Genomic DNA, 62,997 nt, shown 5'->3' with positions numbered 1-62,997 from the left:
AAAGTAGAGCTTGTATCAAAACTACTTTTATTTGGATATATGTGTGCCTCCTTTGAAAAGTGGATGATACATTAAGATATATTTTTTTCTTTGTTGGTAAGTACTTTTGGATTATCAGTGAGGTACTGTAACCAGAATTGGTAGTAAAGTTGTTCTCACTTATTTCCTCCTTTGTTTGTTTATATACTGTACGTGTACATTGAAGCTTTGCAAATCTTTTATTTGGGAGTATGACTAACATCATTAAAGTTAACTGTGTAATATTGTAATTATGGTGCAGGTAATTCTGTTTTATAATTGGACCAGTATTTAAATTTATTTATTTATTCATCAATCCAGTCATTATCCTATCTAATAAAAGAGTACTATGCAAATTAACCATCACTCCACTACACCCACAAGCCACGCCCACCATCCAATCAGGAGAGAGTATGCAAATTAACCCAACGAAGATGGCTGCAGTCACAGAGCAAGCAGGAGGCTTGGGTTTCCCTGGCAATGGAGGAAGCCAAGCTTTCCGCACACCCTGGCAGGCCCAGGCCTCCACTCAAGGCTACAAAGTTTCAATTATAGAAGATAAATAAATCCCAACAAAAATGGCGGCAGCCACAGAGCTGGAGAGAGCAGGAGGCTTGAGTTGCCCCCGGCAAAGGAGGAAGCCAAGCTTTCCGCAGCCCTGGCCTGCCTTGGCCTCCGCTCAATGCTACAAAGTTTCAATTATAGAAGATAAATAAATCCCAGATACCAGGGCCTCCACTTGGGTTGCTGGGGTGCGTGGCCGGCCTCCAAACCACCATAGGCCCCTCGCCCAGGCCACCCCACACCCCAAGGGAACCCCCACCCTGATCCGCGACACCCTTCAGGGCATACCAGTTGGCCCCACCCGTGCACCAGGCCTCTATCCTATCTAATAAAAGAGTAATATGCAAATTGACCATCACTCCAACACACAAGATGGCTGCCCCTATGTGGTCAAAGATCCTGCCCCCATGTGGACACAAGATGGGTACCACAAGATGACCAGCAGGGGAGGGTGGTTGGGAGGGACCAGGCTTGCAAGGGAGGGCAGTTGGGGGTGATCAAGCCTGCAGGGGAGGGCAGTTGGGGGGGACCAGGCCTGCAGAGGAGGGAAGTTGGGGGCGACTGGGCCTGCAGGGAAGAACAGTTGTGGGGGACCCAGGCCTGCAGGGGAGAGCAGTTGGGGGTGGGGACCAGGCCTTCATGGGAGGACAGTTGGGGGGATTAGGCCTGCAGGGGAGGGCAGTTAGGGGTGACCAGGCCTGCAGGGGAGGGCAGTTAAGGGCAATCCAGCTGGCAGGGGAGTGGTTAGGGGGTGATCAGGCTGGCAGGCAGAAGTGGTTAGGGGCAATCAAGAAGGCAGGCAGGTGAGCAGTTGGGAGCCAGCAGTCCTGGATTGTGAGAGGGATGTCCGACTGCCTGTTTAGGCCCAATCCTGGTAGGATCGTGCCTAAATGGGCAGTCAGACATCCCTCGAGGGGTCCCATATTGGAGAGGGTGCAGGCTGGGCTGAGGGACACACACACCCGTGCACGAATTTCGTGCACCGGGCCTCTAGTTAGTTTAATAAAGATATATTGTCCTTTTACTATGTACAGGACAAAATAGCAGGCTTTTGGGATATAATAATAAGATCTAGTTTCTTCTCTCTGAGATTATATCATAGCAGGATAGCAGGAAAGATAGACACTAAACAAATAACTTTAACAATATTTAAATTTCTGTTGTTACAAGTTGTTATGAAGGTGTGAGAAATTTGACTGCACCAAGAATAATGGAAAAGCTACCCTGAGAAGGTAGCATTTAGGTGAGATCTAAAGGATGACGGTATGTGTACAGGGAAGGGGGCATTCCAGGCAGAGGAACCAGCATATGTGAATGCTCTGAGTTGAGAATGAATATGGCAGATTCAAGAAATAGCTGGAGTATATAGAAAGGCAAGGGAGTGCACTTCAATATAAAGGTGATGAGGGCAGAGGTCGGAAAGGCATTGCACTGCATATTGAAAATTTTAGCCTTTATCCTATGATCAATAAGCAGTCACTCATGGATTTTAAACAAAGGATGGGTATGATGGCTATGATTAAATGGTTTTTTTAAAAAATACCATTCTGGCTACAGTTTTGGAGGTAGGTAAAAATAGAAGTACACTATACACAGATTTAGCTTGGACTAGATGGAAAGACATGGCAATAAAATGGTAGAAACAGCAGAATTTTGGTAGTTGAATGGATATGGGACAGAGGGCGTAGTAGAGATAAAAAATAATTGCCACACAATTAGCTATATTATAAAAAAAGACTACTTAGTTTTTGTTTTATAACTCTTTACTATTTGCTATTATTGCATTATATCTATATCTATATATCTATGTCTATCTCTATCTCTATATCTATTTGATTTCAGAGAGGAAGGGAAAGGAAGAGAGAGAAACATCAATGATGAGAGAGAATCATTGATTGGCTGCTTCCTGCATGCTCCCTACAGGAGACCAAGCCCACAACCCAGGCATGTGCCCTGACAGGGAATCAAATGTTACTGATTTGAAATGTTCCTGCTTCATAGGTTGACACAACCACTGAGCCACACTGGCCGGGCTGATGTTGCTTATTTTTAAAAATAATTTTGCTATGGAAAATTTCAAACGTGCAAAACTAAACAGTTTCAACAATTATCTATTAATGACCAGTCTTATTTCCCTAAACCTACCCCTTCCCCTCTTTCATATTTTATGTTGAAATAAACCTTTGATCACTTTTTCATCTGTAAATATAACTGAAGCTTTATTAAAAAACAATTCTACAATATCATCACATAAAAATTTAATAATTCTTTAATATCAAATATCCAGTCAATGTTAAAATTTCTAATTTTCTAATAATTTTTTAAATTTAGAATTTGTATGAATCAAGATCCAAATAAAGTTCACACACTGAGACTGGTTGATTTGACTCATAAGTCTCTTTTAATCTAAACATTTTCTTCTACCTCTGTTCTTGAAATTTGTTTATCAAAGAAATTTGTCATTTGACCTATGGTTTTACACAGAGTTTTGCTGATTATATCCCCATAATGCCATTTAGTATATATTTTCCTGTCCTCCATATTTTCTGTAAATTGGTAGTTGGATCTAGAAACTTTGTCAGACTCAGTTTGTCTTTCTTTTTTCTTTTCTCTTTTTCTGTTCCTTTTTTTTTTTTTTTTTGTCAAGATCGTATTGTATTTGATCATCTGGTTGTGGCCCCTTTTGTAATTTTTTCAACCTTGGATCATTGTTACCTAGATATATTAATTTATAGTCATTTCTGCACAGAGGCCTCTCACACAATCTGCTTTTCACAGACAAGCCTGCACTGAATTGCCTGCCTGCACTGTATTTCTTCCATCTAGTCAGCTCTTATAAAGGAGTTCTTGGAATCCTATTAGAACTAATAGGACTCCTGGGGGGAGAAAAATGGCGGCGGAATAGACAGACGTGTTCCGAGCCTTGTCCCGGAGCAGAAAGAAAGAACAGCTGAGGGTCGCACTAGGAATGTTTGTTGGCAAGTTGGGGGACAGCTGAACTCCAGAAGAAGGTGGGAGACTGCTAGACGGGGTTCCCCTGACCTGGCAGCTCCCACTGCGGCTGGGTCCCCTCCCGGAGCTGCGGGCTTGGACGCGGAGTCGCCGCCATCTGGAACCAGAAAGTGGAGCTTATCCGAAGCCTGAGAATCCACAACTGCGGCACCCACGGAACAGCTGCGAGCCCCAGAACAACGCTCCCCAATTGGTGCAAACACACGGGTTCAGAGGAGCTCTACACTCCACCACGGAAAGGAGAGAGAGAACTACATAACCAGACACCCAGAGAAGAGAGACCATGGGGAGACAAAGACACAGCCCGCATATGAAAGAAAAGCAGGCATCACCAGAAAAGGAAGTAAATGAAATGGAAGCAAGCAACCTTCCAGAAAAAGAATTCAGAGAAATGGTCATAAGGTGGCTGAAAAGAATGGAAGACAAATTCGACAATATGAGCAAGAACCAAGAGGAAATGAAGAAGAACCAAGAAGAAATGAAAAATGACATCGCTGCTGTAAAGAACTCAATAGAAAGCATCAAGAGTAGACTAGAAGAAGCAGAGGACCGCATCAGTGAGCTAGAAGACAAGATGGGAAAAAATACCCAAGTACAGCAACTTCTAGAAAAAAAAATTAAAAGGCAGGAGGAGAGCCTAAGGGAACTTTGGGACAACACGAAACAAAACAACATCCGCATAATAGGGGTTCCAGAAGGAAAGGAAGCTGAGCAAGGAATAGAAAACCTATTTGAAGAAATAATGACAGAAAATTTCCCTGATATAGAGAAGAAAAAACCCACACAAATCCAAGAAGCTCACAGAGTCCCAAGCAAAATGAACCCCAAAAGACCGACGCCAAGGCACATTATAATTAAATTGGCAAACACCAACGACAAAGTAAGAATCTTAAAAGCGGCCAGAGAGAGACAGAAAGTTACATACAAAGGAACCCCCATCAGACTAGCAACTGATTTCTCAACAGAAACTCATCAGGCCAGAAGGGAATGGAATGAAATATACAAAGTCATGCAAAGGAAGGGTCTGAATCCAAGAATACTGTACCCAGCAAGGCTGTCAATCAAAATTGAAGGTGAAATCAGGAGCTTCACAGACAAAAAAGGACTAAGGGAATTTATTACCACCAAACCAGCAATGCAAGAAATGCTAAAGGGTCAGCTGTAAAAAAAAAAAAAGAAAAAAAGAAATAGGAAGCGAAGAAGGAACACAGGTGTAAAGAATAGGAATGGCGACAAATAAGTACCTATCAATAATAACTTTAAATGTAAATGGATTAAATGCCCCAATCAAAAGACATAGGGTAATGGATTGGATAAGAAAACATGACCCATATATCTGCTGTCTACAAGAAACCCACCTCAGAAAAAAAGACGCACACAGACTGAGGGTGAAGGGATGGAAAAAGGTTTTCCAGGCAAATGGAACTGAAAAAAAAGCTGGGGTAGCAATACTTATATCTGACAAATTAGATCTCAAACTGAAGGACATAACAAGAGATAAGGAAGGCCACTTCATAATACTAAAGGGAGCAATCCAACAAGAAGAAATAACTCTGGTAAACATATATGCACCCAATACAGGAGCACCCAAATACATAAAAAAACTCCTGGAGGATATCAAGGGAGAGATTGACAGCAATACAATCATAGTAGGAGACTTTAATACCCCACTATCACCATTGGACAAATCCTCTAAACAAAAAATCAGCAAAGAAACATCAATCCTAAATGACTCACTAGACCAGATGGAATTAATTGACATCTTCAGAACATTTCACCCCAAAGCCACAGAATATACATTCTTCTCAAGTGCACATGGGTCATTTTCAAAGATAGACCATATGTTGGGACATAGGCAAAGTCTCTTCAAATTCAAGAAGATAGAAATCATATCAAGCATCTTCTCAGACCACAGTGGCATAAAACTGGAAATCAACTACAATAAAAACAATCCAAAGAAATCAAACACATGGAGACTAAACAGCATGCTATTAAACCATGACTGGGTTACCAGAGAGATCAAAGAAGAAATAAAAAACATCATGGCAACAAATGACAATGAAAACACTACAATCCAAAATCTATGGGACACAGCGAAAGCAGTCTTGAGAGGGAAGTTCATAGCTCTACAAGCCTACTGCAAAAAACAAGAAACAGGGGTAATAAATTACCTAACCCAACAACTCAAAGAGTTAGAAAAAGAGCAACAAGAAAAGCCCAGTGTAAGCAGAAGGAAGGAAATAATAAAGATCAGAGCGGAGATAAACGACATAGAGACCAAAGAAACAATACAAAAGATCAACAAAACCAAGAGCTGGTTCTTTGAAAGGATAAACAAGATTGATGAACCTGTAGCCAGGCTCACCAAGAAGCAAAGAGAGAGGACCCAAATAAACAAAATCAGAAATGAAAGAGGTGAAATAACAACAGATCCCGCCGAAATACAAAGGATTGTTAAAAAATACTACGAACAACTCTATTCCAACAAACTGGACAACCTGGAGGAAATGGACAGATTCCTAGAAAAATATAACCTTCCAAAACTCAGTCAGGAAGAATCTAAACAGCTCAATATGCTAGTAACTATGGAAGAAATTGAAGCAGTCATCAAAGAGCTTCCGGCAAACAAAAGCCCGGGGCCAGACGGCTTCACAGGAGAGTTTTACCAAACATTCAAGGAAGAACTAAAACCTATCCTCCTCAGACTATTCCAAAAAATTCAAGAGGAAGGAACACTTCCAAGCTCCTTCTATGAAGCCAGCATCACCCTAATACCAAAACCAGATAAAGACAGCACAATGAAAGAAAATTACAGGCCAATATCCCTCATGAATGTAGATGCCAAAATCCTCAACAAAATTCTAGCAAATCGGATCCAGCAGTACATCAGAAAGATCATACACCATGACCAAGTAGGGTTTATCCCAGGAATGCAAGGATGATTCAATATCCGAAAATCAATAAATGTGATACATCACATAAACAAATTGAAAGATAAAAATCACATAGTCATATCAATTGATGCAGAAAAAGCATTTGACAAAATCCAACACCCTTTCTTGATAAAAACTCACAACAAGGTGGGAATAGAAGGATCATACCTCAACATAATAAAAGCTATATATGATAAACCCACAGCTAACATCATACTCAATGGGCAAAAACTAAAACCATTTCCCCTAAGAACAGGAACAAGACAAGGATGCCCACTCTCACCACTCCTGTTTGACATAGTACTGGAAGTATTAGCCATTGCAATTAGACAAGAAGAAGAAATAAAAGGCATCCAAATTGGAAAAGAAGAAGTAAAGCTGTCCTTATTTGCAGATGACATGATATTGTACATAAAAAACCCGAAAGACTCTATCAAAAAACTAACAGACTTAATAAATGAATTTGGCAAGGTAGCAGGATACAAAATTAACGCCAAGAAATCTATGGCATTTCTATACACCAACAGTGAACTTACAGAAAGAGAGACTAAAAAAGCAATCCCATTTTCCATCGCACCAAAAAAATTAAGATACTTAGGAATAAACCTAACCAAGGAGGTAAAAGACCTATATGCAGAAAACTACAGGACACTGAAAAAAGAGATAGAGGAAGATGTAAACAGATGGAAGAACATACCATGTTCATGGATTGGTAGAATCAACATCATCAAAATGTCCATACTACCCAAAGCAATCTATAGATTCAATGCACTCCCCATTAAAATACCAACAGCATATTTCACAGACTTAGAAAGAACTCTCCAAAAATTCATCTGGAATAAAAAAAGACCCCGAATAGCCACAGCAATCCTGAGAAAGAATAAAGTAGGAGGGATCTCAATACCAGATTTCAAGCTGTATTACAAAGCCACTGTCCTCAAAACAGCCTGGTACTGGCACAAGAACAGACATATAGATCAATGGAATAGAATAGAGAAACCAGATATCGACCCAAACCAATATGCGCAATTAATATTTGACAAAGGAGGCATGAACATACAATGGAGTCAAGACAGTCTCTTCAATAAATGGTGTTGGGAAAATTGGACAGATACATGCAAAAAAATGAAACTAGATCACCAACTTACACCATACACAAAAATAAACTCAAAATGGATACAGGACTTAAATATAAGACGGGAAACCATAAAAATACTAGAGGAATCCTCAGGCAGCAAAATCTCAGACATATGCCAAAAGAACTTTTTCAGTGATACTGCCCCTAGGGCAATGGAAGCCAAAGAGAAAATAAACAAATGGGACTACATCAAAATAAAAAGCTTTTGCACAGCAAAAGAAACCATCAACAAAACAACAAGAAACCCCACTGTATGGGAGAACATATTTGCAAATGGTATCACAGATAAAGGTTTAATTTCCAACATCTACAGGCAGCTTATACAACTTAATAAAAGGAAGATAAATGATCCAGTAAAAAAATGGGCAACAGACCTAAATAGAATCTTTTCGAAAGAAGACAGAAGGAAGGCCAAGAGACACATGAAAACATGCTCAAAGTCACTTATTATCCGAGAGATGCAAATCAAAACGACAATGCGATACCATCTCACACCTGTCAGAATGGCTATCATCAACAAATCAACAAACGACAAGTGTTGACGAGGATGCGGAGAAAAAGGAACCCTCGTGCACTGCTGGTGGGAATGCAGACTGGTGCAGCCACTGTGGAGAACAGTATGGAGTTTCCTCAAAAAAGTGAAAATGGAACTCCCATTTGACCCAGTAATCCCACTCCTAGGAATATATCCTAAGAAACCAGAAACACCAATCAGAAAGGATATATGCACCCCTATGTTCATAGCAGCACAATTTACAATAGCTAAGATTTGGAAACAGCCTAGGTGCCCGTCAGCAGATGACTGGATCAGAAAACTATGGTACATCTACACAATGGAATACTATGCTGCCATAAAAAAGAAGGAATTACTACCATTTGTAGACACCTGGATGGAATTAGAGAACATTATGCTAAGTGAAATAAGCCAGTCAATGAAAGAAAAATACCACATGATCTCACTCATTTAGGGATAATGAAAAACATTATAAACTGATGAACCAAAAGATAGTTACAGAGGCAGTAAAGCATCAAACAGAGTGTCTAATTACAGCGGTAAGGTTAGGGAGAGGTGGGGGAAATAAGAGATCAACTGAAGGACTTGTATGCATGCATATAAGAGTAACCAACGGATGCAAAACATTGGGGGGTGAGGGCAGGTATGGGAGTGGGGTGGGGGGGGCAATGGTAAGATATGTACACATATAATACCTTAATAAAAAATTTGAAAAAAAAAAAAAAAGAACTAATAGGACTGAGGCTTTCCCCATCCCCATGTGCAGCCCTGGCCAATCAGAGGGGCTCTGTTCTGACCAATCAAAACAGTGCCTTTTGGACCAATCAAGTTGTGAGGATTTGGATTCCTCAGTTGCATTAAGATTGACCAGTTATGGAGCAGGGGTGGGGACTCCTGTCCATATAAGCCTGATGACTGTTCTTCACCAAGCCCTAGGCACAGAGAGGATTCCTCACCATCACTCAGCCCTGTTCTTTAGTTACACCCCTGAGTGGGGATGTGCTGGGGCAGTAGTTGGCTCATACCAATATACCAACCTGACCCATCCATAAATCAGATGCAAGTTTTCCTTCCTTTATCAGGTTGTGTGGACCCCACGAAGTTTGAGGTAAGGTGTTGCTACAAAAGATGTGGGAGACAAACATCTCACTTGTTTGTGTAGCTTATCTGTGCCTTCTGTGTCTACTTGAGCTCAATCCTGAATATATCATTTCCATCATACAAAGGATTACTGCTGCATTGGTCCATTTCTTGACATGGTGGATCTGACAATATGTATAACTCCAGTTTCATAGTTGCTTATGTTCCACAGTTAGGTGCTCATTCTTTATTAAGATTCACTTCTGAATCTTCTTTTCAAACAGGTCCTCCTTTCTGAACAGGACCTTCTTTTCTGCTGCAGAAGGTAGGGCTTTGCTCTGGAAGCTGAGGTCTGAATTATGAGGTTTTTTGTTGGGACTAGCCAGAGACTCTTCATAGTGTGCTTATCTACCATGGATATCTCTAGCAACTTGGCTAGGCTGGATTACAGCATCTAAATGTCAGGGCTGCTCAAAACCTGGACCTGCAATAGAGCTCTCTCTTAATCAGAGCCTCACCCAAAACTGATAGCCTTCTAAGGTACCCAATAAATGGGTTGTAGCAATATTCCCCGAAGAAGTACATGTTGTCTACAAAATCCAGAAACCCATTAGGTGCTGTGTTTGTTTCTTATTATTAAGGGATGAGAGATACAAAGAGTTGATCTTATGGAAGGATGAATTGGCATGGTCAGACTATTCACCTGATCTGACAGACTCCTGAATCGTGATAGAATAAACCTCCTAGCCTCTGGCACATTTCCTTAGACCAGGGGTCCTCAAACTTTTTAAACAGGGGGCCAGTTCACTGTCCCTCAGACCATTGGAGGGCCGGACTATAGTTAAAAAAAAAACAAAACTATGAACAAATTCCTATGCTCACTGCAGGCCCGGGATGAGTCGGCTGCTAAGCAGGACAGGCAGCGGCACCCGGCGGGCCGGATAAATGTCCTCGGTGGGCCGCATGTGGCCCGCGGGCCGTAGTTTGAGGACCTCTGCTGGTTTAAACAATAAAGAATTTAAATTTTTTAAACTATATATATATATATATATATATATATATATATATATATATATTATTGATTTCAGGGAGAGGGAGAGAGATAGAAACATCAGTGATGAGAATCATTGATTGGCTGCCTCCTGCATGCCCCCTACTGGGGATTGAGCCAGAACCCAGGCATGTGCCCTTTACCGGAATCAAACCCAGGACCCTTAAATCCACAGACCAATGCTCTATCTACTGAGCCAGACCGGCTAGAGCACCTGTAAAGAATTTTTATAAAAACTTACTTGAGTCAAAAAGAGGATACACCTGAAAGCAAGATCTCAACAGACTGAGTTAAATGCTCCAAGAATAGCAGTGTGCACCCCCTTTTTATGAAGGTAAGGAAGATTTCATAAGGGTGGGAGGAAGCCCTGCAAGATGGGATTACAGGGTAGTTGAGATTATGTACTTAAGGGTCTGAAAGGGGGCATTTCAAAGGTGTGTTAACCTAGATGCACAGAAACAGTGGATGGTGCTTGCTTATGAGAAGTTATATGCTTGGAGCGAGTCTGAAAAGGGGGGTGGGGCAGCTTCTAGTTGCCATGGCAACTATTGCTCTTGGTGATACAAGATGCAGGCCTGGCTTGCCCAGCCCTCCAGACAAACAGCATTTCCACATCAACCTGATTCCTGAATATTTAAAAACTGTCTCTAACACTAGTATAAGTCATCAGTGTTACTTCTGGAAAACACTGCATTCAGTGCTCTGTGCTGCAAGGTGGAAACTCTCTAAAGACAAATGTTCTTTATCTAAAACATCTTTACCCTCTACCTTGGAGCACCAAGTGCCCGTTCTCCTCCCCACTGGGATAATCTGGCTTCACTGCCTCCATTGCTTTCTAGACATAAAGTCCCATTCAGAGGTTATCTTAGGGGCAGCCTCCTTCTCACACCAGTCTCCCTCCTGGCCCATTCAACTTCCTCTCTCAGACCCAGAAAGAGGAATTGTTTATTGCTTTTTATGGGCTAGAGCAGTGGCTGGCAAACTCATTAGTCAACAGAGCCAAATATCAATAGTACAACAATTGAAATTTCTTTTGAGAGCCAAAATTTTTAAACTTAAACTTCTTCTAACGCCACTTCTTCAAAATAGACTCGCCCAGGCCATGGTATTTTGTGGAAGAGCCACACTCAAGGGGCCAAAGAGCCGCATGTGGCTCGCGAGCTGCAGTTTGCTGACCACAGGCCTAGAGAAACCATATTGTCTGTAAGAAAATTAGGCTACCCTCCAAGGAGGTGGCCTCCAGAAAGTTTTGATTTCCCCTGGTGAGTCAACAAAAACAATAAATGTCATAAATTAGTTTCTCAACAAATTATTGTGCTACATTAAATGCCAATAAGTTCTCTTTCAGTCCAAGTATCTCTTGATAGAGTAAAAGTAAAGTGGAGTGAGAACGAGAGAACTAAATTAGTCTCTTAAGGAGGAGTGTGCTGGGAAGGGAACATTTGTGGTGGCCCTTGAAGGTTATAGAGTTCACCTGGTGAAGAAATGAGGAGGCTATGATATGTTTGGTGCTAAAACCCAGGGCCTGACTCTGGCCAGAGATTTCCCAAACCATACCATGCTGCTGTGGCCCTAACCCCTCCACATCTCCAGGATTTAAGAAGCGGGTTCCGGTGAGCTCAGAGCCTGGAGGGACCATGCCCTCTTGTCAGCCGGGTAGAATGTTTGGTCGAGATGGAACCGGCAAGATGACAATATGCCCTGAATCACCAGATGTCCCACTGCTTCTCTGGGGGAACCCATGTTCTGGGAATAGGGCTGGGGCCACTACCCTACAGTAAGACCTTGTCATTCATGTTGTGATTCCTGTGGGTATGAACTATATAGAGTTAGAGTTAAAGGAAGAAAAGGAAAGGGGATGGAAAAGAAGTGGCAAGGTAGAGAAAGGCAGGGAAAGGCAAGTCTGCTTTGGTGAAGATCTTCAGCCATGACCTGCCCATTTAGGAATGTATGATCAGATCACCCTGTGAGCTCATCTTTTCTTCTTCTGGGACTCCCAAAGCCTGATGATTCTTGGCACCTCTAAAAAGCAAAGGGCCAGAATAATATTTTTATTTCATCCAATGAAAAGTCTGAATTTGTAGCACTAGCCTTATTCCAAGAACCATTTTGTAGGAAACCAAATTGAGATAAACTGACAGCATTCCTGACTCAGCCTAAGAATTTTTTCCACTTATACTGCAAATACTCTGCCTGCCTTTTTCCTCCTTATCTTTCGGATACAGAGCCAAGTCTCACATCCTATAGTCACCTCCTCAGAGAGGAGGCTGGTGGGAAAAGCCCTGCATTAGGGAACCAGGGCTCTAGTCCCAGATCGACCACCTCCTAAGTTACCTCCAGGAAATAGAACCACTCCATGGGCCCAGTTTCCCCATCTAGAAAGGAAAGGTTGCACTAAATATTTCATAGGAAAAAAAATCAGCGCATACATTTTGGGGAGGGGGTCAATTAAAATTCTACCCACATAACTAAAATTAGTTTCAAGTGTTTAAAAGTGACTGGAATTCCAAGACTGTACTCAGACCTCATTTCCATAATTTCTAGACTTGAAGAGTGAAAGTGGAGGTAGAGTGGGAGGATGGCGATGAACTTCTTTTTTTCAGCGGGGTCCCCACAGTAGCCCTCTCCCATCCGCTGCCCTTTTTGACAAAAAGGAGTGTGTCTCACACATGTCTCCTGAGCTGTGTTTCCGATGGCTGCAGAGGAAGTGGGGCCCCTTGCTAAGGATGCAGAAGGCTAGGAAGGGAGTGGGTGGCCTCAGAACTCTGCCCCACACTATCTGAGCCAACTCCTCCAGGAAGGAGAAGGAAAGGGGTACAGGAGCTAGCATGGATCCAGTGCCACCTGCGAGGGGTGTACTTGTGGTGTTTCAAAGGAGCCCAACGACTTCGTAGATGGGTCTAAGCGACCCTTCAGGTAAGAAAAATTTGGAACAGAGAAAGAAAGCAAGTTGGTCTCAGGCATCAAGTGGTGGATCCAAGAGCCAGTTCTGTGGGAGGTTAGTGAGCTGGGTATCAGGATCATAGCCCTGTGTGGGCAGGCGGGGGCATGTGCACTCAGTTATTTCTGCTTCAATAGGACTAATCAGGGTTCTTTTTCTGGAACTTGGGAAACAGAAGGTGGTTGAGAATAATCAGAACAACCTTCGGAATGAGTGAAAGTGAATTGAGTGTCAGTTCTGGGCCAGCTATTTCCTCCTTTAGTATTTCACTTAATCCTCACAACTGTGTGGCCTGGTAGGCAGGACAGACGTGACTCCCATCCTACACAGAGCTCAGGCTTAGCGAGGGTCAGCGGTCTATTCATAGCCAGCCCTTCTCACTCACTCGCTGGCCCCACTCCCATCATGGGGCCTACTGGTCACACTTGCCAAACAGCTCACTGTCTCATGTGAGTTCCTTGAGCACAGGACCCTGTGTAAGTCCTCTCCCTCCTGCATCTGGCCCAGCGTGGGTGCAGAGGTGATGCTCAGAGCCAGAGCATGAGTGTTTTCCAAACGATTATAAAATATTTGAAGTTGTGAACTTCCCCCACCCCAGTCCAAGCCTCTCTCTTTTCCATGTGTATGCGCCCGTGTACCGGAGTTGCTCCCGACAGCTAAGTGGGAAAACAAGTCTTTCCCTTTAGCAGGAAATCATACCTCAGTGGAGTGCTAGAAAAGAGCACTGTGCTAGGAGTCCAGTACCAGAGCAACCACAATACTTTGGGTGCCTCAGTTTCCCCATCTGTGCTATGAAAGGTTCCCCTAGCTGCAGGCATCTACAGGGCCTAAGGGCTCCAACCCTTTTATGGGTGGGCCTCCTAGTATATCCCAGGGGCAGGGCCCAGAAGGAATGCTTGGTTAGCCTTGTCATCCACAAGCTGCCCCACACAGGCCCTGTCTCTGTGGTCTTTCCTGCTTTTCTACTTAAAAATGGTCCTCACTCAGCTTTGATCAGATCAGAGGGACACATGCTGCTGCAACTTGCTGGTCAGAGGCTGTCACTGTAAACTCATGCCTGCTGCTGGTCACAGGTGAGTTTTACCCCATCCTGTGGGAGTACCTACAGAATATAAACTCCATGAGAGCAGGAACGAGGCCTCCCTTGATCACTGATTTATCTCTTGAATGGCACTGAGGATTTCTTGAAGGAAGGAAGGAATGAAATAGGGAATGAGTGGAGATGGTTCCTGCCATCTAGAGCAGATAGGCTAGTTGAGGAGAAAGGAGGTACACACAAAGGTAAATGATGACTGAAGGACCAAGTTACCATACAAAGCAAAAGTATAAGATGTTGCAAGACAGCATGTGTTCAGGCCAAATTTGTGTGTAGACAGTAAGGGTAGCAGGAACACAGTGTGACCCTGGGGACAGCAGAGCGGCACTGCAGGCGGAGGCGGACTCTGCCCCTACAGTCTCTGTGTTGGAAATGAGCAAGGCACGCTCAAGCAACAGAGAAAAGGGAGACTGGGCAGGACTCGCTCGGCTCAGAGAGTCTGATAAACAGAGGCTCAGAAGTCCATCCTGTTGGCCCTGGTTGGGAGTTCCTGGGATGTGTCTGCGGAAGCATCTTGCAGACGGAGAGGTTTGCAAATGCTGATGCTCACCTTGACCCCACAGCTCCCAGGGAAACCTGTTGCTGGAGGCAGGTACAGTGTTTGCTCTCCACATTTTCCTCCAGTCAAGGGACAGTGACTCAGGACCCAGGAAACCGACGGGGACCAAATTAGCACTCACTGGTGGAGTAGCACCCACTGGTGCGCCGAGACCCAAAGGAAATATAGGAGGAGGAAGACGGGCCCCAGCCTTCCAGAGCTTAAGTAGAAGATACAAAAAAACAGTGAAACTTCTTCCCACTGTCTGTAGGTGGTGTCTTTTTGGAAAGTACTTCCTAGTACAGGGTTGATCTCCTGGGCCTCCAAATATGCAAGACCACAGTGTCCAAACAGTACCAGAGCCCTCTGAATTCGCTGCAAAAGAGGGAGAGCAACCTGTGAGAGAAACAGCAAAATGGGGGTAATATTGTCAAGAGAACAATCTAGAATGGAATCGAGAGGCCTCTAGGAAGCTGAGCTCACACCCTCCATAGGAAACTGAGATAAACTGTAAGTGGCTACATCCTGATACAATTCCTGGAACTGGCTCTGCGTCACTGAACTCTCTACTGAGAAATAAAATTTTCACCTAGCAATAGTCATAAGCCATCAATCATATATAGTACAGAGTAAGTGAGCTTGCCAGCACTAATCACAGCTCTTTCAAAACAAGTTGTAAAACTCTCCCTTTGGGAGTCCCCCTTTTTCTGTCTTTATAAATTCTGTCTCTCCCCCTTGGAACACAGTTGGGTTTTTACCCAAATCTGTGTCACCCAATTGCAATTCCTAAGACCCCCCCAAAAAAGCTTTTGTTTGCCTTGCAATTCTTGGTAAAAATTGAATGACAACTCCTTCTCTCTTCAGAGACCTCAGACCAGAGTTCAAGGGCAGGCTGAATAACAGAACCATGCTTTCCTCTCCCTCTTCTCAGGTGCCACTCCAAGCTCTCCACTTACACCATTCTCTTCACTGGCCCCTTTCCTACAAGCAAAGCAGCTCTGTGAATGAGTTCATCAGACACAACCCCACTCTGAATTCTATACTGTGCTACTTTCTGCATGCAACTACAGAGAAACACTTAATTTTAGCAGTGATTTTATCTGGATGGGTGGAGTTTAAAAAAATCTCCTTTTGTGCTTTTAGGTATTTCTCTAATTTTTTATAATTAATGTTTATAATTTTTGTAACCATACAAAAATGTTATTGGGGATAAACCTCTGTCCTTCCAATGTGTTTGTTAGAAGATGCTTTTAAAAATAAAATTTCAGCTCAGCCGCCATGGCTCAGTGATTGAGGGCCAACCTATGAACCAGGAGGATATGGTTCGATTTCCAGTCAGGGCTCAGGCCCAGGTTTTGGGCTTGATCCCAGTGTGTGGCATGCAGGAGGCAGCCAATCAATGATTCTCTCTTATCATTGACTAGAGGCCCAGTGCAAGAGATTCATGCACTTGGGGGTCCCTCAGCCCAGCCTGCACCCTCTCACAGTCTGGGAGTCCTCAGGGGATCTCTAACTGAGGACATCCTTAGCGCCACCACGGAGGCAAGAGAGGTTTCAGCCACCGCTGCTACACTCGCCAGCGGTGAGCTCAGCTTCTGGCTGAGCAGCGCTCCCCCTGTGGACATACTGATCACCAGGGGGCAGCTCCTGCATTGAGCGTCTGCCCTCTGGTGGTCAGTGTGCGTCATAGTGACCAATTGTTCTGCCGTTCGGTCGATTTGCATATTAGCCTTTTATTATATAGGATGCTTCTCTCTCTCTCTCCCCGCTCCCTTTCTCTCTGAAATAAAAAAAAGAGTAAATAAATAAAATAAATTTTCACAATATTAAACATCTTCCTTTTAGAAACTTGCATTTTGTCCAGATACTAGGATATGAAGTAGTTTTTTATCTGTCTGATCTTCGGCAAGCATCTGATCATGTTGCTCCATTGCTTACCATTTAAAAAATTTTTTTTAAAATATAATTTTATTGATTTTAGAGAGGAAGGAGAAGGTAGAGAGAGATAGAAACATTAATGATAAGAGAGAATCATTGATTGGCTACCTCCTACATGCCCTACACTGAGGATCGAGCCCACAACCCAGGCATGTGCCCTGGACCAGAATCAAACCTGGGAGCCTTCAGTCCTCAGGCTAACACTCTATCCACTGAGCCAAACCAGCTAGGGCTAAAAAAATTGCTTTTTTAAAAAGAGGAAGACACACAGAGAGAAAAACATCAATCAGTTACTTCCTGCATACCCCCTACCTGCCTCCTGCATGCCCCCTACTGGGGATAGAGTCCACGAGCTGGACATGTGCTTCGAGAGGGAATTGAATCTGCAACCTTTCAGTGCACAGGACGATGCCCAACCAACTGAGCAACACACACCAAGGCCATTGCTTCACATTTTTACACTGCTTCACCAGCTCCCAGAGAGAATCCTAGTTCTTCCACTTGCCTCATTCCAGACCCTTCATGATCTGACTGCTGCTTCCCACTCCAGTTCTGCTTGCAAGCTTGCCCCTTCCCATGGGATTTAGTTATACCTGAACTGCTTAGAGTTCCCTAAACACAGAATGCACTCTCAGCTTCATGCCTTTGCATTTGGTCTTCCAGCTGCTCAGAATTTCCTTTCCCTTTTCCACCTGGCAAACTCCTATTCTCACTCTAAAACCCATTTCAGATCAGTCACTTCCACTGGAAAGTGCTGTTGCTCTGTTTTTGGCACACTTCTGTATCTGCCTTTGTCATGTTGGATTATTTTACTCATCTTTGTACACTCAGACAGGACCTGCACATGGTAAGTATTTCGTAAGTATTAGTTGAATGGTGGCTGGCTTATTCATTCCACAAATGTACTTGGAATGCCCACTACGTGCTGAGCTCAGTGCTAGTTTCCTGGGATTCTACATTAACGAGGCACAGACCTTGCTCATAGTCCAGTGGGGTAGCCAGAGAGAAGCACATATAATGACAATGACACTGACATACAGGCAACTCTGCTTCACCTCTTCTCATTCTTCCTTTTCTCCCTTAATTGGCCATAACTTGAAAGCATAATTCATATTTACCACTTGGCTCAACTGTTTTTCAAAAGAATTTTCCATTTACTACACTTCATTTCTGAAAGTGTTTAATAGAACTTTTTCTATTTCTGTCTTCACGCTAGTATGAGGAAGACTATTTGAACAGTCAAAGCAGCCCTTCCCTCCGCTCCCCCCCACCCCCCACCACACACACACATTGTTGCTTCTCAAGCAAGTGAGCACTCTATGACTAGAGTCATGCATGTCAGGACCAGTGACCACAGGTGTGCTTGGGGAAGGGTGGAAGGGGGATGGAAGTGAAAAAAGGATTGGTTGAAGTCTATGACCTTGAAGGGCTTTCCCATTCTGATTCTAAGAGGCCAACTTAAGCTCAGATCATGAGGCTGAACTCCTAAATGCTGTCATCACAGTGCAAACCCTTGTGGGGGAAAAACAAGATGCTCTTCATTTCTTTCTCCTGGCACCGAGTAGGGCCTGCCTTGAGTTGTCAGTGATTTTTTCCATGGTACATTTCTAGTTCTCACATCTGCGCATTATCCTTGAGGGAGGGAAAGTGGAAGATACTGGGCCAGGAGGAAGATAGCCAAAATTCTTCCCAGTGAACATCTTGCCCCACCTCTGCACCAGGCTTCCTTGTTGGAATTTCTCTGGACCAAGCCTGCCACTAGCCATCACATGAAAGACAGAGGAGCTATGGGTGTGGCCAACTATTTAGGAAGTCAGGAAAAGGAGGAGTTGGGGGAGAGGTGAGTTGTGGGCTCCAACACCCAGGCTGCTATATGGACAGCAGCTTCTCTGGGACCTGTGTTCTCTAGAAGACAGGAGAAAGGATGAGCATGCCAGGAGACCCAGCCCAGCCAGACCCTGAAGGCTGCAGAAGGTGAGTGGCTCTTATGTCAAGCTTTCCAAGTCAGGGACAAGGGAAAGCAAGAGTTCTTGGCCTTTTGGGGCATCTACAATGAGTGACTGTCTGCCTAGGACAGAAGTCAGGAAACCTGAGCTCTGCTCTTGCCTGGTTACTACCAAACTGTGCAATCTTGGGTAAGTCAGCAGTCTTTTCTGGGCCTGTTTTTTCATCTGTAAAATAAGGAATTGGCCAAGGCAGACTAATAACAAGAGCTAGCCTTTTCAGGCGTCCTCAAACTACGGCCCGCGGGCCACATGCGGCCCGCCAAGGACATTTATCCGGCCCGCCGGGTGCCGCTGCCTGTCCTGCTTAGCAGCTGACTCGTCCCGGGCCCGCAGGAATTTGTTCATAGTTTTTTTTTAAACTATAGTCTGGCCCTCCAATGGTCTGAGGGTCAGTGAACTGGCCCCCTGTTTAAAAAGTTTGAGGACCCCTGCTGCCAGTTGAGCTTTTCTGAATAGCAACTCATTTGGTCCTCAGGGCAGTCCTTGGTTGGAGGGATGCTTGTCACATTTTATAGATGGGGAAACTAGAGTGCAGTAGGTGAGCTACTCAGTTGGTGTGAAGCCAAACTGGACCTGTAATCCTGTCTCCTGGGGACAGTCTGGCCTCTGTTATTTGTTTAGTTTATCTTTCTGGTCTCTGAAGAGCCCCAGTCTTGTCAGGACTTCGTCTCCGTCGGTGCTGCCTTCTTTCCCCCATGCCCTCATCCCCTACCTGTCACCAGCTGTTTCAGTATCTTCTCCATCCCCTTCCCAGAATTACCTTTCTCATTCTGCAGGCTGACACTAATATTTCTGAGAAGAGGGAGGTGAACCCCAGATACCCCATCTCCACTCTCCTGGGTTAGTGAGCACATTTATGCAGTGAATTTTCCAAAGTTCTCTCTGCTTTCTGGAATGTCTTCCTGTGAGGTCTTGAGAGGTCAAGAAACAGTAAGAACTGATGAACCCTCAGGGCACGGTTCATTTCTCCAGATGTGAGCCTGGGCTTCCCTGCATGGGTCACAAACACCCAGGGTGTTGGTTAAATGTGCAGATTCTTGGGTCCCACCCCAAAGTTGTATTTTAGCAAACTCTCCCTTTTCCTGACAAGCACATATCAGACAGTTTGTGAACCACTATTCTTTGTTACTGTTTTCTTTTCTTTCCCTTTTTTTTGGGAGGGGGCGGCGAGGGTGGTGGACCACTATTCTATAGCAGACCACTGCTCTGCTGCAGAGGGCTGTGGAGAGATTTCATAATAGTCACTCATTATCCTTATTTTTCTGGAGTAAGCCTTTCCTGATGATGGTGGATTATTAATTTTAAAATAGACTTAAGGATTTAGGTTGGTTATGTTTTAGTTTGAGTTTCACATCTCTATAAGTTAAATTTGTCTAGAATTTTTTTTTTTGGTACGCTAGCTTTGTAAAATAAGTTACTATTATTTTCTATAATCTGAATAGTTTGATATTGGACTTATTCTTTGAAGATTAGGTAGAACTCAGTTATAAAAACAAGGTGGATCTAACATTATTTTAAGTGGTTGACATTTAACTGCCTTTCTAATTTCTTAAATGATTATTGGTAAGCTCAGGTTGTTACTTCTTGAAATTAGTTTATTTCTCTAAATTCACCAACATTTGCACTTGATACTCTTATATTTCTGTAGCCCTACTTTTTCTGGAGTTCTATTGTCTTTGTTAATGATAATGTTTTTGTTTTGTTTGTTTGTTTCACTTTCTTCCTTAATCATGATTTTCTATTTAGTCTTTTCAAAGAACCAACTTGTAGTTTTCCAAGTACAAGTCTTTTACCTCCTTGGTTAAGTTTATTCCTAAGTATCTTAATTTTTTACAAATGGGATTATTTGTTTAGTTTATCTTTCTGACAATTCATATTGGTGTATAAAAATGCCTTTGATTTCTAGGTGTTGAGTTTGTATCCTGCTACATTGCTGAATTCCTTTATTAAATCTAGTAGGTTTTTTTGGTGGAGTCTTTAGGGTTTTCTTTGTACTATATCATATCATCTGCAAATAATGAGAGTTTTACTTCCTCCTTTCCAATTTGGATGCCTTTTATTTTTTCTTGTCTGATCTCTGTGGTTAGGACTTCAATACTATGTTGAATAAGAGTGGTGAAAGTGGACATCACTGTCTTGTTCTTGCTCTTAGGGGAAATGGTTTTAGTTTTTGCCCATTGAATCTGATGTTGGCTGTAGGTTTGTCATATATGGACTTCATTCTGTTGAGATATGATCCCTCTATTCCCACTTTGCTAAGAGGTTTTTTTTTTAATAAAAAATGGGTGTTGGATTTTGTAGAATGCTTTTTCTGTGTCTATTGATATGATCATGTGATTTTTTGTCTTTCAATTTGTTTATGTGATGCATCACATTTATTGATTTGCAAATATTGTACCAGCCTTGCATCCTTGGAATAAATCCCACTTGATCATGGTGTATGAACTTTTTAATATATTGCTGGATCTGATTTGCTAATATTTTGTTGAGGATTTTAGCATCTATGTTCATCAGAGATATTAGCCTGTAGTTCTCTTTCTTTGAAGTGTCTTTATCTGGTTTTGAAATTAGAATAATGCTGGCCTCATAAAAAGAGCTTGGAAGTATTCCTTCCTCTTGGGTTTTTTGGAATAGTTTGAGGAAGATAGGTATTAGTTGTTCTTTGAAGGTTTGGTAAAACTTCCCTGTGAAGCCCTTTTGTTTGCTGGGAGTTTTTTTTTTTATTATTACTGCTTCTATTTCATCAGTTGTTATTGCCCCATTCACATTTTCTGATTCTTCCTGATTCAGTTTTGGGAGATAGTATTTTTTTAGGAATTTGTCCATTTCATCCACATTGTCCAGCTTATTGGCATATAGTTGTTCATAGTATTTTCTTAAAATCCTTTGTATTTCTGTGGTGTCAGGTGTTACTTTACCGCTTTCATTTCTGATTTTATTTGAATCCTCCTCTTTGTTTCTTGATGAGTCTGACTAAAGGTTTATCAATCTTGTTTATCTTTTCAAAGAACCAGCTCTTGATTTCATTGATTTTTTTTGTATTATTTTTTAGCCTCTATGTCAATAATTTCTGCTCTAATCTTTATTATATCCTTCCTTCTACTTACTCTGGGATTTTCTTGTTGTTCTCTTTCTAATTATTTAAGTTGTAGGATTAAACGGTTTATTATTAATATTTTATATTTTTTGAGATAGGCCTTAGTTCTATGAACTTCCCTCTCAGGACTGCATTTGTTGTGTCAAATAGATTTTGGGTTGTTGTGTGTTTATTTTCATTTGTTTCCAAGAAGGTTTTTATTTTTTTCTTGTTCTCATTGGTAACCCATTCATTGTTTAGTAACGTGCTATTTAGCCTTCATGTGTTTGAATGTTTTTGAGTGTTTTTACTGTAGTTGATTACTAACTTATTCCATTGTGATCTGAGAAGATGCTTGATATGATTTCAATCTTCTTGAACTTGTAGAGATTTGTTTTGTGTCCCAACATGTGGTCTGTCTTTGTGAATGACTCATGTGCACTTGAGAAGAATATATATTCTTCTGCTTTGGGGTGAAATTTTCTATAAATGTCAACTAAATCCATCTGATCCAGTGGGTCATTTAGAGTGTCACTGTTTCCTTGTTAATTTTTTTGTCTGGAAGATCTATCCAGTGAAGTCAGTGGGGTGTTAAAGTCCCCTACTATAACCGTATTGCTGTCAATCTCTCCCTTAAAGTCCTCTAGAAGTTTATATATATACTAGAGGCCTGGTGCATGAAATTTGTGCACGGGGGGGGGGGGGGTCCCTCAGCGCAGCCTGCACCTTCCCCAATCTGGGACTCCTCAGGGGATGTCCTACTGCCGGTTTAGGCCTGATCCCGGGGATCAGGCCTAAACCAGCAGTTGGACATCCCTCTCACAATCCAGGACCACTGGCTCCTAACTGCTCACCTGCCTGCCTGCCTGATCACCCCTACCTGCCCCCCCCCTGCTGGCCTGGTCACCCCCAACTGCCCCCCTGCCAGCCTAGTCACCCCTTACTGCCCCCCTGCCAGCCTGGTCACCCCTTACTGCTCCCCCCCTGCCCCCGCCAGCCTGGTTGCCCCATGCAGCCTGCTGTTCAGTCGTTTGGTCGCCCCTCATTAACCCCCTTGCTGGCCTGGTTGTCCCACGCAGCCTGCTGCTCAGTTGTTTGGTTGTCCCTCACTAACCCCCCAGCTGGCCTAGTCACCCCATGCAGCCTGTTCGGTAATCTGTTCAGTTGCGAGGGTCACTTAGGCTTTTATTATTATAGATATTTAGGTGTTCCTGTATTGTGCATATATGTTTACCAGTGTTTACCCTTGTTGGATTGATCTCTTAAGTATTATGTAGTGACCTTTGTTGTCTCTTGTGATGGCTTTCATTTTGAAGTCTATTTTGTCAGCTATGAGTATTGCTACCCAGCTTTCTTTCGTTTCCATTTGCATGGAAAATTTTTTTCCATCCCTTCACTCTCATCCTGTGTGAGTCTTTTGTTCTAAAGTGGGTCTCTTATGCACAGCATATAATTGGATCATGTTTTTGTATCCATTCAGCAACACTATTTTTTATTGGAGTACTTAATCCATTTACATTTAAGGTTATTATTGACTAGAGGCCCGATGCATGCAATTCGTGAAAGAGTAAGCCTTCCTCCCCTGGCTGCTGGCACTGGCTTCCCTCTGGCACCTGGGATCTGGGCTTTCCTCACAACCCCAGCTTCATCCAGAAGACCCTCCAGAAGGACATCTGGTCTATTTAGCATATTATTCTTTTATTATTATAGATAGGTGCTTATTTATTGTCCTTTTAATTCTTCTTTTTTAAAAATAAATTTTTATTTCAGAGAGGAAGAGAGAGGGAGAGAGAGAACCATCAATGATGAGAGAGAATCATCTATTGGTGCCTTCTGCATGCCCCCTACTGGGGATCAAGCCTGCAACCCAGGCATGTGCCCTGACCAAGAATTGAACCATGACCTCCTGGTTCATAGGTCGATGCTCAACCTCCAAGCCACGCCGACTGGGCACATTTTAATTCTTTATGCCTATGTTTCTCTATATATGTATTTCTTCTCATTACAGCAGTTCCTTTAGCATTTATTGCAGTGTTGGTTTGGTGGTGATAAACTTCTTTAGCCATTTTTTGTCTGGAGAGCTCTTTATTTCACCATCTATTTTGAATGATAGCCTTGCTGGAAAAGTCACTGTCATTCTGTTAACTAAGTTCCCCAGTTAATCTCTCTCCACCCACCCTCCTCCCCTGCATTCCCTCTGAGATTCATCAGTCTGTTCCATGATTCAATGTCTCTGGATCTATTTTATTCATCAGCTTATTTTGTTCATTCCACATGAGTGAGATCATGTGATACTTACCTTGCTCTGATTGGCTTATTTCACTTAGCATAATACTCTCCAGGTCCCTTCATGCTGTCTCAAAGGGTAAGAGATCCTTCTTTTTTACCTCTGTTCAGATCACTGGATAGCTAGCTCACCTCTGAGTGTTTTAAACAGGTGATACCCTTGGGGTATTGTAGAATAAGTCTTGGACCTAGGGGCTCAAAACCTGAGGTCTGAGTCTTGGTGTGGCTTGTATTAGAAGTGTTCAAGCAGAGGGTGGAGGCTCTGGGGCATGATGGAAAAAACACTGGCCTTGGATTTGAGCTCTGTGTCTAACTTGCTGAATAACTTTTGCTGAATTACTCCACTGCTCTGAGCATATTCCAAGAGATTGTCACAGAGACCAAAATAAGTAGTGGGTGGGAAGTATTTGGAAGACAGTATAGAGCTGTGTAAATGTGACTGGAAAGTCATTGTCATCCTCTTAATAGCACTCTGGGAGCATGCCATTCTCCAACCTTATTCCTATAGTTTAGGGTTCATTTCACTGGGGCCCTATCATTCCAGAACCTGAAAAGACACAAGCCTGGGCCAAATGATGCTAGATGGAAGGAAGAGACGGGGTCTTAAAGACAAAGAAACACCTGTGTGGAGGCTCCTCTTCCATGGCCCAAGTTGATTCAACCCCTTGGGAGGCCCATGGCCCTAGTTAGAGGAAGGCAGAGGTCCTGGGATCACTGTAATCCCTAGACCACCCCAAACTCATAAACCTGTCTCCTTTGTCTCTCAGTATCATGAGTGCCAAGGAGGATGCTAAGTGGCTTCAGTGGGTGACACACCAGTTTGAGACCATTGCTGGAGAAGACCGGGAGATCAACCTGCAAGAATTCAAAACAGCCCTGAATGTGAAAGAGGCAAGTGTCCACTCCAGAAGTGGGGACTGTGTTTACAGAGGAAGACAACCTGGTTCCCAGGACACAGTGCCTCACAAGGAGGGAAAGGTTCCCTCTGGGTTCTCTGGGTTTCCTCTGGGCTTCAGGCCCCACTTCTGAGCAGAACTGGAGGGTGTTTCTGTCTCTGTTACTGGGACCCTTCCATACCTCTTGGTAGCCATGCTTCATGTGATCTTCAAAACCACACATGAAGTTGGAAATCAGTAGCCTTTCAAATCTTAAGAAATATTATTGATTTGACCTCACAATTTCCACTAGCCTCAGAGGTAGGGGGAGAGTTGATGTTACGGTGTAAGCCTCCTTCCAGGAAATGAGCTTCTCCCTCTGCCACATCATTCCCAGTCTTCCTTCGATTTTGTGGGTCCTCTGCCCATCCCCATAACAGCCTGCATACCTGACAAACAGTAGTGACACTAGCAGAGAAACAGCAGGACTGAGCCTGCAAATGCCAACTTCTCCCCAATTGTCCTCTGGGCTGACATCAGATGATGTCCTATGTCCTTGATAAAGGGGAGCCAATGAACATTTGAATGCCCCTTTTTGGAACGGAGGGTTCCTCACTTGCTGGTACCTGGGATACTGCAAAGAACTCTAAATGCTCTGTCTCCTTCCACTGTAATTATGGGGAAGAAAAAAAAAAAGACCTTCTGCCTAACAATACATTACCACGATAACAGGAGGCTGTAAAATGTTTTAAGATAAAGGCTATTCAGGAAGGTAGAGAGTGATAAAGGCATTACTCAATGGATGGGGGGCGGTGGGGGAGGTAAAGCCAAGGCAGGCTTGACTGTTCATCACTGACTTCATGCTTCATGTGAACTCATGGTTTCTTTAGGTCAGACACAGGAACCCTGCAGGCTTCTCTCTCTGCCTTGAGGGAAGCATCCAAAGCACAGCATAGCGGGGACACTGATGCAGCCCAGGTCTTCTTCATATCTGTCTTTTCCAGTGTCTAACACCAGGCCTGGCAAGCAGGGGCTATGCAGGGCATGATTGTTGGATGGATGGATGGATGGATGGATGGATGGATGGATGGATGGAGTGAATTGGCACTTAAAAACAATCCTTAAGTGTAGGCTGTAGGCAGCCTAAACAAGTAAAGGAAAAGACAGGTGACATCTACTCTATAAGTCCTTCCTGGGTTCACTTATCCCGGTGGTGACCCCAAAGGGGATGGAGAGGACCTGGGAAAGCCTGTAGGAGGACCCTAATCTGACCCTTTCCCCAGGTTGAGTAAGAGGCCACCAGAGGTCTAGACTGCAAGGCTGATGGGGGTAATGGCAGAGAGCCTACACAAATGACCAGTCCCAGAAGCTAGAAGGGGTCCTGAGCCCCATACACAAGTCCATCCTTGCTGCAGGGCTCTGAACAGCTCGTCCACTAGAGCCCAACCTTGCTCTCAGCAGGCAGGATGGGCCATGGACACTGCACCCTGGTGTGGCCTCATGGGCAGATATAACCTGGGTCCTGACAGAGTCCCATCACCCCAAGGTGTACACACACACACACACACACACACACACACACACACACACACGGTGAATGGATTCAAAGCCCAGGCCCTGCAGTTACACTTGTGCCTGTCTTTACCCTTCTATGGCCACAGTCCTTCTTTGCTGAGCGGTTCTTCACCCTGTTTGACTCGGATGGAAGTGGCACCATCACCCTGCAGGAGCTGCAGGAGGCACTGACCCTGCTCATTCACGGCAACCCCATGGACAAACTCAAATTTCTCTTCCAGGTGTATGACATCGATGGTAAGGGCTCTTTGTAGGGACAAGGGGACTCCATGGGAGGGGAAACACAGGGCTGTTTTCTCCAGGGGAGGCTGATGGTTCTCCCTCTGTGGGTGGTCCCCCTCCCCTATCATTCTGTCTGGTCCCTGCTTCCTTTTTGTAGTTGGAAAGAAGGGGAGACGGCCCAGGAGACAAATACCCTTGATTCAACTGACCTGAGACCAGAGTTTTCCTTTGTCTTTTTCTCTGATTGGAAAAAAAATCTTTGTTACTTTTTCCTTATAACAATAATAACACAAGCCCGTTATGAACATTTTAGACAGTACAAAATAGTTTAAAGAAAAAAGCAAAAATTACCCAGGATATTTTTCTATACTGTCTTCTAACTGATCACACACACACACACACACACACACACACACACACACACACATTTTTAACTAAATAAAATTATATATACATGCTACCTTTTATCACTATTTAACAATATGAACATTTGTTCATGTGAGACTATATTGTTTTATAACATCATTTTTCATTGTAGTAAATATGCATAACATTAAATTTACCACTTTAACCATTTTAAGTGTACAGTTCAGCAGCAGTAAGTATATTCACATTGTTGGGCAAGCATCTCCACCATCCATCTCCAGAACTTTTAATTTTTCCCAACTGAAACCCTGGACCCATTAAACACTAACTCCATCCTCTCCTCCCACCCGCCCCCATCCTTGGCAACCACCGTTCTACTTTCTCTCTTTAAAATTTTGAGCATTCTAGGAATCTCATATAAGTGGAATCACATAATATTTCACTTAGCATCATGACTTCAAGGTTTATCCATGTACTAGGTGACAAGATTTCATTTAAAAAAAAACACACTAAATAATATTCCATTGTCTGTATATACCACATTTTGTTTATTCATTCATCCATCAATGGATTCTTGAGTTGTTTTTACCTCTTGAATATAGTAAACAATGCTGCAATGAACATGAGTGTACAACTATCTCTCTGACATTCCGATTTCAATTCTTTTGGCATATACCCAGAGATGGAATTGCTGGATCAATTCACCTGGGAGGGCGGGTATTGTTTGATCCCCAGCCACAACAAGGGAAATTCTATTTTTAATTTTTTGAGGAACCATACTCTTTTCCATAGCAGTTGCACCATTTTACATACCCACCAGCACAAGGGTTCTAATTTCTTCATAGCCTTGCCAGCATTTTTTATTTTCATTTATAATAGCCATCCTGGTGAGTGAAGTGGTAACTCAATGTAGTTATAGCATCATTTTAAGTGGCTGTGTCATATTCCACTGTACATATGTGGTCCTATGTTCCATATAGCATAGTTCAGGACATAGTTAAGATCTCTGACTCTGAGGCCAGGTTATTTAGGTTCAAATCTCAGCTCCACCAGTCAATTGACCTTGAGCAAGTTACTTCACTTCTCTATGCCTCAATTTCTTCACCTATCACATGATAATAATGATAATAATACATTTCATGAAGTTGATCTGAGGATTAAATTAGTTAACTTAGCTAAACTCAGATCAGTACCTAGCATAGGATACATTCTGTTATTTATTATTATTTATTCAAACCCTATTGCTGAAATGGAGAATTCCATTGTCCTCCCCCTTTATTTTGTGGGCGGCATTATAAATGACACTGCAATGAACATCCTGGTTTTTACATATTTGGTGACTTTGTAACCTAAAGGGTTTCTGAAGGCCTGGAATCATCAAGGCAAAGGAGACTGGAATGGGAAAGAAGCATCCAATGAGACTGGAATGGTGGGTGAGGCCATACTGTGCAGGCCCTGGAGGCTGTTTTGGAGTCTCGGTAGAACGAGCGATAGGGAGCCATAAAGGCAGTCACAGGGCTAGATTTCCATCCTGAAAAGCTCAACCTACCTGCAAATCTGCTGCTGGGCAAGGTTCTCTGGCCTGTGGGGTTTCTCTAGCTCCCATGCATACCTGACTCAATCTAGCCAGACCTCATTTCTGGAACCCACTCCCCAAGTTGACTGGCCTGCCCACTCCATGGGCAGTTGACCAATCTGTTTCCTGGGCATCTTCCTCAGACCCCACTCCAGTCACAGGGCCCTCTTTACTGACTACTTTCTGACCACCAAGCTGTGCTCATACCTGGGGGTTTTTGAAGACTTGAGGATGGAGAGGTTGGCCTGTAACAGGAGGAACACAGGCCTACATCCCACTCAAGGTCTCTTGCAGACACAGGTGGGGAGAAAGACAGAGGGCAGGGCAGGTGCAAGGAGGCTTGTAGTTTTACAGAAAGAGCTAGAGGGCATTCTCTTCCAGTGGCTCCAGTTTTCACTGAGAGCCAGGGAGGGATTGATTGGATGGACATGGAGGTGAGAAGTGTCTTTGCAGATAACAGGAGCTGGCCTTACAGGTGCAGGAGAGGACTGTGGGCAAGTTGCAGGCCTTGTTGTGGCTGGGGATCAAACAATACCCGCCCTCCCAGGTGATTTTCTTCAGCAATGTTCACTTAGCTGCCCTGGTACAGGAAAGGAGAAAAGAGGTGGTTGGATTCACCCAGGGATGGGATATTTTTAGGGTCAGTGGACAGAGGGATGAGGAAGACGTGTGCATGAGAATAATTGTGAAGAAGGATAGACTCTGGATTTGCAAATGTCCAAGGAGAATAGAGCTGGATGGAGGAGAGGGCGTGAAGGGTTAGGGGAGGGACTGGTGCTCTGGATGTAGTCTGAAACCTGTTGCGCAGTAGCTCTTGACTAGGAAAGCTGAGGACAGGAGGTGTGGCTGGAGGGTGAAGTGTTAGACTCTGCTCTGTAATGTGGTTACAGACTTTGGCTTTGGCCCAAATGGTGATCACAAAGCCAATAAAACTTTCCATTTATATGCAACCACCTTCTTTTACTGTGTTAAGTGCTTTATAATTAATTATCTCTCATCCTTGGCGATAATTAATTCTGAAAAGGAGGATTTATTATCCCCATTTTCAAGATGAGCAAAATAGCATTCACTACTGTAAAGGTCTTACAGCTCACCATCACTCGGATAGTAAGGGACAGAAGCTTGTTGCTACATGTGTGTCTATATCCAAAGCAGGCCAAGAAATCAGTAATCCAGGGTCTTGCTGGTTTTGAAGAATGAAAATATATATGAAAAAAATGACCCAAATTTCATCTCAGTTGATAGTTTTGGCTTCCTTTTCACATCAGTTTTAGCCACTCATGTTCACATAAATCCACATGCTGGACAACATGGTTGAGCATAGCTTGCTGCAAGTTAGGGTACAACAGGGAACTCCCCCCTCGCCATCATCTCATATACAGTTTGCCCGTGGATAATTGAGACTCTGGGCACGTAGCTTCTTATAGATTAAGCAAGTGAGTGTATCTTCTGGACAGTTGGTTTTGGTCATTGAGTGATACTTAAGGAGGCGGCTGCAGATAGTTCAGCAAGTCAGACACCGAGGCCAAAGCTTCTCCATGCTCGGGGAGGGGTTTGCCTCTGTTGAGCTTGGCAATAGGAAGTCATGGACGGTTTGTGAGCCCAAGTGACACATGTCCTTTGACTGCCTGGTCTATACCCCGAAAGGAAATTGGTTGGAGGAAGATTGAGATAGGCGAGCAGGAAAATTTCACTACTCTATGCAATGACTGAGCAGGGCAGAGGTGTCTGCAGGTACAGGGCACAGGCCCCCCACTTGGCCTCATCCCCTCCTGGACAGGCAATGGCTCCATCGATGCTGACGAGCTGCGCACCGTGCTGCAGTCCTGCCTGCTGGAGAGCGCCATCTCGCTGTCGGAGGAGAAGCTGGACGAGCTGACGCTGGCGCTCTTCGAGTCTGCGGACAAGGACTGCAGCGGCGACATCACCTTTGAGGAGCTCCGGGATGAGCTGCAGCACTTCCCCGGCGTCATGGAGAACCTGACCATCAGGTACGTACAGCCCTTCTCCGGCGTGGGCACTGTATGTGTCCAGTTTAGACTCCGGGAGCGAAGAGCGGCCTGAACTCCCTCACCAGCGATCCCTCAGTCCCGCCTCCCCTTCCTTAGGTCAGCCCTGCCCCACCCCTGGTCAGCCCCGCCCCACCCCAGGTCAGCCCGCCCCACCCCAGGTCAGCCCCGCCCCACCCCAGGTCAGCCCTGCCCCACCCCAGGTCAGCCCGCCCCACCCCTGGTCAGCCCCGCCCCACCCCAGGTCAGCCCCGCCCCAACCTAGCTTAGCCCAGTTTTGCCCACTTTTTTCCGCAGGGGACAGCTATAGTCATGCTTCCATTTTCTACTGAGTCTCTTCAGAATCTACTCACAGAAGTAAGCACCTACTAAGTGCTGGGCAATTTTACAAATATACCAGTGCACTTTATAGCACTGGTATATTTGTAAAAGGAAATTAAAGTTGTAAAAAGATCAAAGTTACAAAAGGAAATGAAAGTTATTTCACCTGAAGTAACATGTCTAAGACCTCACAAGTAATTAGTAAAGGCAGTCATGTATTCAACTTGGTTGAACAGCTACTATGTACCAGACACTGTTCTAAAAAAAGGCAGTGCCCTGCTGGGCTGCATCCCAGAGGGAGAGAACGTCATGTATACCAACAGACAAACACATAAAGTAGAGAAGCAGAAATGTAATAAGGGCTGTGGAGAAATAATATCCATAGGGTGTAGACCCAAGTTTGTCCCAGGCTCTGAATAAATAGTGCCCGTTTTTAGTTTATTCTTTTTGTGGGTTATTTACTACAACACATCTCAGAGTCTTCCATCCTTTTCAATTGCTGGGTTTTCTGTTTTTCAGTTGGGAAGTAGAGAGGTAATAAAAATAGTCACAGATCTGGCATCAGACAGAGCAAAGTTCCATCCCAGCTCCACCTAGCTGTGTGACCGGAAGCAGTCCCTTGTCTTTCTTACTGTAAAAGGAAGCTTGCTTGCCGCAAAGCTCCAGAGAATTGGTGGGCTGCAGCGGGAGTGGGGTCTCTAGGTTCAGATCCTGGTGGTCCCCATCACAACCCATGTGGATTCCTCCCCTCCCCAGCTTGCCCCACTTTGTTCTTCTGAGTGGAGCCTCTCTCTTGCAGTGCTGCCCACTGGCTGAAGCCCCCTGCCACCAAACGGCGCCCACCCCGTCCTCGCCCACTGACCACTGCCTACTGGCACAATCACCGCAGCCAGCTACTCTGCCTGGCCGCCTACACGGGCCTCCATGTGCTGCTCTTCGCCCTGGCAGCTAGTGCGCACCGGGCCCTCGGCATCAGCGTCATGGTGGCCAAGGGCTGCGGCCAGTGCCTCAACTTTGACTGCAGCTTCATCGCGGTAGGAATCCGAGGGTACAATGCAGGGAAGCGGGCAGGGGCACCGATGTAGGTTCCTCATAGACAACCCACACGGTGGACACCTAGAGTGCCAGGGCAGGATGGCACCTTTGAAATCAGGGTCATTACTCAGTGGTGGAGACTGAAGCCCAGAGAGGGGCAGTGACTTGTCCATAGTCACACAGCACATAAATAACATAGCTGGCATTTTTGTGCACTTTACTGTGTACCCATCAGGGTGCTAAGCACTTTCCATTGGATCGGCACAACAAAACTATAATGCAGGCGTCCTCAAACCACGGCCCACGGGCCACATGTGGCCCGCCGAGGACATTTATCCGGCCCGCCGGGTGCCACTGCCTGTCCTGCTTAGCAGCCGACTCGTCCCAGGCCCGCAGTGTGCATAGGAATTTGTTCATAGTTTTTTTTTAAACTATAGTCCGGCCCTCCAACGGTCTGAGGGACAGTGAACTGGCCCCCTGTTTAAAAAGTTTGAGGACCCCTGCTATAATGGATCTGGAGGAGGTGGGGCTGGCTCCTGGGCAGGGCTCCAACCAGAGAGAACCTTTCAAGAGGCTTTGCATGCCGGGCTAAGGAGTCGATGTAATGAATCCTCTGGGCCAGGGAATTTGGTAATCAAGCATTTTTGCCTACTCCTACCATTAAAACAAAACAGAAGACCCTCCCAACAACCCAATACATGTTTATCTATATATATAAAAGCCTAAGCAACCGGCCGGCTGCTCAATGACCACCAGGGGGCAGATGCTCAATGCAGGAGCTGCCCAGCAACAGCAACTTTGCAGAGTGCCCTCTCGCACTGTGGGACCCCTGGGGGATGTCGGACTGCCAATTTTGGCCAATTCCTGCAGGCCAGGTCGAGGAACCCCACTGGTGCATGAATCCGTGCATTGGGCCTCTAGTTTACTTGTAATTATATGCATGTCCTATTATCATTAGCCAATCGACTTATACCACAATATAGCTATAAGGCAAGGTTCGTTTTTAATGGTCAGGGATGTACATCTCTCGTTCAAACACTCTTCTTGATCATATCAGCTTCTTAAGAGTGGCTTGTATTTTTAGCCTCATAACTGCCTACAAAGAGTTCATTCCAGGAGTGGGAGACACATGGCTCATTTTCTTAGTAACGTGCTACTGCATTATCAACACTGTTTTCAATCTTCATTTTCTTTGCTGTGACTCTTCTTAAGCTACTTGTCACTTCTGTGAGGGGTGGTTAGTTTAAGTTAAAACAGGACAATGTAATCTGCATGTCCACATATCTGTGTGCGGTAATTACATTGAAAGCAGATGAGCAAGTGAGGGGGCCCTTGTCAGATGCCCCTTGGAAAGCCAGGTCTTTCCCAGGATACCTCAAGAACCACATGTGACACGTGCCCATCTAACCTACAGAATAAAGAGGGCATCGTGTCAATGCAGGCATTAAATGTTAGTGCTTCTTGTGTGTTTAGATAGAAATAATACCAGCAGGCATTCTATAACATTTTCTCTTCCCACCCCAATTCTGGAGACCCTACTTTGGAGACCCCAGCTGTGGACCCAGGAGAGCAGCGAAGGCTTGGGGGCAGGGGGTGGTGATGGGGCCCTTCAGGAAGCTCAGCTAGCTCAGAGGGAGGCAGGTAGACCACTGCTGGGGAAGGAGGGCAGGGCAGAGAGAGAGTCAGGTGGGGATCTCTGTGCCTTTGTCCTGCAGGTGCTGATGCTTAGGCGCTGCCTCACGTGGCTGCGGGCCACGTGGCTGGCTCAGGTCCTGCCCCTGGACCAGAACATACAGTTTCACCAGCTTATGGGCTATGTGGTGGTTGGGCTCTCCCTTGTGCACACTGTGGCCCACGTTGTGAACTTCGGTGAGTGGCCTGGGGCTGGGGGATGGTCGGACCTGAGCCGTTCACAACCACTCAGTTATCCAGTCCCTGTGTGTCCTGCCTGCCTAATGAGTGGAGAAGTGGTGCCCCCGATAAGCCAGCACTCTGGACAAAAGTCCCCGCCTTCATGGGGATCTGGTGGGGAGAGATGGGGACCACAAAGGAAGGTGGAGTGGGAAGAGCTTTTCTTGTGCTTGTCTCCAGTGCTCCGGGCCCAGTCTGAGTCCAGCCCCTTCCAGTTTTGGGAACTGCTGCTCACCACGAGGCCTGGCATTGGCTGGGTCCATGGCTTGGCCTCCCCGACCGGCGTTGCTCTCCTCTTGCTGCTGCTCCTCATGTTCGCCTGCTCCAGCTCCTGCATCCGCAGGAGCGGCCACTTTGAGGTGCCCAACCCTTGCCCCTTTGCCTCTCCCAGGATGGGCTCCCATCTCATATCATGCCGGGCCCCCTCTGACGTACTCCAGAGCCCATGAAGGTCCCAGCCTAGTATGAATATTATGTGTCTATGATTTGGGTTCTGCCATTGGGCTGTTGTTAATGTCTGCCAAGTGCAAGTGTTTTGCTCTAGAAGATTCTGCCTTTTCTCTGGCTCATCCCCTAGTTTGATTAAAGTGGGCTCAAGATGGCATAGGGAGGTGAAGGAACACAGGCCCCCAGGTTTCTAATCTCCACCCCTCCATTTACAGGTCACTCAGCTTCCTCATCTGTAAAATAAAGCTATAATCTTCTCCTTTTGATGTTATTTTAGTAATTAAATGAGATAACGTATGTGAAGCCAGTAACTACCTACCTGGAACATAAGTGCTCCAAAAAAATGTTAGTTTCATCTTTGCTTCCCTCTCTAACCTTCTCAAGACACAGGAGGCCACAGAGGATTTAGTTTGGAGACGCTGGCTGTCCCCTGGACTGACCTGGTCACATCAGAAATAGACATATAAGAGCACCTGCTCTGATCCAGCAGCAGCCCTTTGAAGTAGGAATCAGCATCCTCATTTAACAATGAGGACTCTAAAGCTCAGAAATGTCATTTACTAAGCCAAGGTCCCAAGAGAGTAGCAGAGCGCGTATTACACGTATTAAAACTCGGTGCTCCGCTTTTTTCTTTTCCATTCCCAGAAAACCATTGTTGTCTTGCCTTTCTTTCCCCAGAGAAATAGTCAGTGTGATGGGACATTAGTGCTATGAGGCCTTCGGGGGGTGCTCCACTCTGCCCAGAACACCCCCAGGGGGATGTTTCAGATGTTTGCCTGCTGGCACCAGGAAACGTCCCTTACAGGCTCCCTGGGCCAAGTCCCCAGAACAAAGAAGCGAGGAAGCTTCCCAGCCTCCCACCCAGCCCAGTCCCCAGGAGAGGGCGCGTATGGCCAAGACTCTGGGCACCATCCTGGCTTTGAGGATGGCCCTGAGCCCTGGCCTTGCCTTGAACTCTAGCAGCTTATGCCCCCCCCCCCCCACACCCCTATAGGTGTTCTACTGGACCCACCTGTCCTACCTTCCCATGTGGCTCCTGCTCATCCTGCATGGGCCCAACTTCTGGAAGTGGCTGCTGGTCCCCGGCATCTTGTTCTTCCTGGAGAAGGCCGTTGGGCTGGCGGTGTCCCGCATGGCAGCCCTGAGCATCGTGGAAGTCAATCTCCTCCCCTCCAAGGTGCAAAGAGGGCCTGAGGGGCCAAGGGGAGATGCAGATGGTGGTAGGGCACAGCAGCTGGATATCCTATTTGGTCCCCAAGGAAAAAGGGAGCCCCAGCCCAGGGGAGGAGACAAGCAGAGTGCAAGATCCAATCCAGCCCTTCAGGAGTGACACTATAGGAAGGGGAATGACAGGATACCACTAAAAGCCAGGTCTGCAAAGAATATGCTCAGTTAACATATAGTAAATGGCTATGAGGTAGAGGCCCTGTGCTAAGGTGACAGACACAGAAAAGGCTCAGGCACTGTCATGCTCTCCACGGGTCCCGAGGCTAGTAGGGGATCGGCCCTTTCATTATAGGGCAGGGCTGTATTGGTAAGGGAAGTACAGTTCCAAGAGGAATCAAACTCTGTCTTTGAGAGGCCAGAGAAGACTTCAGAATGAGGGAGGAGATGCCATATCAGGGCTTTGAGAGACGAGTAGGAGTTTGTTGAATTGACAACACATGGAAGGGCATTGCTGAAGGGGTGTGCAGGGCCTAGTGGTGAATGTAGCCTCCCTCTGCAGGCCCCAGGGAACCCCTGAGCAGGGTGGGGAAGAGAGTGTAGTATTACACTGATATATGTTCCAGCTCTGTGGAAGGTGGCTTGGAGGGGACCATTTGGGAAGTTGTTGCACAAATGCAGATAAGAGCACATTAGGGCCTTGACCCTGAACTGGGGCAGTGACTGTGGGATGAGGAGGGGCATATCACAGAAGGACACAAAAGGTAACTAGATGCATTTCAGGGCAGAGAGATAAAGGAGGCTAGGACATCTCCCAGGTGTCTGAGTGACTCGGGCCATTTATGGAGAAAGGGAAGGCAGTTTAGGGCGGGCAGGGCTCTGGGCAACTTGAGTGTGAGGACATGGAAGTTAAATAATACGGCTGTAGTTTATGTCCTGGTTCTGGCATCAGACAGTAATTATTGGATTCAAATGCCATGGTTTCCTGGCTGGTGGCCTTGAGCAAGCTATTTAACCTCTTTGTACCTCAGCTTTCCATCCAGAAGGTGGAGAAAGTATGACAAGTCACTGTGAGGACTAGAGAGAACACTTAAAGTGCTCCTCAGAGCTCTGGCACACAGTAAAGTGCTCAATAAACTGACGCTGGATGATGTTATTATCCCAAGGGTTGGAATGGTGGCCAAATGCTACAGGAGTTTCCAAGAAAGAGGCTAGGACAGTCAGGGAAGGCTTCACAGAGCGGGGAGGGGGTGCGGGGAACCACTAAAAAGCAGCATTTACACCATAAGAAGTAGAATCAAGCCATGAACCCCACTTCAGACACAGCCTGACTCCTCCCTTCTCTGATAGTTGCCCATCCCTAGATAGCTGTGCCGCAGGCGTGGTCCCCACTCACAGGCACAGAGAGGTCTCAGGTGTGAGCTGGCCTGATTTATGGCAGAGGAATGATGCTGGTCTCCTTCTTTCCCCAGGTGACTCATCTCCTCATCAAGAGGCCCCCTCTTTTCAACTACAGGCCTGGCGATTACTTGTATCTGAACATCCCCACCATCGCGCGCTACGAGTGGCACCCCTTCACCATCAGCAGTGCTCCGGAGCAGAAAGGTACGCCAAGTCCTCCCGTCGTTCAGATATTTACTGAGTTCCACTGTGCACCAAGCACAGCCTGGAAACCAGTTACACGGAGGGGAACAAAACCAGGCACGCAGAGTTCGTCTCCAAAAGCTCCCTCTGAAACAAGGAGGCAGATGGGTAGACACGGTGAATGGCCTGGTCAGAGCTGTACCAGCTACTGTGAAGCTCACAGGAGAGGGCCTGACATGATGGGACAAGTAGTCAAGCCTTCGCAGGCATGTGGCATTTCAGCTGAGCTTTGAAAGGTTAGTAGGAGTTTAGTAGACAGGGAAGGGGATGAGGGAGGAGGCAGAGGGGAAGAGCATAAGCAAAAGCATGAAAGCCTAGAAACATGGAGCATCAGATGTTGTTAGAGCTAAGCGCAGGGGTGAGGTAGGGAGGAAAGAAGGGAGGGACACAGAGAGGGAGAGAATGGGGGGACAGGAGAGAGGGTCAGAAGAGGGATGAAAGGCAGACAATGTGGCTGGCAAAGCCATTTAGAGCCGGGTGGGACCAAGGAGACTTTGAATGCAGAGTTGGAAGCTGGATGGCCCAGCAGGTGGGAGCCCACGAAGGTCTTCAGCAGAGGAGCAGCCAGCTCACAGGAAGGGGTACCAGGGGGCTGTGCCAAGAAGCCAGGCTTCCCCACTCCCTGTGGGCATGAGCCGGTTGACCCCCAGGCAGCAGACTCCCTCACACCCTTTGCCCCAGCCCTGCACTACTCCACTTCTCTGCAGGTCCCCAACACCCATAGACCTGTTCAGCTGGCCCTTCCTTCACCCAGCTGTCCTTGGACCCTTCCCCGCACCCCATGCATGTGCCTTCCTTATGGTCCTGGGCTGTTGCTGGAGCCAGTACCCAGACCTCTGCCCTCCTGGCCAGGCCAGAGATTGGCCTTCCCACCTCAAGTGGTGCTTCTGACAGGACAGGCCTTGTGTGGCCTGTTACACTGAGACCCTTGCTTGGCTTCATGAGGGGGAAAGGGGTTCTCTGACCCATCCCTATGAAAAGATTTAGCTTCACTTAGGATGCCTCCTAACCAGAGCCCACAGGACCCAGCTCCCAGAGCTCAGGGTGCAGATGCAAGGCCAGGGTTCCCCCCACATGAGGCTGCACAGCAACCCCCCTTGAATGACCTGATTGGTGGCCTGGATGTAGAATGGGATGAAGACAGGGAGGGAGGTTGAAGAGGGTGGGTTATTTTCTTTCTATTTTTCTTCCCTTTTCTGCTTTCTAAAGAAGATATATGCTCTCAGAAAATTCAGACAATATGGAAATCTGTACAGAAGAAAATTAAAGGCCCTGACTGAGTAGCTCAGTTGATTAGAATGTCATCCTGATACACCAAGGTTGTGGGTCAGATCCTCTGGTTAGGGCATATACAAGAAGCAACTAATGAATGCATAAAAATAAATGGAACGAGTCAATGTTTCTCCCTCTCCCTTCCCTCTTTCTTCTCTCTATCCCCCTCCCTCTCTCTCTCTAAAATCAGTAAATAAAAATAAAATATCATAGTTAAAAAATTAAAATCCTTCAAATAATTCCATTCAAAGAAAACTATGGTCAATCTTTTGGTGAAGAGCCTTCCAGCCGGTACATCTACGTGGATAATCAGATGCAGGGGCAACTTTGCATACATAGGATCACACTGTTCTCACTGTTTTGCAGCCAACTTTTCCTCAGTGAGTAGTGTGTCATGAAAATCTCTGCATGCCAGTTTTTTCAAAAAGAACTTTTTCTTTTCATGGCTGCATAGTATTCCAGTATATTGCTACTAATCTGATTATAATGACTATGTTTATTATATGGATGGGGCATTTATTTGACCAGTTCTTAAAGGGGCTTCTTCAGGGTCTCAGCTTGGAATCCACTTATCTCTTGGGCCGTGAGTCTCCTGCAATGAGCTGAGTCCTTTTGGGGGCTGGAAAATACTCTGACTTTGTTTACAAAGCTGTTTACAGAAATCAGGAGTGGGACTCAGGTTGGCAGCTGTGGCTGTTTTAATGCAACTGACATTTAGAGGGGCCTCCTACGTGTGGGTCACTGTGTGAGGCACTTCAGGATGCATTTGTATAGAGAAGGCATAGCCACCCCTCCCCCACCACGCACACGCACACGCACACGCACACGCACTTATATCCTGAAGGGGGAGGAAGCCTGAGAGAGGAGCATGGGAGGAGGTGTCTGAGGACCTGCGCTCCAGTCCTGACTTTTCAGTTCACTCCTCACAAAGCTGTGAGAACATGCCGCTCCGGCTTCTGTAAGTGCAGGGTTGAACCAGTTTATTTGTGAACTTGGAAGCGGGGGTGGGGAGTGACATCTTTATTTTAATTAACCTCTAATTGAAATTTAGCCTTTTCTTCATTTAGGAATGCAGATAACCCACAACAGTGTTAACAATACTTGTGACTTTTTCTAAATAAAAGCCATAGATTCCTTTATATCACACGGCAATTGTGGCTGATACCTCATCATTACTTCAGATTTCAGTGGCCATGCAACTCCCCAGCGGGAGTTATTTCATGTGTTAACAAAGAAGCGCATACATTCCTAAATCACACATTTGGTTTTTTTTAAAAAATATTGATAACTTTATCATCATAACTGGTTTCTTTTGTAATGCCTATGTATGTTACTTTATGTATTTAAAAACCTTACTGTGAGGAGTCTATCCATTGCCTTCACAGAACTGCCCAGACAGTCCCTGGGTTAAAAGGAAAGAAAAAGGAGGTCTCTTAGGGGCCTTCTCAGTCTAATGTTGTGGATTCTCTCTGGTCCCCCTCAGCAGAAGGGTGGCCACCCCACACTGCCTTTCCGCCAGTCATCGACTCAACAGAGAGCCTTAGGAAGCACCTGCTACATCTCAGGCACTAGGTGCAATTAAAGTCATTGGTCCCACGATCAATTGAACACCTACTATGTGCAGAGCCATTGACAGGCACCTGGCTGAATGTGGGAGGGAGATGGTCCCCACCTTAGTGAGACCCTGGCCTGATGGAGGAGGCAGGGATTCCACCCCAGGGAGCTCCTAGTGTGCTCAGGGCAGCTCTGACCCCTGCCTTGGCAGAGGAGACTGAGCCTTTACTGTGTAGGCTTAGATTGTCTTCATTGAGAAAATTTGCAAGGGAGAGGTCAGATCTCCATGTCCTGTGGCTGTGGCGCTAGTTTAGATCTGAGGACCTGAGCTCCAGGACATTCAACCCAGGACTTGAGCAGCGGACACCCAGCCCCAATTTCTCAGGTGAGCCAAGCGTGCTCCTCGCTGGATTCCAGCATTGATCCTTGCCCCCCATCTCTTGTTCAGACACCATCTGGCTACACATCCGGTCAGAAGGCCAGTGGACAAACAGGCTCTATGAGTCCTTCAAGGCATCAGACCCAGTGGACTGTGACTCCAAGAGACTGTCGAGGAGTTTGAGAATGAGAAGGAGCCAGAGGAGGCCCCAGGTAGGTGCTATGGGGAAGGAAGGGTCCACCATGGAGGACCAAGTTGCCTTCTGCCCGGTTGGTGGCACCAGTCATTGAGCAGCAGTATGCACACTGGCTGAGAGGCAGTGTGAGGACCAAGGCAGCTCAGGATTGTGTGGTCCAAGAGCCTTCTCAAATCTTGAGCCCCCCAGGTCCTCCCCAGTCCGTGCCCTCCATTAAAAGGTGGGGGACAATGAAAAGAGAGGGAAAACTGAGATCAGAAAAATTCACCTCTACATCTCTGCTCCAGCACTTGCTAACTGTATGGCCATGGGCTCATCCTTTAACCTTGCTGAGCCTCAGGTTGTACATTTACGAATTGACTTCCCTTTCTCACATTCAAAGGGCCAGTGGAATGAATGCCTGTAAAGTATTGAATGAACTGGGCAGCATGGTCCAGATGGACCATTCATCATCACCATCAACACCATCAGCATTAGCATCAGCATTGTTTTTTGAATCTGGATGAAACCCACAAAACTTTTTTGTTGCCAGTGCCTGGAGTGCACACAGGCTCTGTGGGGTTTGATAGGAATTCATAGAGATCAGAGCGGCACCTGAGGAAGTAAGAATAGATGAAGGAGACTGAGGGCGCCTGAACACTTAATGAGCTGTACCGCCAGGCTGTAAAACCTGGGGAAGGTCAAAAGAAGAGAAGCCCTGGGCCTGGCCCTGCCCTGCATTCCCTAGAAGAATTTGAAGTCCAGTGGGAAAACCATGGAGCAATCCTGACTGGTCAGATCAGAGAACCCCTCTGGAATGGTGCCAAGAGCAAAACTTTGGGAACTGGAGGGGCAGGTAGAAACAAGAGAGCATTGTCTACTGTTAACCAGGGGAAACTTCCTGAAGGAGGAAGCTGACTTTTGAAACTAGGTGAGTTATGGCACACCGGGAATTGTTAAAAGCCATGTTTCCTTTGGGGCCTTACACACCTCTGCCAAAAAATAAATTGGCACAATCTTTCTGGCGGGCAGTCTGGCCATAAGTGTCAGCATTTTAAATATCTATACCCACTGGCCCAGCAATTCCATTTTTAGGGATTTATCCTAAAAAGCTAGTTGGACAAATGCACAAGAATACCTTAATCACCTTGTTCATTCATTCATTTAGCAAACATTTATTGAGCATAGCACCTACTATTTCCCAAGTACTGTACTAGATGCTGGAGACAAAACATAGGCAGATACATTCACTGCTTATGTTCTGAAGAGACAGCCAATAAACAAATAAAATAGATACTATGTTAAGTGATACAAATGCTGTGAAAACAAATCAAGATAAAGTAGCAATTTTCAACCTTTTTCATAACATGTCACACATAAGCTAAATACTAAAATTCTGTGGCATGCAAAAAAATGTATTATATTTTTTGCTGATCTGACAAAAATAGGTATAGTTTTGATTGGTTTACAAAAAAAAAATAATAATAGTAATTACCTACCCTCATTGCTCCAAAGTAACTTTTTAAAAAATCAGGTGTTTATACTTATATATAAGAATTTCTGGTACCAAGAATTAACTAATCAGATGCAACCTTATTAATGACTAATAAAATGCAACACTATTATATGATCCATATATATATTTTAAAATATTTTTATTGATTTCAGAGAGGAAGCAAGAGGGAGAGAGAGAGATAGAAACATCAATGATGAGAGAGAATCATTGATCTGCTGCCTCCTGCACTCCCCACACTAGGTATCAAGCCCACAACCCAGGCATGTGCTCTTGACCGGAATTGAACCCAGGACCATTCAGTTCACTGAGCCAAATCAGCTAGGGCTATGATCTGTATATTTATGGTTCAAGAAAGGGTATTCACACCTGACTGCTATTGTTGTGTTGGCTGTTGTCATTTTTTCATTCGGCAATCTAAGAGAAAAGAGGTCAGTGCCCCTAACTAAATACTCAGGTATTGCATATTTTAAAAATTCTTGCGGCACACGGGTTGAAAATTGCTGGAGTAAAGGATAGAGATGGAAAAGGTGCTATTTTGTATATGGTAGTTGTTAACAATAATGAGGAAATAAGGATAATCAAAATTCCACAATAAGCAAGTAGATAAATAAGTTACCGATCACCCTTATAATAGAATATAGGTCCCTAAAGAAAGATATGCACTGGAAAGCATGGAAACCTAGTTAAGATATAATAAAGTGGAAAAGCCAGATTACAAAGCAGTATGTTCCATTTATGTAAAAGAGTGTGTGTGTGTGTGTGTGTGTGTGTGTGCGTGTGTGTGTGTGTGTGTGTGTGTGAGGGGTGTGGGGGAGAGTGAGGAAGTCTAGAAGGACAAAGCGAAAATGTTTAAAGAAGTCATATTACCTGATTCAGGTACCTTTTCACTTTATTCGTTAACATTCTGTAATATCTGTATCTTTCAAATTAATGTATTACTTTTGTGATTTAAATAATAAACCAATTCCCATCTTGAAACCAAGAAAGGTTTGCAATCCCAGCCCATCTATTCCAAGGCCATGGCACAGGGAGCAGTGGTGTCCAACAAGGACGTCAGTGTGGAGCTGACCTCCTACAAGTGCGAGAGTGCTCCGTGGCAGGGGGGCGAAGGCCTGGTGCACACAGGGACACAGTCACAGTGCGGAGCCTCGGCCAGCAACCGGGTTCTGGTAAGTGGTAAGGCTGAGGAAGCTGGGCTGGAGGCTGGGGAGCCAGTGGTTTGTCTCCCAGGGGTGGTGGGTCCTTGGAACTTGGAAGAGAGGGCCTTAAGGGCAGCCACCTGCAGGAAGACCTCACATTTCATGGTGTTTCTGCACAGTCATCTGCATCCCACCCTCATAACTTTTGCCATATTCACTTCCCACCATAATATTTCCTATCTCACATGTGTATCCCAACATTACTTTAAACTTACTTGTATTTAAAAAGGACTCTTTTGATGGCTACTGTTAGTGGAAAACATATCCAATGCCATAAACAGACGGTAGCTCTAAGAGTAAAAACAATGAAAACCAATGTTATTAGACTTGTCAGATGTTTCTGCCTGCCAAGTCTCGGAGCCTGAAGCTGCATTCCAGTGCTCTGCTCGTTTTCTCTCTCTCTCTCTCTCTCTCTCTCTCTCTCTCTCTCTCTCTCTCTCTCTCTCTCTCTCTCTTTCTTTCTCATTTTGTTAAAAGAAAAAAAAAGAGGAGGGATTAGTAAATACTAAAGACATAGAAATTATAATGTAAGGCTTTCTCTTTGCAATCAGAAGGATTAAAAAATATAGAAAGGTCTTGGTCTCTCACAGTGTATCTCCCAAAGTCACCAGAAGTAGTTCACATCCAACACGTGGGGAACACAGCATTCCGTCTCCTCAGACAAAGGAGCGACACAGTGCAATGTGGAGAACACTGGACAGGCCTCAGGACACTCAGGCTCTGCCCCAGCTCAGGGGGAGCTGTGCGAGTCACTGGTGCGCTCTCATATGCAGCTCCCATTCTGTGAAATGAGGGGTTGGCCTGGACGACAGTGAAGGTCCCTTCTAACTCTGCCTTCTGGTGCCAGAGAGGGAGTTACCACAGGACACTGTAGCCTGCTTGGGCGTCTGCTTCCTTCACCTCCAGAATTTGACCTCAACAAGTCTAGTCTGCCTGCTGACTGTTGCTCAGGCCCCAAGGAGTCAGGCAGGCCTGCTCCCTGTCCCCAGGGGGCTCCGGTCAGCCAGCCACTGGCTTTCTGCCTGGGTCAGCTGGGCAGAGCTTCAAGGAGGAGCGACCACTTCAAAGCAGCTGGACACTGAAGGATGCACAGGAATTGGTCAGAGGAAAAGGTGTTCTGAGGGGAAGGAACGTTTAAGGGCAGGGAATTGTCTAGAGATGTGACAGTTATTGGGAGGGGCTGGAGACAGAGTCGAACATGTGTTTGGTCACACCCTGAAGCTGACTGGTAATGGCCCACAGAGCTGATCGTTAAGTTCCCATGAATTCTGAGAGCCAGTTATTAAATGCAGACCTTGGTGGGAGCCAAGGTCAGTATTCACACCAGAAATCAACAGACCTAACATCCAGGAGTTTCGTTGCTGTTGCTGAAGAGTGAGTGAGTTTTCCAGAACACCAGTGATGTTCTCTCCCAGAAGGTCACCATGCTCCCTTGGAATGGTTAGGGCAGAAAAGGCAATCCCCTTTTAGTGAAGTTGCTCAAGCTGGCAAGCGCTTGGAAGCCTCTGAGAAATGCCTGCCATGCTCTCTCCCAGAGACCCACAGCTCACTGCTGTACTCCTCGCAGGTCTCTGAGATGCCCCCTGAGAACCACCAACTCTGTAACATTAAGGTGAGTGGCTCCGGGATCCCCTGCCCAAGCCCCTCCATTCCCCACGGGCTGATTTCCAGGTGTCCAGAGAATGGAACCAAACCCTCCAGTCCCAGGGGCACGCAGGGATGCTGGTGGAGCCCTGCTCCCATCAGCTCTGCATCCTGACATTCTAGGGCTCTCGCAGAAGTGAACTCAGAGCACAGAACTTAGACCTGGTTCCAGGCCAGGAGACAACTGCCTGTGTAGAAAGGGGGTCCTAAAGCCTTGGGGTCCAGCTCTCCCTACACCACTCACCACTCTCTTTCCTCAAACCGCTCCGGTGCACAGTGCTACATCGATGGCCCTTATGGAACGCCCACCCGCAGGATCTTCGCCTCTGAGCATGCTGTGCTCATCGGGGCGGGCATTGGCATCACGCCCTTTGCTTCCATCCTGCAGAGCATCATGTACAGGTGGGTGGCCTGCAGCAGAGTCCTGAGAGAACCTTCCCCTCTTCTCTCCCTCTCCCCGCTCCCTTCTCTCCTTTTAGTATCTCTCTTTCCCCTTTTCTCTCTTTCCTCCCCTGCTCATACAGCCTCTTTTTTCAGGGTCTCACCCCTCTCCTTTCTCATAGGGTGGGTTCTGTCACCCCATCCTCCTTCCCTGTCCCCTGCACTGTGCTTTGAGGTCCTAAAAGTCTCCTATTCATCCCAAATTCAAAACCCCTGCTCCCGCCTCCCCTAAGGTACCAGAAGAGGAAGCACATTTGCCCCAACTGCCAGCACTGCTGGGTGGAGGGCATCCAGGACGATGACATGAAGCTCCACAAGGTAAGCATGGCCCTCCGCAGCGGGCCTGGAACCTCTCCCTGGGAGACCATCTGGAACAGGAGCCAGGCCCTCCTGTGCAGAGATAGGGGAGGGACAGGTGACCTCTCCCCTGCTGGGATCTGCTGGCCCCTACACTTCCCCCAGTGCCCTGCATTTCCTAATGCCTCCTAAGTACCCAGCCTCCCCACTTCCATCACCCCTCATCATCCCTGAGAGATGTTCTGACGACAGTGTCTCATTAAAGACCAAGGAGCTTGAAAATCAGACAGTCTGGATCCAGTTATAGCCATGATGCTTACTAGCCATCACCTGGTGGTGGTTTTAAAAATGAAAACATTTGCCTTTTGAAATTTTATTATTTTGACTAGGCCACTTCAAAGAATTTCTTTGTTAAAAATACATTTTTATTAATTTCAGAGAAGAATGGAGAGGGAGAGAGAGATAGAAACATCAATGATGAGAGAGACTCATTGATCGGTTGCCTCCTGTATGCCCCCTTCTGAAGATCAAACCCAAAACCTGGACATGTGCCATGACCTAGAATCAAACTGTGACCAGGTTGATTGGAGCAGTTGGTTGGAGCATTATCCCATACACCAAAAGGTTGCAGGTTGGATTCTCAGTCAGGGCACATACCTAGGTTGCAGGTTCGATCCCAGTCAGGGTGTGTACAGGAGGCAACAGATGGATGTTTCTCTCTCCTTCTGTTCCTTCCCCTCTCTCTAAAAATCAATAAAAACATATCCTTGGGTGAGGATTTTTAAAAATAAATAGATAAGTAATGTTTTTCTGGCTGTCCTATGCTTAAGATCTCAGTACATTGCTTGCTGTAACAATAGATTATTATAAAAAATCCTGACCCAACAGTCAGGAACCTGGGTTCTGGCCCCATGCTGCTCTGTGGCCTGGTCAAGGCTCCTCACCTCTGAGAGCCTCAGTTTCCCCCTCCTTAAATAGGGATGATAATGTGTACCCTGTTCATGCCAGGGTAGTTATACAGGCCTTGGAGATCAGACATGAGCTGGGAACTTGCTAGGCCCCACCTCAGAACCAAAGGGTCCCTCTCTCTAGGTGGACTTCATCTGGATCAATCGAGACCAGCGGTCTTTCGAGTGGTTTGTGAGCCTCTTGACCAAACTGGAGATGGACCAGGCTGAGGAGCCTCAAGAGGGTAGGAGAGGGACAGAGCCTGAGGAGGGTGGGAGTGGGACTGGGTCTTCGTGAGAAGGTGTTTAGATTATTCTATTTCTATAAAAAATGTGTGTGGGGGGAGAGGATTGCTTTTATTTTCCACTTACATGTAACATTTTGTGAAACAAAAAATAAAGGAGAAAAAAAAATCATTCATAATCCATCCAGCTATCTTGTCTATCCCAGGCATTTTAAAGGATTTCTTTCTGGGATTTTTTCTTATTCACATTTTATAAAAATGTATGCTCTTCTTTTTTTCTAATTTCTCTTTTTCATGACATTTCTTTTCATTCAAAGTGAGTACTTGTTGAAAATTTAGATATCTAGGCCTCACCTGAGAGCTTCAAAGCAAATTCTGTGGGTGGAGGCCCAGGAACAAACATTTTAACATATTTCTCAGGTGATTCTTATTCATACCTTTTTTTAAAATTTATTTTATCCCCACAGATTGCTAGTCCTTTATTTATTTATTTGTATTAAACGTATTGAGGTGACATTGGTTAATAAGATTATATAGGTTTCAAGTGTGCATTTCTATGACACATGATCTGTAGATGGCATTGTGTGCCCACCACTCAAAGTCAAATCATCTTCTGTCACCATATATTTGGCCTCCTTTACACTTTACTACCCCCCACTGCCTTCCCTTTGGTAACCGCCATACTATTGTCTTTGTCTATGAGTTTCAGTTTTACGTCCTACATATGAGTGAAATCATGGTTCTTAGTTTTTTCTGACTTATTTCACTTAGTATAATATTCTCAAAGTCCATCCATGTTGTCACAAATGGCAGTATTTCTTCTTTTCTATGGCTGAGTAGTATTCCATCCTATCTAATAAAGAGGGAATATGCTAATTGACCCTCACGCTGTTGCAAAGATGGCAGCACCCACAGCCAATAAGGAGGGAATATGCTAATTGACTGCCCAGCCCTCAAAGATGGTGGCGCCCACAGCCAATAAGGAGGGAATATGCTAATTGACTTCCACACCCTCAAAGATGGCAGCACCCACAGCCACAAGATGGCGGCACCCAGTCCCCTCAGCCCCACTGGGGCGGCAGGTGCACTGCAAGGCCGGGCACCTGCCTCTAGAGTCCCCCAGTCCCCTCAGCCCCTCAGCCACCCAGGGCCGGCTCAAGGCACAGGCAAGTCTCGGATGGCAGCTGCCCAGCTGCCCAGGGCCGCCCAGGGCCACCCAAGGCTCAGGTAACCAGGGCCGGCTGAGGCTTGGGCTGCCAGCAGTGGCAGCAGCAGAGGTGTGATGGGGCATTGCCTTCTCCTGATCGCCGGGTCGCCTCCTACCCCTGAGGGCTCCCAGACTGTGAGAGGGGGCAGGCCGGGCTGAGGGACCCCCCACTCCAGTGAATGAATTTTCATCCACTGGGCCTCTAGTAGTATATATGAACCACATCTTGTTTATCTAATCATCTATCGAAGGACATTTTGGTTGTTCCATGTATTGGCCACCGTGAATAGTGCTGCAATGAACATAGAGGTGCATATAACTTTTCAAATAAATGTTTTCAAGTTTTTCCAGGAGATACCCAGAAGATTTGCTGGGTCATATCGTAAGTTTTTTGAGAAACCACCATACTGTTTTCCATAGTGGTTGTACCAGTTTACATTCCCACCAGCAGTGAATGAGGGTTCCCTTTTCTCCACAACTTTTCTAACACTTGTTATTTCTTGTTTTGTTGATAATAGCCATCCTAACAGGTATGAGCTGGTATCCCATTGTAGTTTTGATTTGTATTTCCCTGATAGCTAGTGAAGTTGAGCATCTTTTCATATATCTGTTGGCCATTTGAATGTCTTCTTGGGAGAAGTGTCTGTTCAGGTCCTCTGCCCATTTTTTTTTTTTAATTGGATTGTTCGTTTGGTAATGAGTTGTATGAGTTCTTTATATATTTTGAATATTAACCTCTTGTCGGAGCTATTGTTTGCAAATATCATCTCCCATTTGGTTGATGCCTTTTTGTTTTATTGGTAGTTTCTTTTGCTGTGAAGAAGCTTTTTAGTTTGATATAGTCCCATTCATTTAATTTTGCCTTTACTTCCCTTGACCTTTGGGGTCAAATTTATAAAATCTTCTCCAAGACCAAGATCCATGAGTTTAGTACCTACTTTTTCTTCTTTGTAATTTATTGTTTCAGATCTCATATTTAGGTCTTCTATCCATTTTGAATTAATTTTGTATATGAGGACAAACTGTAGTCTAGTTTCATTCTTTTTGGGTGGCTTTCTAATTTTCCTAGCACCATTTATTGAAGAGGCTTTCTTTTCTCCATCGTGTGTTTTTGGCTCCTTTGTCAAAAATTATTTGCCCAAATACATGTGGTTTTATTTATGGGTTCACAATTCTTTTCCATTGGTCTGTGTGTCTGTTTTTCTGCCAATACCATGCTGTTTTGATTATTGTTACTCTGTAGTATAATTTGAAATCAGGTAGTGTGATACCTCTGGCTTCATTCTTTTTTCTGAGGATTGCTTTGACCATTCGAAATCTTTTTTTGTTTCATACAAATCTGATAATTTTTTGTTCTATTTCTTTAAAAAATGACATTGGGCCCTAGACCGTTTTGCTCAGTGTGTAGAGCATTGGCCTGTGAACTGAAGGGTCCAGGATTTAATTCCAGTTAAGGGCATGTACCTGTACCTCAGTTGCAGGTTCGATCCCCCACCCTGGTTGGGGTCTGTGTGGGAGGCAACCAATCAATGTTTCTATCTCTCTGTCTCGCCTTCTCCCTTTCACTTTCTCTAAAAACCAATGGAAAAATATTGTCGGATGAAGACTGACCAAAAAAAAAAAATGACATTGGGATTTTGATTTTAACATACTTCTCAGATGATTCTTATTCATACCTTTAAAAAAAAGGTTGTTTATGGATAATTTATATACAATAAAACTCACAACGAATACAATGACATTTTGACAAATGTGTACAGTTGTGTAACCATCAGCATAATCAATATAGGGAACATTTCTATTATCCCCCCAAAAGTTCCTTCATCACATTTTGCATTAACAACCTCCCCTCAACTTGTAATCTTTGGCAACCACTGATCTGCTTTCTATCACTATAGTTTCTAGAATTTCATAAAAGGAATAATATAATCCATAGTCTTTTCTATGTTACTTCTTTCACTTAACATAATATCTTTGAGATTTATCCATGTTGTTGCGTGTATCAATAAGTAAATTCCTTTTATCACTGAGTAGTTTTCTATTTTATGATATATCACAGTCTGTTTTTCCATTCATTTGTTGATGGATATTAGAGTTTTCACTTTTTTAGCTATTTTGAATAAAACTACTATACATATGTGCATACAAGTCCTTGTGTGAACATACGTTTTTATCTCTTAGGGGTAAATATTTAAAAGTGGGATTGCTAGGCATGTGTTAAGTTTAAATTTATTAAGAAACTGCCAAATTGTTTTCCAAAGTGGCTGTATCATTTTGCATTTCCATCAGCAATGGATGAGAGTTCCAGTTGCTCCACAATTTCACCAAAATTTGATATTGGCGTCTTTTTTATTTTAGCTGTTCTAGTGGGTGTATAGGGATATTTTAATGTGCTCTTAATTTGAATTTCTTTAATGATTAATGATATTGAACATTTTTTCATGTTCTTATTTGTTATTTGTACATCTTTGTAAAGTTTCAAATATTTAGTCCACTTTTTAAATCCAGATGTTTGTCTTCTTTATTAAGTTGTAAGAGTTATATCCATATTCTGGAAACAGGTCTACTATCAGGTGTGCATTGTACAGATACATTCCCCCAGTCTGTGGTTTGTGTTTTCATTTTCTTAAGTTGTCTTTCGAAGCACAAATTTTTAAATTTTGATGATATTCAAATTATCAATTTTTTCTTTTATTCTTTATGCATTTTGTGTCCTATCTAATATCTTTGCTTTACCAAGGTCATGAGTTTTTTCTCCTATGGTACCTTCTAAAAGTTTTGTAATTTTAGCTCATTTAGATCAGTCTCATAGCACAGTGGTCAGCAAACTGCGGCTCGTGAACCACATGCGGCTCGCAAGCCGCGATTTGCCGCTCTGTTGACTAATGAGTTTGCCGACCACTGGGATGGGGCTTAATCACAAGGAACAACAACAACCTGTAATTATTGGAATCGAGAGTCTAGGTCAGTGGTTGGCAAACTCATTAGTCAACAGAGCCGCATGTGGCTCGCAAGCCGCAGTTTGCCGACCACTGTCATAGCAAGTTCAACAAGGTCAGGATGTAAAATCAATATGCAAAAATCAATTGTATTATTATTTACTAACAACAAATAATTTGTAATTGGAAAAATTTTAAAACATGAAATACTTAAGGATAAATATAGCAAAATATGGGCAAGATCTGTACACTGAAAACTACAAAACATTTCTGGCAAGTGGTTTTCTTTATATTTCTTGTACTTGTAGTTCATTAAACTTCTTGGATATATGAGCTTGTAGCCACTCTTTCTTTACATTTTTTTTTCTCTCCTTTCTCCCTTCCTGTCACTTCAGTTACACAGATGTCAGACAGTGTGATATTCTGCAGGTCACTGAGACTCCGTTCTTGTTTTTTTTTTTCCCCTTTCTCTCAACCTATGCTTCATTCTGGATGGTTTCTATTGCTGTCTCTTCAACATCACTGATCTTTCCTTCTGCAGTGCCTTATCTGTCATTTCCATCTTAATCAAAATTTGAGCAGTTTTAAAAAAAAAGTTATTGAGAAGCTGATTCTAAAATTTATTTGGAAAACCAAAGGGCCTAAAATAGCTGTTAATCCTATCCATTGTATTTTTTATTCTGTCATATTTTTCTTCTCTAGAAGGTCCATTTGGGTCTTTTTTATGTCTTTCATTTCTCTCCTCATCATACCTGCTTTGTTTTGATTTGACATTCTCAAGCACATTTATAAATGTGTAACATGTTTGTCTAAGTCCATCATATCTACTATTTCTGGGTCTGTTTCTAATTACTAATTTTTTCCTATTTATGAATCGTTCTCCTGCTTCTTTTCATGCTAGATAACTTTTTTCTTTCTTTTTTTTTAAACCCTCCCCCAGACAGAAGGCCAGTGCCGCCCCCTGCCTTCCACCCCCTTCCGTGATCCTTAGGGGGCTCCATCCTACCCATTTGGGAAGGGCACCCCCTTTCATGCTACCCAGGGAATCCCAATCCCAAAGGAGGTGCCCTTGGCACCCTTTGGAAGCTCAGAAGATAGGCCAAGGAGCAGGTGAAAGTCTCAGGGAGAGATCTGGTCCCTGGGACGGGGAGAGCACCAGCTCAGAGTGGCAGCAAAGGGCTGAGGGGCCTGGAGGCAAGGCAAAGGCTCTTATGGCTCCTGGAGGCTCCTCTCAGTGTCTACGGCCATACCACCCTGAACATGCCTGATCTCGGGTGATCTTGAAATGGGCGACTGACTGGGAATACCAGGAGCTGTAGGTTTTTTCGCTCCCCCTGGTGCCCACCCCCTATAGGCATACTAGCCCACAAGCCTAGCCTGACCATTAACTTTTTTTTAAATTCTTTTTTGTTTAAAGTATTATATATAGTATTACATATGTCTCCTTTTCCCCCCCATTGACCTCTCTCCAGCCAGCCACCCCCAGCACATGCCCTCACCCCCCTAGTGTCTGTGTCCATTGGTTATGCTTATATGCAGGTATACAAGTCCTTTGGTTAATCTCTTCCTCCCCCTCCCCTGCCTTCCCTCTGAAGTTTGACGGTCTGTTCGATGCTTCCTGATCTCTGGATCTATTTTGTTCATCAGTTTATGTTGTTCATTGTATTCCACAAATGAGTGAGATCATGTGATATTTATCTTTCTACGACTGGCTTATTTCGCTTAACATAATGCTCTCCACTTCCACGCATGCTATTGCAAATGGTAAAAGTTCCTTCTTTTTTATAGCAGTGTAGTATTCCATTGTGTGGATGTACCACAGCTTTTTAATCCACTCATCTGTTGATGGGCACTTAGGCTGTTTCCAAATCTTAGCTATGGTGAATTGTGCTGCTATGAACATAGGGGTGCATATGTTCTTTCTGATTGGTGTTTCTGGTTTCTTGGGATATTTTTCTCGGAGTGGGGTTACTCTGCCCATTAACTTTTTATTGGCTGCTGAGCATTGTGAATTGCATGTTGTTGTGTTCTGGATTTTGTGGCATTTCTTTAACTTTATTCTGGTGCACAGCTGCATTATTTGGGATAATTTGAATCCTTTCAGGACTTGCTTCAACTTCTGGTATGGCGAGTCCAGGACAGACTTTATTATGGGACTAATTTAGCCCCAGTACTAAGAGGTTATACCTCTGAGGACTCTACCTACTAGCCTGGCCTGTGTATTACAAGATCTCACTACTCTTTCTGGTGGAAACACAAATTATTCCCAGCTCTTTTTGAGCTCCAGGTACTGTTCAGCCTAGTGTTTTCCAGAAAGTTTCTTTCAGACATGTAAAGATGAATGCTTAGCCAAAGGCTTAGGGGAACCTTTATGCAGATTTCCAGAGCTAGCATCTTCCCTTCCTTCTCCCCGACTTCCTCCCTTCCTCTTTCTCGTCTTCCTTCCCCTTCTCTCTGTGGTTGCCTTTTCCCAGTATTGTTCCTGCATATTCTAGTTGTCTTGGCCTCCTGAACCCCGATTTCTGTCTCCTCGCTCAGTGAGACCAGCTCCAGGCTGGGACAATTGCAAGGCTCTCTTCATTTGTTTCCCTCTCTTGACAATTACAGTCTTGCACTACCTGTTGACCATTGTTTTATATATTTTGTCCATTTTTCTGGTTGCTTAAGGTGAGAAAGTAAATATGGTTCTTTTTGTCCAACATACATTTTTAATGTACATAACCAGTTAGTAGAAATGAACATGTGAATAAGCACATATATGTATTAGGGTTGAATGCTCAATATTTTTCCTGATGCGGTGGCAATAAATAAAAACGTTTTAAGAGTGCTCTAAGATAAAGATTAAACACCTTAGCATATATGAGTTCTTTTACTGTTTGGGCCCTTCTTTTATACTTTCATCAAAAATGAATGTTTCGAATGTCCTCCTCCAGCCCCTGCAGGGTCCCCCCACCCCACCCAAGTGTACATTCTGCATTATTCACTAAGCCAGTGCTTCGTGTGTATGATGACATGCTTCTCTGGGTTATATCACAGCCTTCATGGGACACCTTTGTGGGATACTGATGTTTTGACCCATGTCCTAAAGTTAATCTATTAACGTCATTATTATTTTTTTAAATATATTTTTATTGATTTCTGAGAGGAAGGGAGAAAGAGACAGAAACGTCAATGATGAGAGAGAATCATTGATTGGCTGCTTCCTGCATGCTCCACACTGGGGATTGAGCCCACTACCTGGGCATGTGTTCTGACTGGGAATTGAACCATGACCTTCTCCTGATTCATAGGCCGATACTCAACCACTGAGCTGGGCAGCTTCATTATTTCTGTTTCATTTTGTTTTACTTGTGGAATAACTTATACAAGAAGGAATATCTTTAGATCTGTTTCTAACTTCAAGAGAATTACGTGGTTTGGTGTTTTTTTTTTTAAATACTAGTTGAGTTTATTGGAATTAGATCTTATTTGGCTGCTTAACTATCACAAGGTTGCCATGAGTAAATTCAAATTTCAATAATAAACATAGTTTATAAGTTCAAGTAATCAAACATCGTTTTCTGCAGGAAACATTCAGACAGATGTAGCTTACTATAGCAAACATCTAAAGCCTTAAAGCCAAGTCACCAACCTTTGGAAGATAACTATTAAACGTCGGAAGGTTGCAGTAAAGCTCCTTGCCCTTTCTTGTAAATAACAATTATAGCAAATATTTACATAGCATCAACTTTGTTTTGAACGTTTTTGTGCATACCAATTCATTAGAAACTGGATTTTTTTGATGTAAGTAAGCAAGGGGAAAGTTTAGATTTAATTTAAATTTCTAGTTACTGGTATATAAATATTTACTGTTTGCTTCTTCCTGATCCATATAAACAAAGGCTACCAGCTAACCCAGTGCTTTCCGTTCTCAAGGCCACTTGAGTCAACCCTGTATTACCTCAAATTACGGTCTCTGATTTTTAATTTTATACTGAGGTTTGAGTTAAAGAATTTGCAGTTTATCATTTTTAATTTCTGTAGCTTACGCTTTAATCATTATGTTGGGTTTGAATCTTTATCCCATAGTAGCTAAGAAGCTTGGGCACATTATTTAACTGCTTTGCTTCAATTTCCTCATCTGAAAAATATGGATACAAATGGATTGTTGTGCGAATTAAGTGAGATATCATATGTGCAGCACTTACAACAGTGAGTGGAGCTTAATAACTGCTCAGTAAATATAGTAGTAATGGTAGTAGTAGTAATGGTAGCTGTTCAATAAATTTAATAGTAGTAGAAGTAGTAAAACTCAATAAATTTAGCAATAGCAGTAGTGAATGATATAGTTAGTGACTTGCCACAAATTATTTAACCAAGCTTTTACTACTGGACATTTTGTTTATTCCTAGTTCTCCACCACCATAAGTAAAGCTGCAATTAATATATATGTGCACATAGTGGGGGTTTTTTCTCCTTCCTTTGGATGATTTCCTTAGGAGAGTGTCCCAGAAATTGGATGACTGTCTCAAACTCAGCTGTTTTGAAGAGGGAGAAACTATGTCAGGTTTGATCTTTCTTCTCCCTCCCACACGGGGTCTCCTCTCTTCTCTTACCCCTCTCTGGGGTGTGGTGACTGTAGGAGGGTGAAGAGGGTCAGGGCTCTCCCAGATAGGCATCCTTTGTAGTACATCACCCTCCCACACCACCCAGCACTACTCAAGTTCACCGATATGTGACATAAAATATGGTGTCCCTTCTAAGGCCATTTGCATTTTAACAGTGGCCGAGACCTTAAGCCAAAGGGAAACTGGGCTAATGGTGCCAGATGAAACCATCGAGAGCTAGGTGGGAATTACACAATTCTTTAGACGGTGGGGAGGAGAAGGATGCCGTGATCATCAGCTCATGAATCCAACAGCCTGGATCGGGCCTTGCCACTTCTGACTTTGCTCGGATGCACAGGCCCTTGTGGTACCATGGAAAATGGTAACATCTGTATGCCATGTCTGGGAAAACGGAGGAAGGAGCCTGAACACAGAGCTGCCCACCTGGGAGCTCCCGGTGTCCTGAGGGCCGAGAAGGGTCAGCACCTCAGCTAACCTGTCCCATTGCAGGCATCTGACGGAGGCTGCTCAGACCTGATGGTCTCCATGATGTCAGCCTGTGCCCTTTCCCTTTGGCCCTCTGACTCCCCTTTCTGAAGCGCTGTTTCCATCCTGCCATGCTCGGCTCACATCCCCTCCACCTGCCCCCATTTCCTAGCACACAAGTCCTGTTGCGTTCTAGCCTCAGAGTGTCCAGTCCCACCTCCTGCTTGCTGCTCCTGTTCAAGGATCCTCTGCTTCGGCCAGGCAGTCACCTCATGCCCCACAATCACCAAGTTTGTCCCAACCTCTTGCCCTTGGCTCAGGCATAGTTCCCCTTCTCAGGATGCCTTGCTTTCATCTCCTCTTTGAGTCTTGCCTCTCCTCCAAAACCTCACCCAATCCCCACCCTCCCAGGGAGCAGCTCTACTCCAGCCCTTCCCTGTGTAGCAGTAGCATTTGCCATCATCCTCTCACTCAATCCTTGGCATTTGGTCTCAGTTACCATTTCACGTGTGCATGGCTGGTGTCCCCAACCTGCCTGAGCAGCCGCCATGTGGAATGGAAGGGCACATGCTTCGGAGCCCAAGGACTGCCACAATGCCCTGGGATTGATTTTCCCTCTAGAAACAGAACCCCTGGGTGGTGGTGAGGCTCACATTAGACACGGAATATGAACCAATTCATGTATGTGGAGCGCAGAGCAGGCCCAGCTCAAGCAGTGGGCTCGTTCCTGTCTACAGCACAGGTCACGTGGGGGTCCTGGGTGAACACAGTGGCTGCAGGTGTGAGTTCCAAGCCCTCTTGGTGTCCCACCAAGCCCGAGGGCGAGGTGGCTGACATTCTGTGCCCATCACAGCCGCTGGCCCTTCAGTGCCACTCTCTCCTCCCACCACGTAGGCCGCTTCCTAGAGCTGCACATGTACATGACCTCTGCACTGAGCAAGAACGACATGAAGGCCATCGGCCTGCAGATGGCTCTCGACATCGTGGCCAAGAAGGAGAAGAAGGACTCCATCACAGGCCTCCAGACGCGCACCCAGCCGGGGCGGCCTGACTGGAGCAAGGTAAAGCCTGGCTGGAGTCACAGCCCGCAGGTACCCATGCGGCTGAGAGCCTGAGTGGTGGCCATGTAGATAAAGGCCCAGCAGCCAGAGGCAAAGCGTGAGGCTGGCATCTGGAGTCCAGCCAGGATCGCAGGGCTGGATCCGGAGGCAGGGGACCTACTTCTGGATCCATCACTCGCTCACTTTACTCCATGATTAGCTTCAGTTTCCCCATCTATTTAGAGAGGAAGTCAGCCCATTTGACTTCCAAGGTCTCCCCCAGCTCTGACCCGTCCCCCCGCCCCCCCGCGCCCATGAACCAGAGTCAGAAGGCCCAAATGGACAGCATCCATGTCTTATCCCTTCCTGTGCAAATGGGGGAAATGAGGCCCAGGGACATAAGATAGTTTGCAGCCTTCCTATTTTATTTCTCAGGTTGGTTTTATTTTTCTTCCCTGAGTGCTTACCAACTGGGGGCTACGGTTTCACAAAGTGACCCAGAAAGTACTGCTTTTCCAACTGCTGCCGATACTCCAGGCCCAGGGAGTGAGAGCTGAGGGGAACGGCTGCCAGTGGTGGTTGGGCACCAAAGAGGACTTTCAGCAAAGGCAGCTCTTAAGCAGAATCTGGGGTGGAAAAGGGTCCTCACTGGGGGAAGAAGCCCGACTTCAGGAAAGACTTTCAGTGGAGGCGTGGGGCCAGCTGGAGGCCACACAAGGTTCAGGGCAGTTGGTGTCAGCATGCCGCTCAGGGCTCTGTCATTGTCCTCCAACATGGCAGTTAGTGGGGTGTGCATCTCCCCCTCACACACAGCTCCATAGGCGAGGGCCCCGGTCTTACTTTTCTCTGGCCCATCCCCTCCCTGGGGTGGGGGTCAGGTTATGGGTGGAGCAATGGCCCCTAAAGGAATGGCTGCATGTTACACTCTCTGCTCTGAAGACAAGCAGATGAGTCTTGGCATTCTTCTTGGGGACAGACAGATGGCCGTGGCTGCCACTGCCAACCCATGGCATTGCCAGCTTCAGGTGGGTATGTCACGGGGTGGGCCCACAGTGCCACCTGTTCTCCCTCTGTTCTTCCCCAACCCCGTGGACTCCAGGTGTTCCAGAAAGTGGCCGCTGAGAAGAAGGGCAAGGTGCAGGTCTTCTTCTGCGGCTCCCCAGCCTTGGCCAAGGTGCTCAGGGTCCACTGTGAGCAGTTAAGCTTCAGATTCTTCCAAGAGAACTTCTAGCCCCACCTCTCCGAGCTCCGCCCACTCCACCAGCCAGTGGATCGCCTTGCACAGCGCCCCTCAGCGACCAGCCTCCCACAGCCACACGCAGAGCAGGAGGCCCCACAGGCAGGTGGACTTCCTTCATAGGGGGGTGGGATGGGAGGTTTCCAGGGCAACTGCTCCTCCAAAAGTACAACAGGGGTCCTTCCTAGACCTGCCTAATCATCACAATCAGGAAATTTCTCCCCCACCACTTTATTATGAACTTGTTCAAATATACAGAAAATTAAGGGAATTGTATAGTGAACAGTGTTATCTACTTTCTAGATTCCTCAGTTAACATTTTGCTATATTTGCTTTATGACATATTATCCACCTATCTCTCCCTCTATCCACCCATCAATGTACCTTCCTTTTCTGATGCATTTCAAAGCACACTTTGCCACTCAGAGGACATTTCTTTAAATGTAGATTCCTGGGTCCCACTCCCAGAAATTCTGATTCCGAAGCTCTGGAGATGAGACCTGGAATGTGTATTTTATCCAAAATTTATGTCTTAGGGAGAGGTAAACAGCATATTTTTTTTTACCTTTCTCTCTGTCCCTGTCTTCCCATCATCTCTCTATCTGTGCCCCTTGTCCTCTCGCTCTCTCTCCCCCGAGAGTGTCCCTCATTGCTCTGCATGTGGGTCTCTCCCTTCCCTCAAGCACTGAGTCATTAGGGCAGTGGTTCTCAACCTTTCTAATGCCACGACCCTTTAATACAGTTCCTCATGTTGTGGTGACCTCCAACCATAAAATTATTTTCGTTGCTACTTCATAACTGTAATGTTGCTACTGTTATGAATCGTAATGTAAATATCTGTGTTTTCCGATGGTCTTAGGCTCTACAGCAGCCGTTCTCAATCTGTGGGTCGCGACCCACAGGTTGAGAACCGCTAGCAGGGTCGCCTAAGATCATCGGAAAACACAGATAGTTACATTACGATTCATAACAGTAGCAACATTACAGTTATGAAGTAGCAATGAAAATAATTTTATGGTTGGGGGTCACCACAACATGAGGAACTGTATTAAAGGGTCGTGGCATTAGAAAGGTTGAGAACCACTGCATTAGAGAAACAGGATGGAGATGGTGCCCATGTGTCTGTGGGGTCACAGAAAGGACATGTGCTGAAGATCAAGCAGGTTGTGACTTGAAGCTGAGCTCAGCCACACCCCAGCTGTACGGCCCTGGCAACCTCTGAGTCTGTTTCTTCATCTGAAAAACGGGACTGAGACATCTCCCAGTCACAATTGAAAGTGAAATGAGACATCACCGTCAGTGCTCAGGACATTCGTCTTCCATCCTGTGGTTCTTTATCGCTCCAGACGTTGTTGTCTCTGCATCCTCTGGCTGTGTTGTGGCTCCCTCTATCACTGCGTTCCCGCCTCTGTTTGCATCTGTCACTGTCTGGGCGGGAGTGGATGTCCAGAGACAGCAGATGCAAAAGCTCTCCTAGGAGACACTTTGGGGAGAAGAGGCCCTGGGCTTCGGGCGGGAGTGGGAGGGCTGGCCTCACCTCCTTGGATCTGAGCTGCCCCACACTGCAAACCCCTGTGGACCCCACGGTTCCTGGGCACCCCCACCTTGTAGCTGGTCTTGCCAGGTTGTCTTTTCTGTGATAGACTAAAACACTCATCCCCCAAACTGCCTTCATGGGGTTGGGATCAGGCACTTTGCAATGGGATTGTAGATTGTGCCTTTCTTTTCCACCGGTTGGGTTGGAGGAGAACAGGAAAAGAATTGAGGTTCGAAAATCCACGTGTTCGACTTGTGACCCAGTGTGTCAGAAGGCTTTCTCTCCAGATGTATTCCAGTTGCCCACTAGAGGGCGATGCAGAACCAGGGATCCCAGGAGGAGTTGTTTGCTGGGAAGGAGACTGCTTCCTGAGCAGCAGTGAATCAAAGGCAGGCCAGAGAAGACCGCACCTCACTCCAAAGCTCCCGGCTCGAGACAACACCTCCAGGCCCAGTCGCAGGCAGAACTGTGATGGCAAGAGAGTTCATTTCCAAGGTCTCTAGCTGCCGGCTCCTCATCCCAACACACAAATGCATGCATACACACAAACCTGCTGACACACACACACACACACACACACACACACACACACACACCTCCCTTGCTGACACCCAGTGACCAGGTTCTGGCCTTTCCTCTTTCGCATCTGAAAGTCAGGACAGGCCTAGCTGGGGGAGAATTGTAGGCCCAGGCTCTGCCATATCGTGTCATCATAGGGGGCGGGATCAAATATGTGGTGTACAGATCACCCAGTCTGTCCACCTGGATGGTTCCCAGATGTCCAGATGGTGCCGTCCTACTGTCAGCAAGAAACAAATGCATCCGTATGGCTGGCTGACTTTTCTCCTTTCACCCAGATGTTGGCAATGCTGTAGACACATCTGGGCCCAAGACGGCTACGGCTGACACACACAGGCTATCTACAGACACAGTAGTCTGTGTGCTGTGAGTCCCCCAGGGTCAGACCTGTGGCCCCAGAATCTAGCACAGAGGGAGGGGCAATAGGCCTAATGCAGACATCAGTTCCCACCAGGCCAAGGGGTTGCTTAAATGGAATTATCTTTGGGAAGGGTCCTCTGCATACAACTGTCGGGTGTAATCTGAGAACAAAGGTGCAAATACAGCTCACTGAATGGATCTCTTTGCCAGGTTCCAGGACGCTGGTCTGCTGTCAGGACAGCTCTGACAGACACAGCAGGCATTAGTGAAACAAACAGGCAGGTCCCCGACAGGCAGCACAACTGTAGCCTATGAATACACTGAGAACCTACAGCATTCCTGGGAGGGGAGGGTGACATGGGCAATAGTGAGAAGGGTCATCGCCTTGCAGACCAGGCTGAGGTTAGGAAGGGATTAGAGACACTAGCCGAGACTGGCTGTGGGCAAACGCCTTGGAGATGTACAGTGGAAAGGTCTTTGCCCTCTGAAGGCAGGGCACTGGGCTCCACATTTGCCTCTGCCCCAGTCAGCTCTGTGACCTTGGATATGCCTGTGACCTCTCTGAGCTCTCACTTCCTCATCTATACAATGAACAGATGAAGGATATGTGTGTTTACATGCTAGTATCTGCATAATCATTTCTTAAAAGATACACAAAAATATGTTCATTTCATCTCTTTGCTCTGAAGAGTGGGAATTAGAGGGACAGGAAGAAAATAGTTTTGTTTTTGGTGTTTATTTTACTTTTATTTTCTTCCTTTCTTTAAAGTTTGAAGTTTTATACTTTTATTTTAAAAAAAGAAACCCAAAATAGAATGTTAGGTTAAAAAAGATACCAAACGTTGCTATGATTCTATTCATGTAACAAAATATAAACTGTATGTGTATTGTGCATGGGATAAATAGGTAGAAATGCATTGGAAGTGAGAAGGAGACACATCAAATAGTTCATGGTGGTCAACTGTGGAGGTGGTAAAGGAGGGCTTTAGCGTTTTTCTCTTTTCTATTTCATATATGTATGTACTTCCCATGTAATATTTCATGCTATAGAATTTTTACAACATGCACTTCATATATTACTCATGTGATATTTTACTCTTTTACCTGTGTACTTAGGTTATGACCTGTGTACATTTTTTAAAAGAATAAAACAAAATGGAGATATTGTCTGAGGTGTCGTGTAAAAATCCCTCATATTCATTAGTTCTCAAATGAAAGTGTTTCAGACACATCTGGGGCCGTGGGTCTGCCCCCTCCAGCTGGGGGCCTCTTCTGAAATGTGAGGCTGCCACAGCACCCCTACTCAATACACAAAGCAGCCCGCTTTCGAAGGTCTAAATATTAAAACAAAGGCCCCTTCCAGGCCTGAGACTGGTCCAGACACAGGGGCCATCGGCATTCAGGGGGAATTTTGCACACAGGCCTGGGCCAAGCACCTGCCCAGCCTCACAGTGCAGACACCTCAGGGCACACTTTCTCTGCTAAACAAATATATTAACCAGCCTTCCTGACAGACTGAGGCATCTTTTTACGATCTGTCTTTACCATATGATGACTTTCTCCTTTTGAAAATAAGATGAATTCAGACAAGACATTTATTTATGGGAAAATCCATGTGGGGGGGAGGGGGAGGGAATACCCAATTCCAGCAGAGGTGGCTGGAAGGAGACTTGCTTCTTAAGGAAGTTTCTAGCCTCCTAACCTTAGCCAGGCAACCAAATGGGCTGTCTACCCTAACACTACCCCTGGACAAATGGGGCCATCTTGAATCATCCCAATGTGATGGGAGAAAAGGGTGCATTTTTTAGTAAAAGCAAAAGTTCTGAGATTCACCTGAACTTGGCTGGATGAGTTTATATATACAGATGAAGCTTGTCTTTAACCCCGAAGAAGCTCCAAGGGAAATTATTTGTTTCTGCATCTCTGTGACTAGAATAGTGCTACTACCGCTTAGGCGCTTGGCAATGCCTCGCGAATGTTTCTGCGCCCATGAGCCCTGCTCAGCTGGTGGCACCAGGAGG

At 45.2% G+C, this 62,997-nt stretch overlaps 1 protein-coding gene across 1 annotated transcript; it reads left to right on the top strand.

Annotated features, from left to right (window-relative positions):
• Nucleotides 1–18,747: 18,747 nt before the first annotated feature.
• On the top strand, nt 18,748–58,494 carry NOX5 (NADPH oxidase 5; the record flags this gene model as incomplete). The annotated part of the gene is made up of 17 exons (XM_080666829.1): nt 18,748–18,797; nt 24,959–25,082; nt 26,728–26,878; nt 30,586–30,796; nt 31,935–32,169; nt 33,886–34,039; nt 34,262–34,440; nt 35,523–35,705; nt 37,165–37,297; nt 40,611–40,753; nt 43,249–43,401; nt 44,999–45,043; nt 45,353–45,477; nt 45,750–45,834; nt 46,906–47,005; nt 57,118–57,284; nt 58,363–58,494. The coding sequence occupies 17 exons, from the start codon at nt 18,748–18,750 to the stop codon at nt 58,492–58,494; spliced, it is 2,370 nt and encodes a 789-aa protein (XP_080522955.1).
• Between the last annotated feature and the right edge of the window lie 4,503 nt (nt 58,495–62,997).

The sequence above is a fragment of the Plecotus auritus genome (assembly GCF_963455305.1).
Source record: "Plecotus auritus genome assembly, chromosome: 1".
Taxonomy (NCBI): Eukaryota; Metazoa; Chordata; class Mammalia; order Chiroptera; family Vespertilionidae; genus Plecotus; species Plecotus auritus.
This window is presented reverse-complemented; position numbering and strand designations above follow the sequence as displayed.